The sequence below is a fragment of the Papaver somniferum genome, chromosome 8, assembly GCF_003573695.1.
Source record: "Papaver somniferum cultivar HN1 chromosome 8, ASM357369v1, whole genome shotgun sequence".
NCBI classification, from domain to species: domain Eukaryota; kingdom Viridiplantae; phylum Streptophyta; class Magnoliopsida; order Ranunculales; family Papaveraceae; genus Papaver; species Papaver somniferum.
In genome coordinates, this window is record NC_039365.1 from 172,635,374 (window position 1) to 172,707,462 (window position 72,089).

Here is a 72,089-nt window from a genome sequence, read left to right on the forward strand (position 1 = left end):
TTTGTTCTCTCTGACATCATCATTATGCACGTAGGTCTGGTTGTTCCAGAAGAAATTTACAAGTTGAAGGATCCTCTAGAAAGGTCACACGCCAACAAAACCAGTAAGGTTTTCACCAATCAATACTGATTACATATGTCGACATCAAAGAACTTATCAAGTCGGACGTGAATTCCTCCAAGCCAGACTCAATGCAGACAGACTGGCCAATGAAGGAGAGTTGATATCAGTTTCAAAATCTGTGGCGTGACTTAATACCTGCTCAATGACCCAAAATAAGATAAAGAAGAAGAAAACACAAATGTACTATTTCGAACTGGTAATTTTCACTGCATGACAGCTTAAGTCATTTCTTCAAAGATGTCCACATGATTCTTATCTCAAATATAATTCAACAAAGACGTCACAACAGACCTGTAAATGACAAGCTATATATGTAAGCCATTTTCTACATATTTATCAATCAAACAAACTCTTTACATATAATCAATAGAGAAAATTCAGGTACCTAAGATAAAACTTGACATGCATGATGCATATGTCAGATGCAATTCACAGGGAAAAATTGTTTTCACCCCTTACCCTCATTCGCTAGTACTGCACGACATTCTTTATTCATAATTGCATATGGCTTTTAAACCACTCCAATTTGTAAGGGATGGTAATGCAATTAATATCCTTGTCTTAGTGCGTACATGGAAAATAAAGCTTTCTTCAAAAAAATGAAGAAAGAAGAAAACCCAATAGTGGTAGCAGCATAAGCAATTATATCAAACATTTTAAGATCTAAGTTTAATGGTGTGAGTTCAATAAAGATGTAGTCTTCTACTAACGACTAGTTATTCTGTTGCTCATAAGAAACTTCCAAAGAAAAAATATTATGTACTTTTTAAGACTGTTGCGAGATAACGATGATGTATAACTCCACTTAAACGGAACCCAATTCAACATGGCTTTTCAACTACCCAGACATGAAATGGATGCTAATGTCAACACAAAGAAAAAGAGTTAATTTTCAAGTCAAGCCAATGAATAAAAAATCTAATTCAGTTTTTTATCTAGAATCACTTTGTTATGTGTGGCATAAGAGCCTAATCTGTAGGAAAGTGACTTACCATATGTTTAGTATATCACAATTGGAACAAGCTACTGCCTACTAGCACTTACAAAAGAAAAATTATATATTGTAGGCTTTAATTATGGCTAGGATGTGCTAGCTAGTAACTAGCCAAACATGTCGTGAAGGAACAAATATATCTGGGACCAACTTCAAAATTGTAAATGAACCCTTCAACAATTCCTTCAAGGTGTTCCAAATGACTAAACCCAGGTTGAACACATAGAATACCTGTGATATTTATTGCCTGACTGCATAAGTAGAATCCTCACAGATGTCCAGTTGATTCTTATCTCGAATATCGTTCAACAAACGTTCAAATCAGCAATATCCAATATTCTTCTTTGGATAGATGTAATGCTGCGGAATGTCCTTGTGTTGAAACCTACAGGCGAAGAAAAAAGAGCTCAAGTTTAGATTTTCCAATCAAGGTCACACTAGTAATAGTCAATGAAGAAAACTTCAAATCAATGATTTCAATTTTCTTAGAGTTGTAACGTAATTAAATTGCTTAAGTTAAATCTATAAATAGTAGGATCTAATTAAGCCAGGCTGCATATTCATTTATCAACAACAATATTCATATCATCAATAGAGCCGATTTATGTTTAGTTAGCCATGAGTTCATTACATCTGGCAACTCAAAAATTTCTTACACTTCTTGATCTCTTGTTCTTTTTACTAATCGGCATCACTCTGTGCCCATTAGCTGCGTCTGATGGATGCCATGAAGGGGAAAGAAAGGCTCTTCTAAACTTTAAATCTTCCCTGGAAGACCTATCAGGTCGCTTATCTTCATGGCAAGAAAGCGGCCAACATCAAAATTGCTGCAATTGGCATGGAATTCAATGTTCCAAGGGATCTTTTCATGTCATATCCATCGATCTTAGAAACAATGACCTTGAAATTTACAATAATGAGTATGTTTATCTCCAGCCACAACCAAATACTGCACTACGAGGTAAACTATCTCCTTCTCTTTTAAACATTACTCATTTGGAGCATCTTGATCTTGGCTTCAATGACTTCCAGGAATCAAAACTCACACTTCAGTTTTCTTATCTAAGGAGACTAGTTTATTTGGATATCTCCCATTCAAACTTCTCTGGGTCGATTTCAACACAATTCACCAACTCATCATCTTTACAGTACCTTGATTTATCTTGCGGATCACAAAACAATCCGTATCCCACCTCTTGCTTAGAATCATCATCTACAGGATGGATAAGAGGTTTAGTAAATCTCCAGGTACTAAGACTGAGTGGTATTAAGCTACCTTATACTGAACCTCTTTTGAGTACTCTTTATAATTTAACTTCACTTTCTATTCTTGACTTGTCTTCTTGTGCACTACATGGTTCAATTCCTTACCTTCCTCAACTTAAAGAGCTTGATGTGAGTGATAATAAAGATCTTCGTCCTGATCTAACTGGTATGTTCAAACATAGTTGGCCCCAACTACAAAAACTTCAGATATCATCAACTAATTCAACTGGATCAATTCCAAGCTCAATTTCAAATTTGTCGCAGTTGGTAAGCCTCTCTGCCTCATGGTGTTCACTTAATGGGTTTTTACCTACTTCAATCTACAATCTTTCTAGGTTGCAGCATCTAGATCTTTCTGGCAACAACATAACAAGTTTTATCCATTCTTCAATTTCCAATTTGAAAGACCTATACTTTCTCGACTTGTCTTTTAATAAATTCCAAGGACGTATACCAGAATCAATATGTGACATTTTTCCTCTTACGCATCTTGGTTTACAGTATAATAACATAAGTGGAACCATACCAAGTTGCATCACAAAGCTCAAAAATCTTAGTGTCTTTGATGTTTTCGGTAATTCTATTAGAGGAGAAGTTTCGTTGATCTCTCTGATCAATGAACTCAACTTAACTACCTTAGACCTGAGCTCAAATAATTTAACTGTAGTTATAGATCAACACTTAAACTTAAATCCATCCAAATCTAGTCTAGAAAATTTACTGTTGGGGTCATGCAATATCAATGGATTAATCCCTACTTTCATTTGTATTTTCACTAATCTAAAATGGTTAAGTTTGTTCCGTAATAACCTTAGAGGAGCTATCCCTTCTTGCATATCCAATCTCAAAAATCTCGGTTTCTTAGACTTGTCTAACAACAAACTGGTTGGTCCGCTGCCACTTCCACCTCAAGGTGTCCAGTTTTTTGATATATCAAACAATAAGCTTAATGGGGAAATCTCATTGGAAACTGGAGAAAGACTATCTAATGTTGGCTACATTAATCTTAGTGGCAATGAACTTTCAGGTTCAATTCCTTCTTCAATATGTTCTAAAGAACTAGGAAAACACAATGATCCAGGACTCATTATTCTCTCCAACAACAAATTATCCGGGACTATACCTGCTAGTATAGGGTATTGCAGAAATCTTACTATCCTAAATCTCAGCAACAACAATCTCACTGGAAATGTTCCACATGAGATTCAAAATGCAGAAGGTTTGGAATATCTTTATTTAAGTGACAATAATCTCAATGGTACTATTCCTGAGTCCCTCCTAAAACTTTTGAGTTTGGTAGTTCTCGATTTAGGAAACAACAATTTCGATGGTAACATACGCACCAGTCTTGGCTCAATGAGTGACCTTATGGTGTTGTCATTAAGGTCAAACAAATTCAGTGGGTCCATTCCTGAAGAGATTTTCCATTTGTATGAACTTCAAATACTCGACTTATCTACAAACAACCTCTCGGGTCTGATTCCTGGAAAAATAGGAAACTTGATGAGGCTAACAGGCAGCCCCAGTTCTGGAATGTACAATATGATGGGTATGGGTTTTCAGTTGGTTATAAAAGGCACCATGACACGATTTGATCATTTGTACAACTATAGTTCAGGAATAGACCTATCATGTAACTCTCTCGATGGAGATATTCCAAGAGAGATAGGTTTTTTAAATGGACTTGTTATGCTGAATCTGTCGCATAACCTTTTGTCGAATAATATCCCATCCAGTGTCGGAAACATGTCTAGGTTAGAGTCATTGGATTTAAGTTCCAATAGACTGTCTGGACATATCCCACAAGCTTTGACATCAATAGACTCCCTTGGGTTTCTAAACTTATCTTACAACGAGTTGAGTGGCATCATTCCAAGAGGAAATCACTTTGATACATTGAGTTTGGATGGTTCTTCTTTCACTGGAAATGACTTATTGTGCGGATTTCCCACGACGAAAGTTTGTACTGATCTTGATGTCAGTACTGGCAGTACACATCCTTCAAACAAATCTGAGGAAGGAGATCAAGAGGGTGCAACAGATGAGTTGTTTTATGCTACTGTGGCCTTGGGGTTTGGAATAGGATTTTTGGGACTTTTCTTAGTTTTGCGTCTAAAGAAACAGAAATGGTGGTTTCCCTACTGGAGATTTGTCGACTCTGTTGCAGCTAGAGTAGTAGGATGTATTCATAGAAATTAAGACTGATGTAATAGGGTACTATGTTTTTAATGATGATGTAAATAGTCTAAATTACTGTTGTTTTCATACTCATTACCTAGAGCTATAACAACAGACAATTCAAGTTAATTAACTTTCTAACCAGTTCAACTATGTTAACAAAACGAAAGTTTACCTCTTAAAACTTTTTCCGAAGAAGAAATGGTCCAGTATTAGCAGCAGCAGCAGCCTTCAGCATAACGTTACATTCTTCAGCCAATAAGCTCATTAATTCTGTTAGTCATTTTATCAAACAGTTAATGTTTTGTCCAAAAATTTCATTCTTAATAAGTAAATACATAAAATCTGTTCCAAATTTGAATAAAACGGAAATCACCTCAAAAAGTTCTGTTAATCAATCGTGTAGTTCATTATATCTACCCATTATCATATTCTTCCCTCTGTTTCTTCTTCTATAGTCTCTGTTCTTAGAACTACCAAATTGTAGTTAAGAACGTACATTTCTTAAGACGCCCACTGATACCATCCCACCCTCTAAAACTCTGGAGTCCATGTAGTCAGCGGACTTCTCCACCTGGTCAATCTTCTTGTGCTGCTGCAGTTGCAAGAAGTGATCAGGTTGAATGGGGTAATAGCTGCAAAAATCGACGACGTGGAAGGTAAAAAATGTGCGGTTTTTCTAGGTTGGGTTTTTTTTTGTAGAAGGCTCTTCTTTCTTCATCTAAGGGATCGATTCAGGGTTTCAGAAAGGAATCATCGCTTAATTTAGATTACAACAATGGATTGGAAGATTTCCCGAGATTAAACTTCCTAATGACGGCCGCAGTTTCAACTTTCAAGTGTGGGACCTGGAGCTGTTGAATGGGCTGATGGTCTCTTTAGAAGAAATGAGAAAGGAATGAAGATTCTCCAAGGGCTAAGTCCTATGGGCTAGATATCTAGCTGCTAGATTGACCATCCATATTAATATGGGCAATCTTCTAAGTCCTATGGAATAATGAATCTAGCAGCGAAAGGCTGATCAGTTCAGCGTTTGACGCTAAACAGTGCAGCGTCCAGGTGAACGCCGAACCGAGCAGCGTTTGACCTGGTCAGCTAGGTTGACGACGCTGAACGGATCAACGTTCAAAAGAATCGATATTTTTCTACAGAAGATCGACTTTCTCCCCCATTTTTGTTTCTTCACATAACTTTCACTTCTTTCCCGAAAATGTTTCTTCAAGATCTTGAGTTGTAGATTTTTTTTTTTCAAATTCCTTCCGTGGGTTTGTTATTCATCGGATTTATGATCGATTGAAGGTGGTTTGGTGCGATTCCATCCACGAAATCATTCGAGGTAAGAAATTTAAGTTTTAGGTTAAAGTTTTATGATTTTTGATGCGATTTCATTCAAATTGATGATTGATTCTTTGTATTTAGATGATGTAGATGATATGTGTATGTTTTAAATTAATTATTTGTGATGATTTTTTTTTTTTTGGATTTAATTTGATTATGTGTGATGAACAAAAAATGATTATTTTTTTGTGATGAAAAAGAATTAATTTGCATGATTAGTTTGTAGATAAAATTTGTAGGTAAATTTATATGACTATTTGGTTAGTTGTATGATGAAAATGAATTATAATGATAATTTGTATGATTAAAATGAATGATAATGATGATTTAGTTTGTATGATTAAAATGAATGATAATGATGATTTAGTTTGTATGGATGAATTGGTTTGTATGGATGAAAATGAATGATAATGATATTTTTTTCATCTTTGTTATTGATTGTAGTACGAGTATGGATGAATTGCTAGACCGGTTGGATATAGTTTCGTCAAAGGATTGTGATAGACATGTATGTCAAGATGTTACGAAAAATTCTCGTAGAATAATCTTTAGAGGTAGTTTGAAAGAAATTGAAGCGAATTACAAAATTGTAGTGCAAGATAATCCGATAGCAAAACAATATTGTAACAATTGTGGCTTTTCCTCTATTTTTGAGTTTGATTTTTCCAATAGTGATAGAGGCTTAGTTGAAGTCGTAGCTGAGAGATGGTGGAAAAGTAGCAGGAGCTTTCATTTTCCGGAGTTTGAAATTGGTCTCCTTCCTTTAGATTGGTACATGTTAACGGGAATTCCCACTGGTGACCCTAGTAAACGACCAGTAGTTATGCCGCAGTTGGGTAGTGATCTAACATATCCTGCTTTGGATGATTTTTGAGACTCTAAGACTAATACATGTTCCTTAGTTGTCTTGAAAAACTACATTGATAGTAGAAAAAACCAGAATAATATTGGATGTGCAGTGACATTGACACGAGCATTCTTTTTGTGGTGTTTGTGTCACTTTCTTCTAGCGCATTCTACTGGAAAAGTAGATAAACGTTGGGTTCTATTGTTTGCTGACTTAGATAGGGTTGGGGAGTATGATTGGGGTCTAGATTCATTAGGTAATACATATAAATATCTCGACGTTTGGTCAACTAGGGGTACGAATTTAGTTGGCATGGTTATGGTACTTGAGTATTGGTACTATTACTACTTCCGCAACACGCAACTCTTGCTTTTTCAGACACCTGGAGGACGTTATGATATTTTCCCACAGATTTGTCTCTTCAAGAAGACTAGGATTCCATCAAGGAAGAGAGGACATCAAGAAGGACAAAAGGATACTATGAAACACTCAGTCAAAAACGCAAGAATACAAATTGACACCAGAACAAGTGAATCATGTATTTACAATTACATTACATATTTAACTAGAACTTTATAATGCTTCATTAATAAGTAGACATTTTAATTAGTTATTGTAAACTCCATAATACTCTTTTTTTCACTTAAGTACATTTACAATTACATTACATATTTAACTAGAACTTCATAATACTTCTTCATAATACTTCTTCCATACTTCTTCATGCATATGCTTCATAACCAAATATCTCCAAAGAGGTGTTGTGAATGAACGTCATTCTATGGTCCGTTTCGTATAAAGTCATAATATCTTCACGATTACCATTTGATGCCCTTAACGAAATGACAAAAAGCTCGCAATAACGCTTGATGTTTGCTAATCGAGATTGTCGTTGCTTTTTGCATCTTCCATTAGCATTACCATTAATTCTCACAAATTCTTCAACTACTTGTTCCCAAAAGATGGTTCTTTGAGACATGTCGAAAGGATTTGTGTTGTTAATTCGGTGAAAACTTCTCACCAAATCATTATCTTCGGCAATTGAGAATGCAACCATGCTTGAATTTTGGATTGATAATTTAGGAGAAGAAGAAGAGATTGAAACTTCACAAGTTTGGGGTAGGGAATTTGAGTTAATGCGTTGAGTTTACAATAGAGATAAGAAATGATCCAAGTTTGGGTTGGAAATGTAGACGTTAGATAAAACGCTGAACCAAACAGCGTTCAGACGCTGAATAGAACAACACTTTACTTATCAGCCGCAAGATAAAAAACTAGCAGTTATTTCAACAGCAGGGAGGGTAGCGCTGTACCATTCCGCGCTTTGACGCTGAACCATTCAACACTTTTCTTCTTATCCATCAGATCAAGATGACCGTTGCATTTTCAACGACTCATATTTAATAGCCGTTTGAAACCTCAACACCTATATTTTCAGGCTTCCCTATAAATAGAAGACTACTTCTCCTTTATACCTCACACAAAAATCGATTAATTATCTTCTTCATTTATTTTCTTCTTCTTCTTCACATAATTTTGTATGGCACACTTTACTACAAGAGAAGAAGAGGCACTAATTTATGGTTGGGTTATAGCAAGCAACGATCCGATTTGTGGAAAAGATAAAAAAGGTGCATTATTTTGGGGGAAGATTATGGAAGAGTACAATAAAAGAAAATGCCATAATGGTATAGAAAGAGATAAAAAGTCATTGCAAACAAAGTGCAACACATTGAGAGGCGAAGTGAAAATATATGTTTCACATGTTAGGCCCTACTTCCGAAACAGACCTACGGGGATGACGGAGGCCGATTATGTAAGTACTTCAAATTTTTTTAATGTTTTCTTTCTTCCATTTTGATCTCTTTCTTTCTTTCTCTAAATTTTCATTTAATTTTTTTCCATAGTATTATCATGGACAAAAGAATTATGAAGCATAGGTTGGAAGATTTTGGAAGCACGAATCGATTTTCCAGATCATGAAGACATATCAACCCGATTACAACCCATCGGTGAATAATGATGATGGAGCCAATCAACCTACTCAACAGACTCAATCTACTCAAGAAAATGAAGCTGATAATATGGTTGAATAATTGGAAAATATGGCAAGGTTTGGTAGCACTTCATCTACTCATAATTCTGAAACCTGGGACATATCAAATAGAAGACGCTATTTCGAACAAACAGATGACGTTAGAACTGAAGGGAGAGATCAAGCAAAGAAAAGGGCTCGTGAGGCTAAAGCATCGCAGAAATCAGATGAAAAAATGGATAAACTCATCGAACTTCTTGAAAATGCGCAAGCACAAAGAGCTTCCAAGTATGAAAAAGAGGAAGAGTATCTGAAGAAGAACATGGAAACCTCTTCAATCTTGGCACAAAGGCAACAAAGAGAATTGGACATGAAGATCCTACGACAACTCTTGGATGAATTACAATAATGGGAGAAACCCGTCTACAAAATATGGAAGAACGAGATTTTGGCCCGTTATGGATTGGACCTTATCCCCTAAATTAAAGTGGTGTATTAGTAATAATTTAAGTTATTTAGAAGTAGGATTTCAATTTCAATGTACTTTTTTTATGTTTTAATTTATTTAGAAGTAGGATTTCAATTTCAATGTAGTTTTTTATGTTTTAAGTTATTTTAATTTAATGTATTTTTTTTAATTTCTTCAAAAAACATTGTAACCTTGTTTTGCAATGTAATGGAAGATTTCCCTTTGGTAAATTCTCAAATTTTGAAACAAACAACCATTGGAATAAAATGCCAAACATTTAGAAAATGAAATTCTGTAAAAAAATAATCGTTGGTGGGAAAAAGGTCAAGCGCTGAATGGTGCAACGTCAATGTCTAACGCTGAATGGAACAACGTCCGAATGAACGCTGAACAATTCAGTGTTGATGCCCTGAAATATTCGCAAAACGCTGAACTATTCGGCGTTTGGACCACTTTTTGAGCGTTGAATTATTCAGCGTTTCAATCTCGCTGCTACTTGGACTGCAAGCAGTTGCTAGGAGAGAGAAGTATCCAGAAGTAGTGTTAAATATTTTCCCACACTTTTATCTTGATTTGAAACACTTTTTGGCCAATCTAGCAGTTCAATCTAGCCCATAGTGGTTAGCCTAAGGCTTCCGTTTTCGTAAACGAGGTAAGGGTTATGAGAGCTAGGGGAGCATGATCCGGATGGGACCGGTTTTAACCTCATTCGCATCCAGTCCAATCCATGACCGCTTACAAGTTTAGAGCAAGTTTTATAGTAGAAGAGTTCCATCTTCCATCTTCCACGCCACCTCAGCATTTGGAATTGTGGATGGAAGTGCAGGTGTAGTGGTGGAACAACAAAAATGCTAATCAAAATAACGTTTTACGCTAATCAGAATAGTGTTAGAAAACGCTATTAAGATTAACGCTTTTTTTTCCAGGCATTAAATTTTCAAGGACTCGTTTCAAATCTACGGATAAAAAAAAGCGTTATTCTGAATAGTGTTGAGCGCTATTCTGATTAGCACTTTCTGTCTTATAGTGTGCTATGCTGATTAGCGCTTTCTGTCTTCTAGTGCGCTATTCTGAATAGCGTTTTACGCTAATCTGATTAGCGCTTATATGGATTCCACGTGACCTTCCACGAAACCATGGAACACTGCTTGGATTTTCATGGAAAACACCAATTTGGAAGCCACTAGATTTGATATTCCACAATTTTTCCACACTTGGAATAAGATGGATTCCATCATAAGACTTGCTCTTAGAACTGCATCTTATACACCATTTAATGGATATGCGGATGTACCGATTGGGTGCGGATGATCTTATGGATTTTATTTTTATAAATATTATGATTGATAACCATAACAATAACACAAGTAAATCCTCACTGTTTAGGGAAACATGCAATTATTAGCTGTATTCTCTTAGCCTCTTAATTTCAAGTCCTAAAAGTTCGACGGAAGTAAATGATGAGAAAATAAAGTGAATATATACTGGATCATATGTAACTAATGCTCTACATGCATATTTCACGAAAATTTCAATGTAATGGGTGTGGGTGTCCAACGAATTTTTAAAACAACATATGCATCCAATTCCAAATCTGTTGAATCGTACAAACTTGACGACGTCTTCCTTTTGGTGTAGGTTACAAGGCCACCCCAAAAATGTGGGAAACCATGAGGTAAAGATCATTAGGCCTATGGTATTTCTCACAGTCACGAGGAAAACATTACACGCCTACAGTGAACTGTTTTTATTTTTTAACGCATAACAGTTTTGGAACAAAATATTTCCTTCATAGCCAGTAGGATTGTTAGAGCAATACTCGGTTGAACCCAAAAAAATTTCTATCTTAAGCTTGTTATCAATCTTAGATGATCAAAACTATATATCTTGATTTCTAGTCTACTAAGTCAATTCTCGGACTAGGTTAGAATTTGGTAGTTGAATATCAGACATCACCCTCAAAGACTGAAGATCAACGAAAACATTTGAAGAACTTCTGTATCAGGTATGTGAAGATTGAACCATTCTATTTTACTTACGATCTTACCATTCTATCTGTTAAGACGATGTCGTATGACTTCTAGTAGATTTAATTACTCAATCATGTATGATGGAATCATCAAAGATTTGATCTTTTTGAACTCTGTCTATTATGACTCACTAGAGGCTCGAGAAACAAAGAGAAGATACATACGAACGAGATATCCAGCAAGAAGAAGAAGAAACATGATTGAACAGATGAACTCCTGAGTATTTGGTGATCTCAGATGTGTCGAACTATGGCTTCAAAGGGAAGTACTCTTTTGATGAATAAATTGAAATGGAATCTTGAAGAAGTTTCGAGTCAAGCTTACCTTGTTAAAAATCTCGAAATATGATTCTAGAAACGATATTCAACGATCCTTATCAATATTATTTATAAGAAATTTATTGTGTGAATTAATTTGTGGATCAATTGAAAATTTCCAATATTGCAAATAATTTTATCACGTGGGAATGCTTCAAACATATCAAGAGAGAAATATTGAACTATCTGATATTTTTGCTCAGGATAGGTTGGTGAACCAGTTCGCAAACCATAGATATCCGAGTTTCAGAAATACAAGAAGGTTGGCGAACCAGTTCGAAAACCATGAGTTCAGTTGGGAAAAGTTAACAAACCGTTATGAACTGAATTCTTGAAATTGGTATTATATGATAGAAGTTGGAGAACCCGGTTCACGAGCCGTGGTCAATTTAGTTTGGTAGTATTATAGGGTTGGTATACCCGGTTCACGAACCGTTGCACCCTGACTCATGAACAACCTGATAAGCACGTAAGCGCTACATTTTATACCCATATTTATATTGCATAGTACTCGGCATTTTGGATAACAACATTATTTTAGTGCTTTTGTAGAAAGTACAAACGAATTCAATCATCCGGAAAAATAAACGACTAAATGACATTTTGCGACAGAAACTATTAATGCGGCAACTCAAGACACAATAGAGAGAATTGAAGCAGATGTGGGAGCGTTGCGCACCGCCCATCTCACAGAACAAGAAATGAACATGCATTAACTAAATGGCTTATATTGTCAGAACCACCAAGTACCACACGGTAGAAGGCTAAAATGATGAGGCTGGCTGGACGTCTTTTTGGAGACAAACAAAGGAAGCGCGACTACAGCCTACAGAGACGAAAAAGAGGGTTATGGTTTGAAGTTTTGTTGTCTCAATTTCATTCCGATTTACGATTGATTTTATCTTATATGTTTATGGCTTTTGAGAAAGGCATGTTTGACTAGATTTTTGTAACTAGGGTTTTAGGAGGAAACCATTTTTAATTGTTTAAACTCAATTTTAATTTTTCATAATAATGATTCAAATATTTAGTAATTTACATTCATTATTTGCTTGATTAATTATTGCATAGGTAGTTGAATTGATCACATATGCTTTCCGTTTTATGCTCCGTGCTTGGATTATTTTCTTTGACGATGTATGCTTATAAATTGATATGTGATTCTTTAAGACTATTGAAAAAATGGGGGTCTAACAACCACACCCAATATTTCGCTTAACAATATGTATGGAATAACTCCAATATATCTTCAAGAGAATCAACTAGACAGTCAGACTAAATCTTAAGAAAAGTATATGAAAGAGTTATATCTCTATTTCTCAATTCAATCTGTAATAAAATAAATAGGAATTTTCGAGCCCGATTGAATAAGAGAAATAACTTGTACGGTATCACAAACCAATATCCAAGTGTCAATCAATTCAATCAACAACCCAAAGGTCGGATTCAAGAACTGATTGAACTTAACGCACAACCTGTGATATTTTTATTATATAACAAAGTATAATGCGGAAAAGAAATAACACATAAATCAGAATTTTTGTTAACGAGGAAACCACAAATGCAGAAAAACCCCGGGACCTAGTCCAAATTTGAACACCACACTATATTAAGCCGCTACAGACACTAGCATACTCCAAGTTAATTTCGGACTGGAATATAATTGAGCCCTAATCAATCTCATATTGATCAAGGTACAATCGCGTTCCTTACGCCTCTAGAACCACGTCGGATTCTGCGCTCTTGATTCTCTTAGTTGATCTCACCCACAACAAAGAGTTACTACGACCCAAAGTCGAACAATTGATAAACCAATCCGTCTCACACAGAAAAGTATATAGAGTAGATAAATCTGTCTCTCACAGATAAACCTATGAGTTTTGTTCCGTATTTTGATAAATCAAGGTGAACATGAACCAATTGATATACCGAACTTATATTCCCGAAGAACAACCTAGAAATATCAATCACCTCACATTAATCTTAATCGTATGGTAGCGAAACAAGATATTGTGGAATCACAAATGATGAGACGAAGATTTTTTTGACTACTTTTTATCTTGCCTATCGGAGAATCACTCTCGAGAAAATCTTAGAGAATATAGTACTCAATACGATAGAACAGATCAACAGCACAACACACAACTACATAGAAAATAGTTGGGTCTGGCCTCACAATCCCAATGAAGTCTTTAAGTCGTTAACCTACAGGGTTTCGTGAAAAACCTAAGGCTAAAGGAGAATCGACTCTAGTCGCAACTAGTATCACACAGGAGGTGTAGGGATTAGGTTTCCAAGTTGCTAGAGTTCTCCTTTATATAGTCTTCAAAATCATGGTTTGCAATCAATGTTACCTTGGTAACAAAGAATTCAACATTCACCGTTAGATGAAAACCTGATTAGACTCAATCTAATATCTTTCAACCGTTAGATCGAACTTAGCTTGTTACACACAGATGAAAAGTGACTTCATTTAGATATGAGTAACCGTACCTAAACGTGTGGACTTTGTTGGATCAACAATAGTTAACTGAAGTTAGCCATATGAACACTTCCATATCAACCATATTCATCTTATCAAAAACTAGTTCAAATGACTCAAATGAAACTAGTTAAAGAGTTTTTCAATTGTTTATATTCTCATAGAAGTATAAAAGACACAATTGAAGAAATATCGATTTTGATTCACTTGAATCAAGTCATGAACATTATAGACACGGTTTGCAAAAGATTGCATTCCTTATTATATAAATGTATTGGTTCATGAACAAACAGATTTTAGAACTTAACCCACTCAAGTTTGCAAACGAGTACGCATACTTAAGTAGACGACTTGGACTGTGTCCGAAACAACAGTTGAATTAGTACGCGTACGGATACGCATACAATAGTTCCCGGACTTCAACTGAGTTCTCCAGTACGCGTACGGATACACATACCAAGGCTCCCGGACTTTACCTGACCTTCCTAGTACGTACCGGTCTTGGATCAACATATATGCAAGTACGCATACTATGTCTATAATCCAATTATGGTTAAGTGTTCTAAACTCTATTTTAATCATTGAAACTTTATTAGAGGATTACAATAGTTGTTTTCACTAATTATTAGCATCAAAGCGATTTTCAAGTTATTGACATAATCAATACGAAACATTCCAAGTCTACATCAAATGATTGTATTACACAAATCATGTAAGATGTTACTTGGAGATTTTCACATGATCATATTTTGACTTTCGTCAAGAATATAAGATAAACTTGGTTAAATCGAAATCTTACCAACACATATTTCAAGAAATATGTAAGCGAGTTAAACTCAGCTCGAGATATCAAATGTGTATAATCAAATACTATATAGTAATACGACTTTTGTCTCAAGAAAGGAGATAGAGTAGAAATAGACTTTCTGAGTGATAGATGAATTTCGGTCTCCACATATCTTTTGTCGATAAAGTTCCACAAGCTCTCCTTTAGTAGTTCTTCGTCTTCATCTGATTAACGCCTTGAAGTCTAAAGCTCAACTACACAATCTATCCAAGTCTGAGACATTACTATAAGTAGACTAGAAATTAAGACTTATAGTTTTGATCACTAAACTTGATAAACAAGTTTGAGATAGCAACGCTTGCGAGTTCGACCGATCAGTGCTCTAACAATCTCCCCCTTTGTCAATTTTAGTGACAAAACTATCAATACATATGGATTATAAAATAAATAAGACTTTGTAGCTTCTCATCCAAATGCTTGATCTTCTTGGTTCTTCAACATTACTCGAAATCTTCGTCACTTCCAAGTACTCCATGATTCTAAAGGTGTTCAACTCATCATCATAGTTTTTGAAGATCCGTAGCTATAACAATGAAAAACAATTGCTCTCAATCATTGTTATACAGTGTCATAGTATTATTACACATCCTTAAAGTCCAATTGTATCATAACTTTGACAATAATACTATAGTAATATGTATCACCCCCCCCCACCCCACCCCCACCCCCCGTAGTCAATACTTCATCTCACATGAAAACCACTCCCCCTTACATAATGATCTGTAAACCATATGTATTTTTAGTGTGAAATACACATTAATTCTCCCCATTTTTGTCAATAAAATTGGCAAAGGTACGAAAACTAGTGGGATCCTAATGAAATTTCCATAGGGATACTTCATGACCAAAAGAGAACAACATATCAACTTTTTTTAAATGCAATCATATAGCCGAAACTAAGTGAATTCATCAAGGAATTTATAAAGATACAAGGTAAATCCTACAATATTCCACATCCACACTACCCACAAACATTTGGAAATTAAGCACAAGTTCAAAAAGAACTCTCCCCATAAAATGTCATTCCCGAAAGAACAACAAGTGCGACCTTACTTTCACAAGAAAATAAGGATTTCTTTGGACATTAAAAAATTACATGAAACATGAATTTGTATCCAAAATACCCAATTAAATTAACCACAAAAGAACCAATGATTAATTTAATGAGAAATGCTCACATAAGAAGACTTACGGAGCCGAAAATATTTACACAAAGATGTGGATCAAAGAAAGACCAATACTGCGGAATATTCAAAGATTCATTCTATTTTTTATCACTATTTGCACATAGGCATATAATAAACGTAATCTTTGTAGACAAAAGTTCATTTTATCTTCCATCAATATTTGCGTAATGACATAATAGGCTTAACTTTTGTTTGTCAAAAGTTCATTCAATCTTTTATCAATATTTGCATAATGACATATGAAAGACTTAACTTTTGACATGTATGGGACAATCATAGTTCACAGACACAAACACACATATCCCATAACAAGTTGCAATAAATGAAACCATAAAGATTAATAGTGCAAAATCATCTTCCAAATAAACTTTAGAATTTAAACAAATAAATCTAGAAACATAACAAGATGAAAATCATTGGAAATAGCTATGTGTACTCACAATAATGGATATTCCAAACCCTAGTTATCCTTCTTAAAACACAAGAACAAATTCTCATAAGAAGTTTCCTAGACATCGTAGAGCTTTCTCAGAGCATCTACTGAGAATTCCTTCTCATTATTGAAAAAACCATTGATTATGGGACCGTTCAATTCCTCTAGCTCTTCATAAATATCAGTTAACTCACTAAGTCCTCTTTTTAGTTCACACAAGGTGTTCTTTATTAGAGACAACATAAGTTCATAGTGAGCTATCTTTTTTAAAGATAAAATGATTTGAGATTTTAAATCATTTGTTTTGTTGATGAAATCCTTCACCATACCTCTAAAGTTATTATCAAAATGACAAACAGACACGAGGCATTTAGAGGAATAACCTTCTTCATCATTTGTGGATCTCTCATTCTTCTTCCTTGAGGAAACAATTCCTTCACAAAGATACACATTAACCGCTTCAACAACATCCCTTTTTGTGGTACCTCTAGTTACAGGAGCCATGAAACTGTATCTTTCAAGGATAAATAATTGAAGAGCATTTGATCACAAATGAATATAAATAGACTTCTGGACAGCCAAACCCTAAAAGGACTTTGAATAAGTCATTCACGGTTCATGATCCATTATCTATTTTAACAAGAAGATATTTTCTTAACATAAGTAAAATAAGAAATTAACAATTTTACAAAACTTGAGAAACCTTGATGCAATCCTCATTTTCTCAAGTTAAAGATAAGGATGAAGACGTCACTAGAATTTGATAGTGACGCAGTGAGCAGAATGCTCGCATCTTTTATCACATAGCGACTTATCAATGTTTGTTGAATAAACAAACTTCTTACCTCGTCTGAATCTGGTTCTTTTGTATTTCTTCTTGTCTTCATGAGTACCATGTTGATTACCCAAGTCCAGATTCATTCTTTGCATGTCGTGTTCAAGTTTAGCAATCCTTATGTTATTCCTCTTGAATTTCCAACACTTACTCTGAACATGATTTGCATTTCCACAAAACGAACAAATCAAGGAAGATTTATTGTCTTGCTTATTTGCCTCCTGTTTATCACAACATTCATCATTAATTATTCCAAAACCGGCTTGAACAAATGAGTTGTTTATGCTCACAGTTTTGCTTTTGAGCCCTAAACCATTTGTGTTTGCGAAAGGCTTCTGACCGAATAACATTGCTGAGATTTTGTCAGAACTTCCAGACAACCTTTGCAGGTCACACTTAAGGGTATTAATCCCTTTTTCCTTCAGAGATAGGGTCCTGGTGAATTCATCATTAAGGAAATCTACCTCAAGAATTTTTACCTGAAGTGATGATTCAAGTTTCTCCAACGAAGCCTTTAGTTGGATATTTTCTTGGTGAAGTTCTTCACACTTATCTAAGAATTCAAAAATCTCAGTGTCAGACTCAAACTCTGAATCAGAATTTGAGTAGGAAGAAGTTTCTGCTAAGAGAGATGAAAGTTCATTGCACATATCGGGAGTATGCAAGATTTTGACAACCTGGGATGCTTTTTCTTGTATTGAATCATCTGAAGCCTTGCCCTGAGAGAGACGTTTCTCACATCTTTTGATTCTTCTTACAATATCCTTGATCTTTTGTGTAATCAGTGATTTATCAAAATCAGCATGATAGGAACAATATTTATCAACACAAGACAAGTTAGAGGATTCGCTTGTGTTGGTCACAACATTGAAAGAAGATTTTCTTACTGTGTTTTGATCAAGATCAAGGATTTTTAACTTTCCAACAAGAGTATTTCTGGAAAGCATATCAAGGTTATTTACTTCAACGATGACATGCTTCTTATAATCGTATTTGGATGGCAACGATCTGAGAATTTTTATCACAATGTCCTTTTCAGGAATAATCTTACCCACTGCAAAAGATGCATTAAAAATTTCAGAAACTTTGTGATTAAACTCATCAAATGAATCCTCATCAGCCATATAAAGATTTTCCCAATCAGAACATAGGTTTTGAATCCTAGCTTCTTTCTCCGAGGAATTTCCTTGGAATACAGTTTCTAAGATATCCCACGCATCTTTAGACCGAGTGCACGTAGTCACATGGTTCTAAAGATCTGGGGTAATGACATGTATGATGGCATTTAAAGTGTCAGAGTTTTGCTTTGCAGCGAGAATCTCATTAGGTTCATATTTACCAATATCCTTCGCAATAGATACATCGTCTATTGTAACCATTGGAGGATCATATCCATTAACAACATAAACCCATGATTGAAAATCACGCGCTTGAAGAAAGGCATGCATATCAATTTTCAACCATGAGTAATTTGAGCCATCGAAGACTGGTGGTACGTTTATAGAGATAACACCTCTGTCCATATAGTCAGATCGCCACAAACACAGACTTATAAGGTCTTAAACGTGTTTGCCTGCTCTTATACCAATTGAAAAAGCGGGGGTCTAACAACCACACCCAATATTTCGCTTAGAAATTTGTATGGACTAACTCCAAATACTTTCAAGAGAATCAACCAGACAGTTAGACTCAATCTTAAGAAAAGTATATCAAAGAGTTATATCTCTATTTCTCAATTCAACCTGTAATCAAACAAATAGGAATTTGCAAGCCCGATTGAATAAAAGAAATAACTTGGACGATATCACAAACCAATATCCAAGTTTCAATCAATTCAATCGACAACCCAAAGGTCGGATTCAAGAACTGATTGAACTTAACGCACAACCTGTGATATTTCTATTATATAACAAAATATAATGCGGAAAAGAAATAACACAGACACCAGAATTTTTGTTAACGAGGAAACCGCAAATGCAGAAAAACCCCGGTACCTAGTCCAAATTTGAACACCAATCTATATTATATAAGCCGCTAGATAAACTAGCCTAGTCCAGTTGATCCCTAATCAATCTCACACTGGTCAAGGTAGAGTCGCGTTCCTTACGTCTCTAAAAAACACCAGATTCTGCGCACTTGATTCTCTTAGTTGATATCACCCACAACTAAGAGTTGATACGACCCAAAGTCGAAGACTTGATAAACCAATCAGTCTCACACAGAAAAGTATATAGAATAGATAAATCTGTCTCTCACAGATAAACCTATGAGTTTTGTTCCGTCTTTTGATAAATCAAGGTGAATATGAACCAATTGATATACCAGACTTATATTCCCGAAGAACATCCTAGAAATATCAGTCACCTCACAATAATCTTAATTATATGGTAGCGAAACAAGATATTGTGGAATCACAAATGATGAGACGAATATGTTTGTGACTACTTTTTATCTTGCTTATCGAAGAATCAATCTCGAGCAAATCTTAGAGAAGATAGTGCTCAATACAATAGAAAAGAGCTGAACACACAATAACATAGAAAATAGTTGGGTCTGGCTTCACAATCCCAATGAAGTATTTAAGTCGTTAACCTACAAGGTTTCGTGAAAACCCTAAGGCTAAAGGAGAATCGACTCTAGTCGCAATTAGTATCACACAAGAGGTGTGGGATTAGGTTTCCAAGTTTCTAGAGTTCTCCTTTATATAGTCTTCAAAATCATGGTTTGCAATCAATGCTACCTTGGTAACAAAGCATTCAATATTCACCGTTAGATGCAAACCTGATTAGACTCAAGCTAATATCTTTCAACCGTTAGGTCGAACTTAGCTTGTTACAAACAAATGAAAAGTGACTTCATTTAGATATGAGTAACCGTACCTAAACATGTGCACCTTTTTGCTTCAACAATAGTTAACCGAAGTTAGCCATATGAACACTTTCATATCAACCATATTCATCTTATCAACAACTAGTTCAAATGACTTAAAATGAAACTAGTTAAAGAGTTTTTCAATTGTTTATATTCTCATAGAAGTATACAAGACACAATTGAAGAAAAATCGATTTTGATTCTATAGAAGTCTTTTAGTCTTTTAATACCCTTCTTAACAATCAGGTTCACGGTATCTGAGTCTATATACATAGTGATTGGGTAAAGGTTAGATATGTAAACTCTATGTACATATTTTCAAGGATCATTCAGTTGGTGTACTTGAAATTGTATTAAGTTTCGTCCATACAGGTTGTTGAAGGAAAAAGTTGGGTATGTACTTGGTACCCCTGCGTTTTTCAAAGAAGCCAAGTTTTATATAAGGGTTAAGACTGGTCAACCGAGTTGTCAAAATTTGGCTTTCAAGAAGTATAATACTTATCCACCAAGAAGTATGTTGGATATATACTTAATTGAAACAGTTAGCGTACGAAATTTAACTGAAATGTTGTACTTAAAAGTTACAATATCCAGAATAGGTGCGACTGCTGACTTAGGCCGACAGATGGGGCTGCAATCCTAACACAGTTGACCTAGTTAACAACCATTGACCATGTAACACCCATATTTTTCGCATGACGTAGGATCAATGCGTTATTGACTGAGATGAAGGTTCATCTCAATCTTTTGTTGCACGTTTAGGTCCTAATGGCTCAGAACTGAAATTTGCATCATCATGGCGCATCAGGAAAGAGGGATGCTGGCCAAGAGAGAAAATTGCATTAGTAAGGTGCATCGTTCATAATTCGTTGTCGTAGATGAAGTTGAACTTGGTATATAGAATTGTACTCCCTAAAAATTATTTGTAAAAATGTCGAGAATACATAAATATATATATAATGAAGGGGTGTTGGTTGAAATCGCATTAAAGGGAAATGCATCCTTAAGCTCTTGGCCGGTAAATCATATGATGCAAAAGCATCATTATGACGAATTTATTACTTGAGAGAGATTCATGATGCATAGGAATCATCTTTACTGTGTTGCTAAACCGAGAATGCATCATAATGATGCATTACGAAGAAAGAATCAATTAAGCATAATCTCGTGCATATATGCGAATCACTCTTTGGCCTATACAGACTTAGCTTTGCTTTGTTAGGATTGGACCTTGTAATATGAGTTGGTTCCGGTTTCTAGTTTCGAAATGGATGAACTACGCTCTTTATTTGATCTATTCGAGCTACAGAGTAGGGTGCATAGGCAGCTGCAACATGTTGCAGTATTTTTGGTCCAAAACTTGTCATATCATATAATTGGGAGGTGATTGTGACATTCTGGTAACGCATATCATTTACGCTTGGCAATACGGAAAATGGATAATTATTTTCATACTTGCTGAGATAGTTGCATTCGATTCTTTGGATGCTCATACTTGTTATCATACCATTAAATGTTGGCATGCACCAATTGCAATTTGGGCATGGTCGGGGAAATAAACTAACTGGTATGCAAGTTATGGAAGCTTGCATTATCCATTTTCATCATAAGGATGATGCAAAGAGAGTATAACATGACCCCGACTAATACACCTTTGCAACAAGCAATATTAGTGCATGTCTTCATCTCAATGCCAAAACAGAGTAAGGAGGTTGAAAAATAAGCTTGCAATGGCCTATGTACAAGTCAAAGACATTACCTATGCCTGGAAAGTAATCGGAGGACAACGATTCTTTCAAAATGCATCACCATTAGCCTTTATATATACGGCCTTGCACCATTAGCAGAACAAGGATAAGGTAGAAAAGTGAGGAGCTATGTACGGAAACTACGTCCAAGGCATCATGCTTGCAAAACATGATTGAAAAGGAAAATCAACCTGCATTTTCCTGGTGAGGAGTGAGGTTTTACGACCCGATTACTGTGTTACGAGCGACGTATCAGGGAGTTCCATCCTGCTTGGCGCTACTCCGGAGGCGTGATTTTCAATCTATCATGGTTGGCATCAGAGAAAGTTCCGAGATAACACTGGGGACTGTGCTTGTCGGACTTGTCAGTGTTTTCTTGTAATGAGACTATAAAAGTTTCTTTGGAAAGTAAGTAAATCAGTTGGAAGAGTGCGTAGCTCAATGGTTGGACGTGAATAAAGTTCGTAACTATTAAGACAATTAACTAACTTACAAATAATGTTGGACTTAGTCGAGTGCTGTCATTTTTCAGGCCTTGAATGACAACTCACAAAATAGATGATGACCTGAAAAAGCATTTGGAACATTATAAGACATTGGGACTGATTACAATCACTTGTTTGGAACGGTGTGCATTGTCATGAACTTTTATCTCCCACTACATTAGTGGCAACCCAGAAGATCATTAGCTTAACAAAAGGCTTGCATCCGGCTTCTCTGGAATTAGAGTTTGGTCCTCATTGTATTACAACAAGAATTACTTTCCATATTCGATGACCTTTGATAAAGTGTGAACTTTGGGGATTCCCGAGTGTTACGGTGTGAGACGTCCACTTAGGATGTCGTATTGATAAATTCTTAGGTATTTTCTAAGTATGTGGTGTCAGAATATGCTTAGGGAATCCAAACCAAATTTCTTGATAGCATTTTGGACTATTTTAGGATTTTTGGGTATATACAATTTGTGATGTATGCTCAGAAGGTCCTAATTGTTGTTTAGGATAATTTGAAGAAAACTTGTGCGATTTCTGAGAATTATGGTATGTGACATATGCTCAAGAATTCCAAATCGATGAATTTTGTCCAGGATAGTTTTTGTATTGTAGGTACTAGATTCTTTAAAGTATGTGGTAATTTAACGCCACATTTTTCGCATGATATATGCTCAAAGATGCGTCATTGAATGAGATGAAGATTCATTATGATGCATCATCATGGTATATCACGAAAATGGATAATAGCCAATAACGAAAATGCACCATTATGAAGTATTTCACAAGTTGATCAATATTGGACGAGAATTATAAATGCATCACCATGGGTGCATCATCTATAATTCGTTGTCGCCAAAACAAGTGGACTTGGTATAGGCAGCGTACTTCTTAAATCTTATTGCGAAAAATATCAATAAGATACATATAAAAAGGGTGTGTTGGTTGAAGATGCATTCTGGAGAAATATATCCATAAGCTATAAAGATTGGATGGTAAAGCACATATGATACGAAAGCATCATTAGGACGCGTTAGTTACTCAAGAGAGCTTCATGATGCATAGGCATCATCGTTGCTACATCAAGAATGCATCATGATGATGCATTAATTACAAATGAGGATTAATTATGCATAATCTTGTGCATATATTGGAAAGACCCTTGCCTATACAGACTGGGCTTTACTTGGTTGGCCTTGTGATATGAGTTGGTTTCAATTGATAGTTTAAGAATGGATGAACTATGCTCTGTGCTTGGTCCCTGCGAGCTCCGGAGTAGGGTACGTAGGCAACTGAAATGAGTTGCAACATTCGTGGTCCAACATTTTTTTGGTCATATCATCTAATGAGGATGTGATTGTGATATTTTGATAACTGATGTCATCTAGGCTTGGCAATATGATCCAAGAGATGATTGTTACCATACTTGATGAGGTAGGTGCAGTCTGTTCCCTGGTTGATCATACTTATTATCAAGTCAATCGATGCGAATTGGGCATTATGGCCAATGAAGAAAGTTAATTGGTACGCAAGTTAGAGAAGTTTGCATAGCCACTTCCATCACAAGGATGATGCAAAAGCAAATATAGCATGAGCCTGACTACTGCACTCTTGGCATGATTAAAATTAGTGCATGCTTTCAGCTCAACGCTAAAGAGTAGTAAGGAAGCTGGAAATAGGCATGCAATGACATATGTACAAGTCCAAGGCATACACCCTATGCCTGGATATAGTATATTCGGAAGCCAGTGATCCTTGCAAAATGCATCACCATTAGCCTTTATGGCCTTGCACAGCTAGCAGAAAAAGATAAATTAGAACGGTGGGGAGCCATATACAAAAACTACGTTTAAGGCATCATTCTTGCAAAGCGAGCTTGGAAAAAAATTTTGTTTTCATTTAGTAAGCAGTCCGGTGTGAAGAAAAAATTTACGACTAGATTATTGAATTACGAGTGACGTATGGAATTTCGCCCTGCTTGACGTATTAGGGAAGCATAACTTTCCGGTCCGTCACTTACCATGTCAACCGCCCCAACAACACGCAATGTGACCTCTTTTCCCACCTTTTCGACTTAGGCTTGCAGCCTACCACAATTAACCGAGTCAACTGTTTTTGACCCTAGAACAGTAATCCGTTAACCAAAAAATTTCTTATTTTTTTTCGGATCAAATCAAGTTATGATCCGAAATATTCGAGAATATCCAACAAGCCACCCACAATGCAAGAATGAACACAAGGACGACTGAAAATTCGCTTTGCCAATTACAATGAGATAGGTATGCAACTAATTAATCATTAACCATGTTCATTTTGATTAATTTAATCAACTTATTAGTTGCCTTGATGGACCACTAACCTACCAGAGACAAACAATATGATATATAATATTTAACTAATTTTTTCCAATTTAACTAATTTTTTCTAAGAATTTATCAGCACTAAATTAAAATACGAGTCATCTCTCACATCTAAATTAGAATTTGATTGCCAAAACAAATGAACCGCCAAAGGCCAAGTTGGAAATATTGTCCAGAGTTTAGAATTGAAATACTAGCTAGCTTTGATCACCCACGCCACATCCATCGCTAGGAAAACAATTTAATCACAACCAACGGTGACGGAATCAGGATTTAGCTGGGTCGCAAAAATCTTCTCTTTTATGTGCACAGATGAACAACAAAAATTGGTGAAGTGCCGGGACCTGCAGCACGTAAGTGAACTTTCTTAGCAATAATACGTACCCCTCATACACAGCGCAACAGTTTTGGTATTAGTTGCTGCTCTTAGTACAACACTGCTTAGTACAATGCATGCCTGGACTATGAATGGCTAAAGACTTGAGCGAGAGTCGTATACCATGAAATGGGATAACAACAATACGATCTCAACTCTAGAATATATATAATTCATAGACACGTGTGCAGTACAATAATGGCTTTTAGTAGAGGAAGAATAAAATGTATCGAGTGCCATGAAGAATATAAGAATATTATTTAATAGAAGCACCAGCTGTATCTTTTATTCTTAGCAGTTGACTTTTTGTTCATGTAACAGTCGATGTTAGTACGGTGATAATTTTATTGGATGATAGAGTTCATAACTCGTTAACACCAACTTCTTTATCGATCAAAAAATAACTTATCTAAGCTTTCTCCGGTTTATTTCTTCACATAATTTTCCTTCTTCATTACAAACCATCGTTCTTTTTGTGTAACCATCAATGAATATTGTTAGTCCTTTTGTTACTCCAGTTATCGACATAATCTGTCGTCTATGGAGTTATTCTGCTGTCCGTAGCAGTTATCTATGTGATTTGAAACAAAATTTAAATGTTCTAGAGAGTTCCTTCATGAAACTTAAAGAACGAAGAGATGATGTGAAGGAAATGGTTCATATCCCAGAGTCAAACCCAACAGACTCGTGGTTGGCTACAAAGAGTTGAAACCTTGGAACAGCAAATAAAAAACACATTACAAGAAGGTATCAAAAATGGAGGAAAATATTTTTGTTGTTGGGGTGGGAAAATTTTTTGTAGTGGTTATAAACTTGGCAAGGTAGTGGTTGAAAAGCTGAATGATGCCGACAAGCTCTGGAATGAAGGTGTCTTCCAAGTGTTGGTTACTATATCTCAACCCGATGTTGTTCGAGAGATATCCGTCTATCAAGCTCTTGGAATGGACCAAATGATCGACGAAGTATGGAGTTTGTTGGTTGATGAGCAAAGTAGTGTAAGAATTATAGGCTTATATGGAATGGGTGGAGTTGGAAAGACAACTCTTTTGAAGAAACTAAATAACGAATTTCTCAAAAGAAGCCATCATTTTGATTTAGTCATTTGGGTTGTGGTGTCTAAGGATCTGAATATCAAAACTGTTCAAAAGCAGATTGGCAAGTCAATCGGGTTGACATGGGGAGACCAAACGAATATAGATGACCGAGCCAAAGATATAACCCAAGTGCTGACAAACAAGAAGTTCGCGTTGTTTTTAGATGACATTTGGGATCGAGTTGATTTACAAAAAGTTTGGATTGCATATGTCAAAATTACAAATCAAGAACTAACCAAGAAGTCTAGAGTTGTATTCACTACCAGATCCGAGTTTGTGTGCGGGCTTATGCAAGCGGATGAAATTGTCAAAGTAAATTGTATGGATTGGGATAAATCGTGGCGCCTTTTTCAACAAAACGTCGGACAAAGAGTGCTAAGTAGTCATAATGTAACTGAGCTTGCTGAAAAAGTTGCGAAAGAATGTCTTGGTCTTCCTCTAGCACTGATCGCTATTGGTCAAACCATGGCCTGCAAAAAGACAGTCCAAGAATGGCAGCATGCAGTCACTGTTCTACAAAAATCAGCATCTGAGTTTCAAGGTAATTCTAACCAAGTGTTTCCTGTTACAATGAATTAGGCTTTAATTCTTTTCACTCTCTAGATCGCATAATTTTGGTGTTTGTTGCTAGTTTCGGAATTATTGCATGCACATTACTTAGTTACTGATTTTCGGTGGCAAATTTTATTAAAAGCGTATTCAATGCAATCTTGTTCGTGTATTCACGTTTTCTGTTTGCAGGCATGGTTGATGAAGTGTTTGCCATATTGAAGTTCAGCTATGATAGCTTGCAAAATGAGAAACTGAAGTCTTGTTTCTTATGTTGCTCGTTATACCCAGATGACTATTCAATTCGTAGAGTTGAACTAATTAGACTTTGGATTGGAGAGGGATTCTTGGATGAAGTTGATGATATAGATGAAGCTTATAACGAAGGTCATGACGTGATTGAAAGTCTCAAAAGCGCATGTTTGTTAGAAAGTGGTAATGACAGAAATGGAAATGAGGTAAAAATGCATGATGTAATTCGTGATTTGGCACTTTGGATATTCTCAGATCTTGGTAGAAAAAAAGGCAACTATTTAACAATTCAAGCACAAAACAAACTGAAGCTTCATGAATGGGAGAAGGCAGTTAAGATCTCTTTAGTAAATAATAGACCCATTAAAGAACTTATTGGAGCACCAAATTGCTTGAATCTCTCAACATTGCTGCTTCACGGAAGTAAGGCGTAAACGATATCTGATGATTTTTTCAAATCTATGCCCATGCTTAAAGTTTTAGATATGTCTGATTTCCTTATCAAAAAACTCCCAACAAGTATTTTTACACTTACGGAATTACATTATCTTGACCTATCATGTGACAATATAGGATTTGGTGCAACTAAACCAAGTCCTGGGACTTTAATTCGTCTTACAAAATTAAGGATGTTGGATTTATTTGGTTCAGATTTAAGCAATTGGGAAATAGAAGGAGGACCAAGACTGAGCGAGTTTGAAAGCTTAAAAGACTTAAATTTTCTCGGAATCAGCTTAGAGACGGTTCTTGCTCTTCAAAGATTAAGTAGTCACAAATTGCAGTTGTGCACTAAACTGCTAAAGATTTACAAATGTCAAGGCATCAAAACGCTCGTTTTATCACCTTGGTGTTTACCAACATCACCAGCATCATCATTGGTTAGTCTGGCAAACATGGTAAGTCTAAAAACACTTCATCTCCAATGGTGTAGGGAGTTAGAAGAGTTGTGAATCGTGAGTTGGGTAGGTACAGAAGATAAGCTTACTTTGTTCGCGACTTTGGAGAAATTTAAAATTTGGTAGATGCCAAAGTTAAAGATTGTGTGGGATGTGCCTCAACGGTCGACATTCAGCTTTATGAACCTTAAAGATGTAAGTATTTGGCATTGTCCTAAACTGAAGAATGTAACATGGCTGATCTATGCTAAGAATCTTGAGGTACTTGATTTGCAACAGTTGAATGGATTAGAAGAGGTAATTTCTGATGGGTTTGAAGCTGAAGAAAATTTATTGAATACGTTTCCGAGACTGACTAGTTTGTTTTTGGGAAGCATGTCAAAACTAAAGAGAATATGTAACAAGAGTGTTGAATTTCTTTCTTTGGAGCATTTTCAGGTGAGGTACTGTCCAAGATTGAAGAAGCTACCTTTCGACGCCAATAGCGTGATCAGAAAGACTTTAATGATTCAAGCATCCAAGGAATGTTGGGAAAGCCTAGAGTGGGAAGATGAAACCACCAAATCTAATCTTGCTCGTCATAACCGTTTTTATTAGTTTGCAAATTTAATTACCTTCTACTGGCATGGAGGAGGGGTTCCATTATGTACGTATAATAATAAGCTATATAAAAGGATTGATTTTAGGGCTTTTTAATAAAGTAACCACCTTTTTGAACCATATTTAAGAAACTGGCCGTTTTTTCGAATCTTTATATAAACTGGCCGATATTGATATTTTCCATCCCGTTTTTTTCAAAAAACGGATTTAGGTAGTTAACTGGCTATGTGGCAGTTAACTTGCTAGGTAAAAGACGACTTAACCCTCGTCTGAGTTCGTAACCAAACCAGTATCGAGTCAACTCGGTGACTCATTGCAACGGTCGGATTTGTAACGGTTGGATTTGTAACGGTCAGATTTAGCTTCATTCATATAAATTAGGCCCTGCAGAGAAGAACCATAGTATTTGTCATACTCAACAGATCAAAAAAATAAAAATAAATAAGACATGAGCCAAAATGAAGTAAACTCTCCAGGCAGCAGTAACAGCAGCAAGGTAAGATTAAGATTAAAACAACCCCTAATTTCATGTTCTATCTGTGCACAGGGAATTCATGATCCAAAGGTATGTCCTTGGATTTATTCCAGGTGCAAATATATACCATATAATGGTATAAGGCAACTATTGTGTTAAAAAGCAAAAGAAACAAACGAAAAAATGTTTTTGAAGTGTTCAATTCCAACCTGTCAGTACTTTGAATGGTTTGACGATGCCATCGATCCTGTCAAATGCAAGATGGTGAAATTACCAGTAGAGAATGGTTGTTACGCTTGCGGAGAATCTGGTCATTGCTTCAAAAATTGCCCACTGCAAAATCAAACCTGCAACAAAGATCAATGCAAATCAAAGATGGAGATGAAATTTTGCAAGAATGAACACAACAAGAACATAGCATACCTCACTTGTACAGATTGTGACGGTTTTAAATGGGTCTCAGATGAAGTCTTCATTGCTGCAAAAAACAGAATTATGCATTCAAGTTTACAACTTAATGCTATATGTAAGGAACTCAACAATCTGAAAATGTAACCTGCAAATGTACTAATAAACAACCTGCCACTTTTGATTCAGCATTAATTCAAGTCTACAAAAGAAAAAAATATTGTCTTCTTAAACACAAAAAATCAGAAAACGGATCTCAAATCATTTCTTCTTAGCCTTTCCATTTCCCTTCCCTTTCCTTGTTTTATATTCTGAGATACAAATCCAATGCCAAAGAAGTTCTGATAAAGGTTATTTATTGTAGAGGGTGGAGTAGAAGATGGTGCTATAGATGGCAGACTCATAGGTGTTGTGGAAGCTGGAGTAGAAGATGGTGTTGCCAAAGGCTGACTGCCAGGCGCTGTAAAACATTCACCAACAAATGATGCCGTTCTCTTCTTCTTGTTTGACTTAGCTGCACCCCTAACTCCGGTGGTCTGACTTGGCTCTATGTTGCTGAAGGTGAAGCTTTGTGCATCACATTCAGTCCTTTGCCTCTTTGCAGTTGGATTAGATCCCACTTCACCACCAGCACATGTTCTTTTGTTGTGGTTAGTAACATTTCCACATTTCCCACACCTCCTTTTTGTCTTCTCAACACGAGGTTCATCATAACTTCTTACCCTCTTGCTCTTGAGTCTTCCTGGTTTCCTACTGTGAGGAGGGTTCAAGATCTTCTTGTTCATGTTTGGCTGCAAGAACAAATGATGTCGTTCCCTTCATCTTGTAAATGCACTTATATCAATGTAGTTGGGACTAGTCACCATATATAACTCTCCAGCCACACAAGGGTCAACACCATAGTCAGTCACAAATTCCAACATTTTCTTAATCAATGTAACAGCAGTAGGAACCAAATTACCATCTACCCATGATGCAGATTCAGTCCTCCTATTGTACCATGTAGCCATCACTAAGTTAGCATACATTATTCCTATCATTATAATTGGTTTATTTCTCATCTTGTTGATCATATTGTTAAAAGACTCTGAAAAATTGTTGTTCATATGTTCACAACAGTGAATAGGGTTAAAAAAGGCCCTGGACCCTGTAGCAGGATCTTCTCTACTGAGATAAGCACCAGATGCAGCATCCTGTTTCACAATATTGTCAAAATGTTCCTGCACAGCCAATCAAAAACTAGCTTAACTTGACTGTCAAACAGTGCATAAAACCAATAACAAAGAACTGTTGTGAACTGTCAAACCTGAAAATGCTTTTCTTTGTATGCTTTTGCTGCATTCCACAAAGAACTGTATAATTCAAGACCCTTGTAATCCTTCTTGAAATTTTTGTATAAATGTCTGCATTTTAACACATTGCAATTAACATAAGGCCTTTATCTGATCTGACAAACAAAAGAAACAAGAAACAAAGTTAGACAAGAAAGTTACCTCCAACAGTATCTGTGGTGATGGCCAGGGAACACTATACCAACAGCTTCCAATAAACCTTTTTGCCTATCTGAAATGAAAGCCACTTTCACTGGATGTGCTAATATTGCATCCTTCAAATGCTTCAAAAAAATGATCCAATTTTCCTTTGTTTCAGCTCTGCATACCATAATTCCTAACATTACTAACCCATTCTGTCCATCAAGTGCAGTTGCAGCCATCAATACTCCCCCATAGTTCCCATATAATGACTCTAAAACTAGATTCCTAGCCTTCCATGCACACTGATATGGTATATTTACTCTCTTTTCAGATAAGAAGTCTTCCTTGATTTTATAAGGGTCTGGAACAACTTTTTTAGGCTTATTCTTCATCTGACCAAGAACAAAATCCTTTACAAAATGAGGATCAGCAGATCTATTCCTATTTTGGGGATCCCCTTCACACTTATGTTCCAAATTCACTTTCCTAAGAACAAAATTCTTCTCACCCTTTTTCTTGCTAGCATACACAAACCAAGGACAATCATGTTCTGTTTTAAACCTACACTCAGCCTTAATTCTAGAGGGAGCACTTCTATCCAAAATAAATTGACACTTATTAAGAACACAATAACCCCTGAGATGTTTCTTAATTGCTTCCTTATTTGCAAATCTAGTTTTTACCTCCATTTTGCTAGGATCTACTGGAGTAAAAACTTCTTCTTCGGGGAAAAGATCTACATCATGCTCACCCTTCATGTACTGACCAAAATCATCATCAAAGTCATCCATGTAAGCAGGTCTTTCATCCACATCCTTACCTGCACATTCAAGATCAACATCAGTACCATATAATAAGTTACAAATTATAATAAATGAAATCAGTTATAAATGAAATATACCTTTTTCTTTGCCTTCTTTTTCTCCTTCTCCTTCTTCTTCTTCTTCTTCTTCTTTCTCTTCTTCTTCTTCATCTGACCCATACTCAATGTCTTCATCACTGTCATATACTGGAGGAGCTTCTGGATTCTCAATTGGGTGACATTCATCTTCTTTGGTGTTTTCCAGCTGAATATTGTCCACATCTTCAACAAACTTAACTTCATTTGTAGCTTTTGACTGACTGCAACCACTGCTACTAGCCTGAGAATGTTTGGACATGAGCACATCCATGAAACTCAGCTTTCTTGATGCACCTTCAACTGATTTATCCACACTATTTAGCCTTGGGGATCTTCTAGGGGTGGTTCCCTTACTAACTGTCTTCTTCTTTGGTGTAGTCTTTGGAGTCCCAAACACTGTGTCTTTCATCCCCATCCACAAACATATACATCCATCCTCATTTACAAAAGAATCCTCCCAAAAATTATCAAAATCATCATTGTTTAACAATGGCAGTGGCAGACATTCTTCCTTAAACCAATATAAATTAAACTTCTCTTTAACATCCATAGACAAACCCTTATACACCATATACTTAAGTGTCATCAACTCTGTTTCATCTCTATGGCAATCAGGAAATACCAAAGTCTCATTCTTTGGCTCCGCATATACACTGATATTCCTAAATTTGAACTGACTGCAACATAAATGAAACAAAATCAGATATAAACCTATGAAAACCCAATGAAAACCTAATTAAGCAATATTACTTAAAATCAGACACCCAATCACGAAAATTAAACCCCAATTAAACAATAAAAATTTGGTTTCAAATAAACCCTAATTACAAAGGAAAAAAAACAGAAACCCTAAAAATCAATCGATCAATTAAATCAATTAACTATCAATACAATGATTTTCATCATATATTAAGTCACAGGTTTCGTTAATCTTACCTTGATTCAGACAGTTTCAATCCCGGTTTGTACCTCATCTTCACTGTATCACCACTATCTCTGAATCCCTAAATGTGTAGAACTTTTCTTCCAAATACACTCTGGTCTTTCACTAACATCTATGTCTTCAACAAAAACAACTTCAATAACATCAGTTTTCTTTCTCTTTTCAAACAGCTTCAATACCTAACCCTAGTTTCAGAACTGGGAGAAGAGAACGAGGGAGAAGAGAGGACGAAATAGAAAGTGTGGTGAGAGATTACACCACACGCGTCTTTAAATGGGCAAGGGCACAGTCGTAAATTCTCGTACCGAGTTTGACTTATTCAACGCAGCTGACCGATCTGGTGGGCCCAGATATCAACTCTAACGAAAAGGCCAGTTTTTAAAAGAATTTAAAAACTTGGCCGGTTTATTAATTATATGGTTTGAAGCAGGACACTTTATTATTTGCCCTTGATTTTAAGTTTTTTATTGTAGCTTTGGTCTGGGATGTGAAGTTGAAGTTGTATTATTATTAGATCTACTTATCTGTCTCAAAGTCCACTTCCTTTGCTTGTAGCTGGCCCACTTGAGAGTCTCTTGTAAAATTTTATTGTTTCATTTGTTCTCATAATTGTCTGCTATTACAGTAGTTTCGAGCTCACCACATTACCACATTCTCCAATGAATTGTTCCTTCTAAATATATGCTAGTTGCCCTCTAAGTCAAACGAGGCATGAGGAGTGTACACTGACAGCACGTAGTTTCGCAGTTGCACTCTCGGAAATTAAGCTTAAGGAAATAATTTTTTATTACATGTGTTCATGTCTATATTTATTGGCTTCAGCAGACTCTAAACATATCCATTGATTCCTAAGAGTAAGTAAGAAGGAAAGTAGTAACAAGTGTGCATCAAATTGATCAAAGCTAGTAGTGCCTTACCATAATATAATGGCTAAGCTGTTTGGTGCTTCTCCCATTTGCATTGTTTCTTTTCTTTTGCTGTTGATTGCTGTATCCGTTTCTTCTGGTACGTCTTTATGCTTTTTGTTTCCTTTATACGCATTTGATGATTTCTTTTAAGTTGGATAAAACTATAGGCTAGGTAACCTCTAGAAGGTCATGGTGGATTTCAGGAACGAAAAATGAGACGATATCTATGGTTTCATAAAATCCCATTCTATGGGTTTTCTGAAGTTCAAGTCTCACATGAGAGATCTTGTTGTGAGATTAAGGGAAGCATTCTTTTGGGAAACCACTATGGTTGTCCAAGTAACAGGCCGGATCTGAATGATTCGGTTCAAAAACCAGATATTGATTATCCGGCCTCCACTGCCTTGCTTTTTTTTTTCCTAGTGTCTTTATGGAAGTTTCCATGATGCATTACATAGATCGGAAAAGTGTTTTCTTAACCCATGTTGGTTGCATTTTCCGGCATTTTGGCATGGATTGGGATGGATTGGGAGTTTCTTCATGCCATAGGCATATGGCTTCCTACTCCGTAGTTTGAGTCAAGTAGAGTTAAATGGAACTCTATGTGATATTTACTATTTAGAGATCATCTGTGCTGCCTTGAATGTGGGTTTAGCACCTTGGTTCTACCTCTTTGCTTCGCCCGACATATTTAATTTATCCGCGTGCTTATGATCTTAGTCTCCGGATAAAAAAATCAGCCTAGATAGCACTGGAACTTATTCAAAAGTTTCTTACTCGCACTTCTTTTGAGTGAAAATGATAAATTCTAATTGAATTAGTATTTTTTAACTATCCCTTGATTAATAATGTACTGCAGAAACCACCTATACCGAAGGTCAGGCTTGCAAAATTAAGGGTGGAGGTTGTGGAGTGGTAAAAAAGGAACAGCCTTTAATTGCTCATACTGTTCGAGATTTTGCCTCGACAATTGTGGGCTGAGTAAATATACGGAAATGTATCCCGCCTGCAACTTTATTGACCGAGGCACCGAGGGCTACACATTCGAATGCTATTGTTGTTGCAGTAACAAAATGAAATAGTGGCCGGGCTGAGGAGTATATGAATGATTTGATTTCTATTCCCGTATGCACTTCCTACCGTTAGTCTGATTGTGCGTTTGTTGCTAGCACTAATTCAGAATAGTCATCCACAAATCATAAATGTAAGGCAAGTTGCCATCTACAAATCACAAATGTAAAACAGCTACTAGTTTTTTCTAAAAGTGCTTTTCTTTTATGTTGTGACGTGTTTTTTTGTGCTTTAAAGCTAAAATAGTTGGACGTTTGGTAAACTATATTACGAAGGGTGTTGTTGAACCAACCTTGACAATTAATTAACCAATCATGTGAACCATTAACCCTAAACATTTTCATCTGCCCAGCCATGATCAGTTTTTCTTTTATTTCCGGTAACTCCTTGGTGGCCATGGCCACCCCAAGATTTTGGCAGTTATATAATTATGTAGCTATATTTTAACCTATGCTTCTGCATTGCCCCTCCAAGAAATTTTAGGAAGATGTTCGAAATAACAGTAAAACGTTAGCATTATCTTTTCTTAAATTTGTGAACCTTCCCTTAGATCTAGCACTATGCACGTTAGGCAGTTTTATAATTGAATTAAAGTGCAAACTCCGATAAAAACTACTCCCTCCATTCTAATTTACTTGACGTTTTAGGGTTTTTTTTGTGTTCCAAAATAGATGATAGTTTTAATATTTTTTTTCACAATCTCACTGATTTGTCTTTGCTTTGGAATCACACAGTATCATTAATTCTTGTTGTAATCCGTATTCTAATTTTTAAATCTACTCTAATATTTATTGTGTTGAGAATTTGGTAGTATATCCCAAGTAAATTACCATGGGACTGATAAATTATTATGGGATTGATAACTTTCCCTAGAATCTAGGAACTAAAAACTAGGTCATTTAAACTTTTAAGAAGGAATTAAAATGGGTAGAATTGGAAAGTTTTTACTCTCGCTGATATTTCTTAATCTCCGTGAAAAACTCTACAACGTCAATTAAATCGGAACGGAGGGAGTATTTAAATGCATCTTTAAACAGATCTTGGAGAACCCAAGAGAGTCCAAAATTAACAAGTCTTGGTGCAGCAACACCATAATATTGTTCTCCAAGAGAGCAGGTAATTAACAAGTCTTGGTGTAGCAACACCATAATATTTTCTTGAAAAACAAAAATAATAGTAAAACTTAGCATACTTCTGTAGTTGTGGATCATCCCACACCTACACGCGTGTGATGATAATTATACAAAGTTCAAGTTATATTGATCAACCTAAACATTAATGATATTACTCACCACTTAGACACTTATATGATTATTCTAAACTCTTTACGGTGAATGTATGTTTACCTTATAGTAGATTCAAGCTAAGTTTCATACACAACAATGGAGAAATACAAAGACAGAAAATACTAAGATGGAATTGATTTCTACTTTACTGATCATTTTCTTAACTTATTTCTCTCTTAATTGATGTCTCTCACTCTCCATCATTTCTAAGCCCTTATATATGCAAATTTATCAATAGAAGACAATCATAATTCACGTGCAAGATCATAGTTGACTGATTCTATTTCAGTTTGTCCTACACGCCAGGCTTTTGAAAGCTGTCTCTGTCTGTCGCACGGTTGTTTGGTCCTTCACGCTTCTTCTGATGGAGCTAGTAATCGCGTTATTTTCATAGCGTAACTGTTCGTTCGCGCTCTTCTTTATTGTCACGTGATTATTCTTTGCCTTGTTTCCTGGTAATTGTTATGTCTTCGTGCTTAAAGTTTTTTTGTCTAGAGAGAAGTTGAATATTTGTATTGTGCGATATTTCTCTCCACATTTTGCATCTTCTTGCATTGTTCTTCTGCAAGTGGAATAGTGTGAGAATTATGGTCAAACTTCGGCGTCAATCCTGTCTTTTCACCTTCTATATCTTACCCGACACACTTCCATAATTTCCGCGTAACTGCTACATGTGTTGACGGTTTTTCCTTTTCAAGCGACACGTCTTTACTGCTTTCTTCGGATAAATATCCAGGAGAGAGGTAAATCTTTTCTTTTGTTTATTTACTGTCTTTATCTCATGTTCAACTTCTGAAAAAATGTTTCGGTTCCCATGGCAGATCAAGGTTGCCTATTCCCGCCGCTGCTGCTACATCATCTTCTCGGTGAGTTGATTTTGCCTCACCTCTTTACATTTTACGTTTCTATGACATGATCATAGTTTCTGTGATTTTATTTCTGCCATTGTTATTGTTTTTCAAGCTTCTGTTTGTTTTTTGTTTAGTATTCCCATACTAATTACGCATTATCAAATCTAGGCCGACCAAGAAACCGGTAGAAAATCTCGAAAGTTTTCAAAGGGAGCTTAAGAAAAGAGGCTTCACACTCTCAGTTCCAGGGGATTCATCCTCTACCACTCTGTTGGATGAGGATATAATTCTTAGAGAACAGTGGAGCGCGAATCGTATGCTTATCTCGCTTGGACAACTTAAGGCGAGTCTTCCTCTTTCACTCTACAATTCCTAGATTCCTATATTTTATTAAATCCTTGCTAAAATGGATCCTCCTCGCGCAGCCTGTCAACTGGGTAGTGATGCGATTCGTATTGTTCTTGAATTTTCCCTTCACACTTCTGGTGTGTGGGGAAGTCCCTTTGTCCGAAAAAGGTGGAACCATATGATCTTGCTGACTCACCGTCGAATCTTTCTTTAAACAATATGTCATTCATTGTGTTACTAAGGATGGTTCGCGTTGGGGGTTCGCTTGAATAAAGCCAAGTTAGCGGAGGGTGAGGAAAAACTCATGGGCGATGTTGATCAGCATAGTAAGAGCAATGATTTTAACCTATTTCGAGCGATCCGAACTGGATGAAGTATCATCTTATTGTAGAAGGTCCTTTTCTGTGGGGTCTTAATTCTAAAGGAGATCCTCGCGTTGGTCCTGATGAGTCGCTAACCGAGCCTAGTAGATTATCTTCCGTTATTGAATATTGCTCTTGGAAATTCAACTGTCCTGAAATGGTGAAATAGGTATCTATTTTTTTTATCCATTGCTTTGCAGTTAAATTGTCCTCACTTTGTGACCACTCTTTAGTCTTATATAAACTTTCCTGGCCGTCAGATGGAGAAGGAGGCTGCTTCTCTTAAAAGGAAGACAGATAAGAAGAGGGAAAAATCTGTCAAGGCGAAATCTGGGAAGAAATCTTCGCGCTCGAAAGAGGTCAGACATATTTCTCGTTCTTTGATTAACGTTGTTGCTTCAGTTTTCTTATTGTACTTAGTTTGTAGGTTGATTTGGAAGATGAGGTGACTTATAGTGATGAAGAAGACGAGGAAACGAAGAGGAAGAAGCTGAAGGTGATGAGGAGGCCAGCAAAGATAATACTGAGTGTAGAATTTCTCCTATTTCGCCGAAAGCGAAAAAGGCGAAGACTACTGAACCTCACCAAAGTCAACCTAAGGGAAAATATAAAGAAAAGCCGAAGGATAAGTCCTTAGTAAATGTGTTGAATCCCTTGGTCTCTAGCTCTTCGCGTTCTTAAAAAATTCCCTCTGCCAAGGAGTCTTCCTCCGCTGAGATTGGTCTTTCTGTCGAGCCTTCTTCTAGTGCTGGTGATGACAAGGGAAAGAGCTCTCGCGTTGATGATACACATGATGTAATTGGTTCGCCTGTTCATTCTCCTGATGCGATGACTATTGGAGATTCTTTAACTTCCAGTGCTTTTGCCCTTGAGGATGTTGACGTGACTTTTACTTCTAAAATTGCTTCTATCGCCCAATTATCTGTGTCGGATCCTAGTCTCTCTCAACTTCGCGGGATGATGTTGAACCTTGCTCATCAATCTTCTGTCGCCGCTACTCAGTCTGAGTGGGTGTTTGCATCAGAACTTAGCCCGAAACAGCACATCGCGCTTGAATACCTGGTAAGTTAGTATTTTCGCATTCGTCCTTAAGGTTAGTTTCATCGCCCCATCTAATATCCTTCTTTTGAATTTTCAGAACATATGTCGCAATATTACTCAAATTGAGAATTACAGCAAGGCGGTAGGCTTGCTCCGTACTCAGGCCGGAAAATTTTCTTCTCTTCAGGCTGAAGTTTCAAACTTGCAAGGTGATGTCTCTCTGCTTCAGAAGGATCCTGATAGGCTTGAAGGTGAATCCACCGCTAACGCGAACTGGCCTGCTATGTTTCGTGCTCAGAATACTATGCTCCTTGGTAGGTTTCCGCACTTACATTCTCTTGTTCCCTATTTTCGCATTGTTTCGGTCTTAGTCTTTTAGGGACAATTTTATTAGTCGAAAGGTGTGAGATTCTTTGCAGAAGTCTTCAATCTATCTGACCTCGCGGCTGCTGCAAATTTAGAAAGGGAGGCCCTCCCGGATCACTTCAATTACCTTAGAGAAGAATTTGATATGTCTAAATTTGAGGTGGATGATATTGAATATCTTAGGCAAAAGTATGAAATTCTTAAGTTCAATTTTAGGAAATCAATTGCGATTATTGAATCTCTTAGGTCTCGCGTTTGTACTCTAAAGGGGGATGCCAAAATTTTGAAAGAGGATAAAGAGACTTTGTCAACCGACAAGGATAAGATCGTTGAGGATGGGGTGAAATCCCTTCAAGATTGTCGGGACGAAAATCTTGAACTTCACGCGATTATTGAGAAAATTCGCGATCGCCTTAATATTGAGGGCTATGATGATTTTCAGAAAGCCTTAGGAGATATTTAGGAAAACAAGGTCAAGGCTGTTATATATGTCAGCTAGCAGGAGCAGCACAAAAAAACTCTAGATTCTGTACTCGTTCATAAAGAAGGTTTCTTTAATAGTCTGCATTAATCTTTGTGATTCTCCTTGGCTTTAACTGTCGTTGATTCTAATTTGTTTTTGTTTTTCGCAGAAAATGAGAAAAATCTGAAGGCCGAGCTGAGTGAGCTTAGGGAGAAGTTTGAGAAATCTCAACAAGAGTTGGAGACGATCATAGGCGATGGTGGATCTTCCTCGCATCAAGTGGCTGAACTTACTAACAGGCTTGCTTTGGTGAATGATGATCTTGTTCAGACAAGGAATGGTGCTGAAGAGTACAAGGAGCGCATGGATGCTAGGTATGCATTGTTGAAACGCCACAAGAAGGTTCTTCTTATTAATGTTGGTCATCAAATGTAGAGGCAATGTAAAAAGGTTTCTCGAGAAGTTGTTGACTTGATTACCACCGAAAATGGGTTTTCTATCAAAGAGTTTCCTCCTGTTCCCGTGCCTGGGATGAACCTGTTGAATTTGGGTCAAGCGATGAGGAAGAAGTTATTGAGAGCGAAGTAGAGAATGGATCCGAGGGAGAGCAGTCTAATTTAGAAGGCGAAACTGATGGAGACGATGCTAACTCTGAGGGTGAAACCAATGAAATAGATGTTGAAGGTGACCAAGGCGAACACCAAGAACCTCAAGTTGCTGAAGATGTGGAGAATGATCAGGAAAAAATCCCGCGAGCAGAAACTGAACATGCCCCAAAGACTGCAATCAAGAACCTGATTCGTCTCTTAAGGGAGATATGTCTGATATTCCGCGAACCAAAATTGGAGAGTCTTCCCAAGTTGTTTCTCCTTCGCATGATCAGGCTATTATTTTTAAAAATTTCTCTCTTTTACTGTGTGAATGGTTTCTGGGCGTGGGGGTCCAGGGGAGACCGCCCCTGGTGGGGGTTTCAAGGGGGCAACGCCCCCGGAAGAATTTTTGAACTGAAGGTTTTATTTGGCCGATAAAAGCCTGTTCGAAAATTTCGAATCCAAAAGACACCATTGATGTCTGTTGATGAAGGAACCTGACGGTTCGTGAATAGAAACCTGTTGGCGAATAAAAAAACCTATTCCCAACAGGTGCAAAACCCTTTATAAATAGCTTCTCCCAGTTTCGTTTAACATATAAGAAAAATCAATCCGTTTTCTCTGTTTCAAAAAGCATCATCAGAAATCAGAAATCTCTTTGTGTGTTCTTGATTGAATCAAGGGGTACAAACCTTGAATTCAGTTTTCGTTGCAGGGCTTTCATTGTATCCTGAAGGCAATATTTCGCATACCTGTTGTAATCGCCAATTGTTATTGGGAGGGTAGAAATATTTGTCTAAAAGAAATTTATACAAGCCTTGAAAGTTTTGGAGTGCAACACTTTCTTCTCTGTGTCATTCATCCTTTGTGAAACCCAATTTTTTCCAACAGTTTTTAGACAAATATTTTCTGGCAATGGAGGGTGAATCTTCGAATTCGAATGCTACTGCTCAATCTCTGCAAGTGATGAACCAAACCTTTACTCGATTGGAACGTTTTGATGGTGAAGGTTTTACCCGTTGGCAAGAGACTGTGAAGTTTTTCCTGATCACCATCAAGTTGTGGTACATACTTGAAGATGGATTGGAGGAAATTCCTGCTGCAACTGACAATGACACTGAGGAATTGAAGGCTAGACGAAAGCAGCGTCAGGAAGATGATTTCATGTGTCGTGGTCATATTTTGAATGCTCTGGACAAACATGTGTACAATGCACATCGGAGTATTGGGACTGCAAAGGGATTGTGGACTGCGCTTGACAACAAATACAAGATTTCTGAAGCAAGCAACAAGAAATTCCTGATTTGCAATTTCATGGATTTTAAGATGGTTGACAGTAAGTCAATCATTGCCCAGGTCAGTGAACTTTTACTCATAGTTAATCATCTTAAGGATGCTGGAATTGATCTTGTTTCTGCGTTTGTTGTTGGGGTTATTATTTCTCGTCTCCCCCCTTCTTGGAATGGTTATAAGAAGAAACTTAAGCATGCTGAGACTGACTATGATTTAGAGGCCTTACAACGTCATCTTCGCATAGAAGAGGACTCTCGTAAGCGAGAACTTAAGGATAGTCCACATTCTGAAAACCATTCTAAGGTGAATAGCATAGAAGAATCTAAAACACCGAATTCCTTGAAACCTAAGAATGATACTCAGTTTAAGAAGCATCCCAACAAGAAGAGTAAGAAGAAGGGCGCTGGCGGCCCTTGCTACTTCTGTGACAAACCCGGCCATTTTGCTCGTGACTGTCGTCTCAAAAAGAAACAACAGCAGAACCAGAAAAAGGAGGCAAATATGGTCGATGACAAACTTGTGATCGTGGTGCAAGCCGCCAATGCTGTTGCTGAAACTGGGGGTGGATGGTGGTACGACAATGGTGCAACCATCCATATCTGTAAGGATAGAAATCTTTACAAGACATACGAACCGGTTAGTGGAGAAGGAAACGATGTTGTCTCCGCAAACGGTCAACGCAGCAAAGTTATTGGGAAAGGCACTGTTGAACTCTCGTTTACTTCGGGAAAGACTGTGACTCTTACTAATGTTTTACATGTCCCTGACATCGTGAAGAACCTTGTTTCCGGCGACCTTGTTATGAAGGCTGGATTCAAGACGACCTATGAGTCTAATAAGTTTGTGTTGTCCAAAAATGGTGTGTTTGTTGGACAAGGATATGCTTGTAATGGGATGATTAAGCTTAATTTAATAAATAATGGTTCTGCTTATATTGTTGACTCTGTTAATTTATGGCATGGTAGATTAGGGCATGTGAATTATGGTTCTCTTAGAAACATGAATCGATTAGGCTTGATTTCTGATTGCAATTTTGATCATGCTTCTAAATGTGAAATATGTGTGCAAGCAAAGATAACTAGAATTTCCCATAAGTCTGTAGTACGAAATTCTTCCTTACTTGAATTAGTACATAGTGATGTGGGTGATTTGCATGGTTCTGCCACTCGTGGTGGAAATAAGTATTATGTCACTTTTATAGAAGATAGTACTAGATATGCTTATACATATTTAATGAAATCTAAGGATGAAGTCTTTGATAAATTTAGGATTTATAAAGCAGAAGTAGAGACACAATTAGAGCACAAAATTAAGATTTTACGTTCTGATCGTGGTGGTGAATACTTTCCTACTGAATTTAATTCCTTTTGTCAAGAGCATGGTTTAGTTCATCAACGTACTGCACCTTACACACCTCAACAAAATGGTATGGCTGAAAGGAAAAAAGAACTTTGATTGATATGGTTAATTGCATGCTTATAAGTTCTGGTTTGCCTAATTCTTTGTGGGGTGAAGCTATGTTGTCTGCATGTTATATTTTGAATAGAATTCCTTTGAAAAAGAAGAGTGTTTCTCCTTATGAGTTGTGGTTTAAGAGGAAACCAAACTTGAGAAGACTTAAAGTCTGGGGTTGTTTAGCATATGTTCGAAAGCCTGATCCCAAAAGACCAAAGTTGGGAAACAGGGCTTATAAATGTGCTTTTGTGGGATACTCTCTTAATAGTATCACCTACAGATTTATAAACCTTGACACTTTTGAGATTATAGAATCTGTAGATGTGGAATTCTTTGAGAACTTAAATAGGAACAGTTCTCAAATGCAACCCATGGAGAATCCATTGTTACCTGATCTAGAACCTATGGAGATTGATAACAATGATGAAAATCCCTCTCCTACTCATGACAATGATATTTCAGTGCCTACTGAAGATATCGAACCTAGAAGGAGTAAGAGAGGAAGGATTGAGAAAAAGCCTGATCCAAACTTTATTTATTACCTTGTAGAGGCAAATAAGAATAGAATTCTTAGTGTTAACCAGTATGTTATGCATACTGATGATGACCCTAAAACTTATGCTGAAGCCATGAGTTCTAGAGATGCAAATTTCTGGAAAGAAGCCATCAATGATGAAAAGCATTCGCTTTTGACTAACGGGACTTGGGTATTAGTAAATTTACCTCCTGGTGCTAAAGCAATAGGAAGTAAATGGATATTCAAGAGAAAGTTGAGAGCTGATGGTGAAGTTGATAAGTTTAAGGCAAGGCTAGTTGCCAAGGGTTATAAACAAAGACATGGTATTGATTACTTTGATACATATGCTCCTGTTGCCCGCATCTCATCCATTCGTTGCTTGATTGCACTTGCTTCTATTCATAAGTTGGTTGTGCATCAAATGGATGTCAAAACTGCTTTTCTAAATGGGGATTTAGAAGAAGAGATATATATGGAACAACCTGAAGGTTTCATATTACCAGGCCAAGAGAAGAAAGTTTGCAAGTTAGTGAAATCTCTCTATGGTTTGAAGCAAGCCCCTATGCAATGGCATGAGAAGTTTGATAAAGTAGTTTTGTCATATGGTTTTGTGGTGAATGATGCGGACAAATGTATCTATAGTAAGCATGATAGTTCTGGTTGTGTGATTCTCTGTTTGTATGTTGATGATATGTTAATCTTTGGGTCTGACATATCTGTTGTGGAAGAAACAAAGAAGTTTCTTAGTTCTAACTTTGATATGAAGGATTTAGGAGAGGCTGATGTAATCTTGGGAATTAAGATCCTAAGAAAGGGAGATGAGTTGGTTTTAACTCAATCTCATTATATTGAGAAATTTCTCAAGAAATATGGTCACTTTGATGACAATCCAGCACCTACTCCTTTAGACCATACTATCAAGTTAATGAAGAACACCGGCCGTACTCATGCTCAACTTGAGTATTCTAGTGTTATTGGGAGTCTTATGTACGCTATGCATTGCACAAGACCGGACATAGCCCAAGCCGTGGGAATATTATGTCGTTTCTCAAGTAATCCAGGATATGAACACTGGAAAGCAGTTTCAAGAGTTATGGCTTACTTGAAAGGAACAATAAATTTTGGTTTGCATTACCAAGGCTATCCCGCTGCACTAGAGGGGTACAGCGATGCTAACTGGAACAATGTAGAATCAAATTCCAAGTCAACTTCTGGATGGATTTTTACATTAGGGGGTGCTGCTGTGTCTTGGAGTTCCAAGAAGCAGACTTGTATTTCTGATTCAACAATGTTGTCAGAATTGATAGCTTTAACTGATGCATGTAAGGAGGCAGATTGGCTTAGAAACCTACTTATGGAAATTCCTTTTTGGAAGAAGCCAACTCCGGCGGTCTTGATTAATTGTGATAATCAAGCTACAATCTATAATGTCTCTAATAAGACTTATAATGGAAAGTCTAGACATGCAAGTCTTAGACACTACATGGTTAGGCAACTACTCAAGAGGGGAGTAGTTACGGTTAACTTTATTGAATCAAAGAGGAATTTGGCAGACCCATTTACGAAAAGTCTACCAAGTTCAGTGGTTTCAATAAAAAGGAAAGAAATGGGACTAAGGTCTGTGAAGGAAGTTTGATCTCCCATAGCAGAAACCCAACCTATGTTTTGAAAAGGATAAACAAGGTTCAATGTGGTACCAACAAGTTATGGATGTGGATTATGGAGCACTAATATAAAAACTTCCCATTTCTTATTAGTGCTGGTTTCTGCAAGAAAATAGGATGGATGTAAATCCTTAATGAGTCTATGATTAGTAAAAGGTGTATCGCAGAAACACCTTCGAGACTTACCTATATGAGTATGGAAATAAGGCCGTTTCCTAAGAGAAGAAGACTGTTCTCTAAAGAAGACTCATGAACAAGGATATAAGCACATGGCCATTAACGTGCTTGGCTACAGAACACATGATTTTATGAAATCAATATGTGTGGAGACTCCGGTTTTATCATAAGGGGTACTTGGTTCAAGACTGGTTTCACCATAGAACCTCGATAAGGCTTTGAGTTTCTTACACTAAGTGAAGGTTCAAATCCAAAAAATACCTATCATTTATGTGTTGATTTCAACGATGATGCTTAGTCTCAATTGTGCTTGAACTATGTTGGCTTGATCCCACTCGGGTACGTAGGCAGTCACTTCGGTGATGCAGTCACTCTGATTTAAAAGTTTTAACTTTGTTTTATGGTTTTTGAAAATAGGGGGAGAATGTTGGAATATTTTCAATGTCGCTAACCAAAGGGGATGCCAAAATTTTGAAAGAGGATAAAGAGACTTTGTCAACCGACAAGGATAAGATCGTTGAGGATGGGGTGAAATCCTTTCAAGATTGTCGGGACGAAAATCTTGAACTTCACGCGATTATTGAGAAAATTCGCGATCGCCTTAAGATTGAGGGATATGATGATTTTGAGAAAGCCTTAGGAGATATTTAGGAAAACAAGGTCAAGGCTGTTATATATGTCAGCTAGCAGGAGCAGCACAAAAAAACTCTAGATTCTGTACTCGTTCATAAAGAAGGTTTCTTTAATAGTCTGCATTAATCTTTGTGATTCTCCTTGGCTTTAACTGTCGTTGATTCTAATTTGTTTTTGTTTTTCGCAGAAAATGAGAAAAATCTGAAGGCCGAGCTGAGTGAGCTTAGGGAGAAGTTTGAGAAATCTCAACAAGAGTTGGAGACGATCATAGGCGATGGTGGATCTTCCTCGCATCAAGTGGCTGAACTTACTAACAGGCTTGCTTTGGTGAATGATGAGCTTGTTCAGACAAGGAATGGTGCTGAAGAGTACAAGGAGCGCATGGATGCTAGGTATGCATTGTTGAAGCGCCACAAGAAGGTTCTTCTTATTAATGTTGGTCATCAAATGTAGAGGCAATGTAAAAAGGTTTCTCGAGAAGTTGTTGACTTGATTACCACCGAAAATGGGTTTTCTATCAAAGAGTTTCCTCCTGTTCCCGTGCCTGGGATGAACCTGTTGAATTTGGGTCAAGCGATGAGGAAGAAGTTATTGAGAGCGAAGTAGAGAATGGATCCGAGGGAGAGCAGTCTAATTTAGAAGGCGAAACTGATGGAGACGATGCTAACTCTGAGGGTGAAATCAATGAAATAGATGTTGAAGGTGACCAAGGCGAACACCAAGAACCTCAAGTTGCTGAAGATGTGGAGAATGATCAGGAAAAAATCCCGCGAGCAGAAACTGAACATGCCCCAAAGACTGCAATCAAGAACCTGATTCGTCTCTTAAGGGCGATATGTCTGATATTCCGCGAACCAAAATTGGAGAGTCTTCCCAAGTTGTTTCTCCTTCGCATGATCAGGCTATTATTTTTAAAAATTTCTCTCTTTTACTGTGTGAATGGTTTCTGGGCTCTCCCAAGCTTGTGGGGCATAACATGACTTTCCAATTGCATTTTCTTTTCTGTGCTCAAAAGTATGGAAATAGGACAAGTAACTGAAATACCAATGCCATCTATTCTTAATATAATGTCAGTAATCTTATGTCAACCTATTAAATATGCCTCGGCTATATGAAAGCATGCTTTAAAGTGTTTAAGGTATCTGACTAAGGAGGTGGAAAGAATGTAAATTTAAGTATTCCCATACTTGCCTCTGCTATCCACCTTCGAGGGAGGGTTATTGTCTTAAATAATATGCTTGGTATAATACAAAATATGTCATGTGAATGGTGCGAGTATTTACTTATGTGAACTAAGTAATGTTGCGAAAAGGGGTAGAGTGCGAATAATAGTCCATGACTTATACGAATACCGGATTCATGATTATGAGAATATCAGAATTATGTGAATATTAAATTTAGGAGAAAGTTAAATTTATACTTTCCCCTTATTTGGTTGTCGAGCTGTTGATAATGTTTCTCCCTCTGTGTTTTGCCGTGTCTTTTGATCGTGCACTTCGTGGCTGTGATGCCTCAGCTTTCATCATGCTCTTTTGAGATTTGTATTCGCGTGAGCTTTGACGAAGTTTCTTACTTTGCCTCCTATGTAAGGTCTTATTTTGCCTTCCCCGCATATATAGAACTTAAAGGACTTATGGTCGCCTTGGGCATGGGCTTCAATATATTGGGCACCGAAATCTCAGTTTGCGAGTCATTGGCCTTTGATATAGCCTTATATCGTATTGTTACCTCCTAAGGTTGTATTTGCGACATTGCGGCATGCCTTAAATACTCCCGTGAGTACAAGCCCAAATACATTGCCGTCTTGACACAATTCATCTCCCTAGTGGAGGGTGCCGTCCCTTTAATTCCCCCTGAGTTTCCCTTTCAATGAGGTCACCCCTAACCATTCCGTTTAGGCTCCTCCGATACAGTTACGCGACAATCAATTATTTTCGTGATCTCATTCCCTCCGCCGATATGGATTTTGGGTAGAAGACCACACCCTAGGTGGGTTTACTCGGGACCGAGTGTATCCAATACAAGAACTCCTTCTACTCCACTGGTTATATTTCTACACCCCTTTCCGGAGAACTTATTTGCTGAGTTGTTCGTTCTCACTGGCCTCGAGCATATAAGCTTTTGTTTCGCCCCAATATTAGTAACTTTTCCAGGATTTTCCCAATATGATGCGCGTTAGGGCTTATGGTCGCCTCCTACACATTGTGCTTAAATCGCTGTTTGAGGGTGAAAACAGTTTCTGTGGATTTTGGTAATTTCGGATGTGTGTGTGAGAAACGAGTCTAAACCCTAAACAATGTACTGCAAGGGAATACTTTGATTCGAGAGATCAATCTGTACAAATCCGGCCTAAACCAAGAAATTGCCGTTCCAGACTTGCTTCGGTCACAAAGTGAATGAGAAGAGTTGATCTTAGAGAGGGAAGCGAAGAGAGTGTTGAGACCAGAATAGTTTATTCCGGAAGAGTAGTTGTTTGACGACTTGTATGAGAAAGTGAAACACTAGCAGATTGGGAAGATAACAAGTGAATTCTCAGTGTTGTATGCTCTTGATCAAAACTTGTATTTGGTGGAAATAGGTGAGACCTATTTATACAAGTTGCAACAAAACGTACCATGGCCTCCTAAGAAGTGGAAACGGTTGAGTAATGGAAGAAAACGGTAACGGATAACGCCTGGAATGGATGTTTCCATAATGAAGGAAACGTTTCACCATTACTTCTTGTATTTACTAACCGCCTCACTCTTATGTCACTTTCCTGTAATGGGCGTATTGCACGCCGCACACTGTAAACCGCCAGACCAATACCCTAATGAGCATCCCCCAGTTTGTGACATGTTTTGATGTCTCAAGTGTTTTTGTGGAAAACGTGTAGCATGTTGCTATTGTTTGGCAAGTTAAAATGAAAGGCTTGCCGGTTCGGTGACGAACTTGTACGACTGAGATTTGCATCTCAGAAGGAACGGTATCCGTTGATTGTTGCAACCTTCGTTTGGCAGCCAGCGGCATGGAGGCATGGCCGGCATGGCTTTGGCATGGCCAAATTAGGGTTTTGACACCGTGGACAAGAGTTGGCACCGTAGACAAGAGATTGACACAAGTCGTTTGCTAGAAAGTTTGTACGGCTGAGATCTGCATCTTAGGGGGAAGGGTAGCCGTTGATCGTGGCTACCTTCCGTTTGGCATCCAGCGGTATGGTTGCATGGCCGACATGGATTTGGCTTTAAGTGGAGCCGCTGGCAGTGTGCGGCTTGGAAGAGAGTCGCTTGTGGCTTGTAAGGGAATCGCTTGCAGTGTGCGTCTTGGAAGGAAGTCGCTTGCGGCTTGGAAGGGAAGAGCTTGAGACTAGGAAGGGAAGCCCTTGCGGCTTGGAAAGGAGCCTCTGGTAGCGTGCGGCTTGGAAGGAATCCCCTGGTAGCGTGCGGCTTTGTCTAAATTAGGGTTTGGTATGCTGAAACCCTAATTAACCCCCTTTACTAGAATCGCCGTAGAATTCTCGTACGGACTCGAATTTTGATGGTCTGCCCCTCCATTCTGGACGGAAAAGAATTTCCTATCTCCTACTAGGGAAATATTTAGGTTTTGAGCTAGCTCGGGAGGTGAATACAGCCCAAAAGTAAAATTCAGGAGGGATGTTGGCAGCCAGCGACATGGTGGCATGGCCGGCATGGCTTTGGCGTGGCCAAATTAGGGTTTGGCATTGGGACAAAAGTTTCCACGTGTTTGGTGGCGAACTTGTACGGCTAAGATTTGCATCTCAGAAGGAAGGGTGGCCGTTAATTGTTGCAACCCTTCGTTTGGTAGCCAGCGGCATGGAGGCATGACCGGCATGGCTTTGGAAATGTTTTGGGCACGACCAAATTAGGGTTTGGCCAGCATGGCTGGCAGGGATAGCATGCCATTGGCGTGGATGGCAGGGTTGGCATGCCTTTGGGCGGAGATGTGCCTGGCATGGCATGCCATTGGCACGATGGTGCGGCTGGCATGGTTGGCATGCCTTTGGCGCGGAGATGTGGCTGGAATGGCATGCCATTGGCACGATGGTGCAGCTGGCATGGTTGGCATGCCTTTGGTACAAAGATGTGGCTGGCATGGCATGCCATTGGAACGATGGTGCGCCTGGCATGGTTGGCATGCCTTTGGCGCGGATATGTGGCTGTCATGGAATGCCATTGGCACGATGGCGCGGCTGGCATGGTTGGCAGGCCTTTGGCACGGAGATGTGGATGGCATGGCATGACATTGGCGCGGTGGTGTGGCTGACATGGTTGGCATGCCTTTGGCGCGGAGATGTGGATGGCATGGCATGCCGTTGGCACGGTGGTGCGGCTGGCATGGTTGGCATGCATTTGGCATGGAGATGTGGCCGACATGGTATGCCGTTGGCACGGTGGTGCGGATGTCATGGTTGGCATGCCTTTGGCGCGGAGATGTGGCTGGCATGGCATGCCATTGGCACGGTGGTGTGGCTAGCATGATTGGCATGCCTTTGGCGCGGATATGTGGATGGCATGGCATGCCGTTGGCACGGTGGTACGGCTGGCATGGTTGGAATGCCTTTGGGGTGGAGATGTGGCTGGCATGGCATGCCGTTGGCACGGTGATGCGGCTGGCATGGTTGGAATGTATTTGGCGATGAGATGTGGCTGGCATGGCATGCCATTGGCCCGATGGGGCGACTGGCATGGTTGGCATTCCTTTGGCGCGGAGAAGTGGCTGGCATGGCATGTCATTTGCACGGTTGTGTGGCTGGCATGGTTAGCATGCCTTTGGCGCGCAGATGTGGATGGCATGGCATGCCATTGGCACAATGGTGTTGATGGCATGGTTGGCATGCCTTTGGCACGGAGATGTGGCCGGCATGGTATGCCGTTGGTACGATGGTGCGGCTGGCATGATTGGCATTCCTTTGGCGCGGAGATGTGGCTGGCATGGCATGGTTGACATACCTTTGGCACGGAGATGCGGATGGCATGGCATGTCGTTGGAACATTGGTGCGGTTGGCATGGTTGGCATGCCATTGACGTGGAATGTGGCTGGCATGGCATGCTATTGGCACGATGGCACGGCTGGCATGGTTGGCATGCCTTTGGCGCGGAGATGTGGCTGGCATGTCATGCCATTGGAACGATGGTGTGGCTGACATGGTTGGCATGCCTTTGTCGCGGAGATGTTGCCGGCATGGCATGCCATTGGCACGGTGGTGCGGCTGGCATGGTTGGCATGCCTTTGGCGCGGAGATGTGGATGGCATGGCATGCCGTTGGCACGGTGATGCGGCTGGCATGGTTGGCATGCCTTTGGCGCGTAGATGTGGCTGACATGGCATGCCATTGGCACGATGGCGCGGCTGGCATGGTTGGCATGCCTTTGGCGCAGAGATGTGGCTGGCATGGCATGCCATTGGCACGATGGTATGGTTGGCATGGTTGGCATGCCTTTGGTGCGGAGATGTGGCTGGCATGGCATGCCATAGGCATGATGGTGCGGCTAGCATGGTTTGCATGCCTTTGGCGCGGAGATGTGGCTGGCATGGCATGTCATTGGCCCGATGGCGCTGATGAGTGCCAAATAATGTATATATTTATCCCTTTTTGTTGGCACTTAACTCATCTTTTATGCATTAATTCTACATTTTATCCCATATTCTGTATTTTCATTGTTTTCAAGAATAAATATTTTTCTTACTTAATTTTGCATTTTTAGGTAATAAATAAAGTCTGGATGACTTGCGGAGCGGAAAAGAGCAGAAAAGTAGTGAAAAGCCGGGAGAAATCACGCAAGGAAGCCGCGAAGAATGGTGCACACAACCTCATTTTCTACACACAAAAACGCCTCCGTTCTCAGCCATCAGATCAGCTCTCAGAAGCATCCGATGGTCGCTCCTTCATAGAGCATCAAAATCTGAAGTCTCTGCCAAGCACCACAGCGCTGAAATTCCAAGCCTTCCGATTAGATGGTAGTTGAATCCAACGGTTGCTCCCTTGCTGTTCATCAAAGTTTGATATCTCCGCCTTACACTACAGCACCTAACCCCATCTGGAGCCGTCAGCTTCGTTGTATCACCTAATCCAACGGTCGCTCAGAGCTTGTTTACATCGTGCCGTTCGATTCAATTAGTAACTGATTATCCAACGGATCTCCTCGCTGCGCATCAACTTCAGATGATCCCGCCTCACACCCTAGCGACCGAACACCTACACCCTAAACAAACGCATCCCTTCTCCCAAAATCAACTGAGCTCCTTCTTCCCCGACATTTGCAGAGACACCATGTCCTGCCACCACCAGAACACCACCTCTGCCACTGCCGCTTCATCACCAAACACCATAGCCACCCTACATCAAAGACATCGAAACCCATCCATCCTATTAGCCTATTTCGCTAGTTTCACAAACCCTCTCAAATTTAGGGTTTTGAAATTAGGGAAATAGAGTTATAGGCATGACAGAGATGGAAGAAGAAGCAATAGAAGCATGGGAAGAGCAGGAGGAACAAGAAGAGAGCATGGGTCGTCGACGTGGGTGAAGAATTTTAGGTAAACCCTAACCCTAGTTTTCTCGGTTTTGGGAATTAGGGTTCGTCATTCCTTTTTTGTATAAATTGAGGGTTGGGTATCACTGTTAAAACTTGTTCTTGGACTAGCCAAGTTACCAATTAGGTTTAATTTCAATTTTTTGGTTTAATTCCAATTTTAATTGCACTGTTAATTTTTAGGGTTCTTGTTTGGCAATTTTAATTCTCTGTTTAGTAGTTTAAATGTTTGTTATGTTCTTGTTAATTTCATGTTTTAATTTCCTGTTTAATGTGTTCCTGTTTAATTTTAATTTGTCATGTTAGTGCCATGTCTAGCTCAACTGTTGTTTTTAATTCACTGTTAGTTTGATGGAATGCTAGGCTAGATACCTTTGAAGCACTGAATTGATTGAGTAATGGAAGAAATCAGTGCTCATAGCAATCTGATTATCTTGCCATTCCATTTTTGTATGCTTAGGATGCACTGATGTGATTGAGCATTGGGAGAAATTAGTGCTCATAGCAAGCTAATTCTCTTCCCATTCTTTTTGTATGCTTGTATTCTTCCCTTGGCCTTGCATTGTCACCATTTCAGTTTCACCATCTTCCCTGCCCTTGGCCAACAGCCTTGGTTGATTTGATTTTTGTTAGTTTGTTTCACTGCCACTATTTGCTCTTTCTTCTCTTTTGTTTCTCCTTGTTCTTGTTACTGCATTCTAGTTGGTTGCTGTTCTTGCTACTACTACTTGCATTGCCTTGTGCTGCTGCCACTTCTTCTCCTGTTGCCTTCCTAGCCAGCAACTCTGTTCCTTCCCCTGTTGCTGTGCACTTGCCTTGCATTGCTTGTGCAGCACTGCTACTGCAGCTGTCTCCTTCCACTGCCTCCTGCATCTGAGTTTCTGCAGCTGCTGCTGCCACTCCACTTCTCTTGCAGCTGTCTGCTACCACTGCTTGTGCTGCTGCTGCATTGCTTTCCTTCCTACTTGTGCAGCTGCCTTTTCCTTCCTACTTGGCTGCTGCTTCTTCTCCTGTGGCTGCCACTCCACTTCCCTTGCAGCTGCCCTGCTACCACTACTGCTGCTGCTTCCTCCCCAAAGCTCAAATCAGTTCACTGAAACCAAGCCCAGTTCATTGCTTGGCTATAGGTCCAGTTCAATACCAAGCCCAGGTTTGAACCAAAAGTTGAAGCCCATTTCATCATTGGGTGAAGTTAAGCCCACTCTACTGTGTACATAACTGAGGCCCAAACCATTCAACTGTGGGCTTAACCCAAAAGCCTAACTCAAAGACTGAGGCCCAGTTCATTCTTAGGAATAAGGCCAAAGCCAACTTCAATCACAAGCCCATTTACATTTCAAAGACCAACTGAGCCCAAGCTCAGTTCATTTCATTGTTAAAAACAAACCCATTAGGCCCAATTTATTCAAAGGGTAATCAAAGCCCAACAATAGCAATTTAGAGCCCAAATAGCTAGAACACTACAAAACACTCCCAGTCTCTGTGGATCGACCCGTACTTGCACGAGCTACAACTGACGACCGTGCACTTGCGGTATTACTGTAGGCCCGCGTTTCTCTGCGCTTAATTTTATACATATCTCCGGGCCCACCAGGCGCGCCTGGAATGGTTGGCATGCCTTTGGTGCAGAGATGTGGATGGCATGGTATGCCATTGGCACGGTGGTGTGGCTGGCATGCCTTTGGCGCGGAGATGTGGCTGGAATGGAATACCATTGGCAAGGTGGTGCGGATGGCATGGTTGGCATGCCTTTGGCGCGGAGATATGGCCGGCATGGTATGTCGTTGGCACAGTGGTGCGGCTGGCATGGTTGGCATGCCTTTGGCGCGGAGATGTAGCTAGCATGGCATGCCGTTGGCACGGTGATACGGCTGGCATGCCTTTGGCGCAAAGATGTGGCTGGCATGGTATGCCGTTGGCACGGTGGTGCGGCTGGCATGGTTGGCATGCCTTTGGCGCGGAGATGTGGATGACATGGCATGCCGTTGGCACGGTGATGCGGCTGGCATGGTTGGCATGCCTTTGGCGCGGAGATGTGTCTGGCATGGCATGCCATTGACACGGTGGTGCGGCTGGCATGGTTGGGATGCCTTTGGCGCGAAGGTGTGGAAATTATGGTTTAGCGTGTCGAAACCCTAATTTAAATATACGGTATGTGTGATTGGCGCGCTTGGATAGCATGCGCGGCTGGCATGAGTGGAGACGATGCCTGACAATACTGAGGGTTTGCCGTGGAACATAGCATATACATATAAAAAAAGGTACCCTGGTAAATTTTTCATGGACGTATTGAAAGGCTCAATAAATATGCTTGTGGAGATATTGGTACTCATGGTTCCGTTTTCGTACAGAGTGAAGTCACATCAGACTAAGGTTTTACGATTTTAACCCTAAGATAAAAACCACCATCAACATTAAGTCCTCTGCTTAGCTCGGAACAGTGCATTGTTGCGAGGTAAGCATGAGATAGTGACAGACAAGGACAAAATCGAAATAGAAAGTCATGAAAAGATGGTCAGGGAGATCCGGCTAACCTTTTTCGGAAGGTAAAGAGAATCCATGACTCTTGCGTTGGTGGCTTTGCGTAAATTCATCTCGTGGTGCTGCTGGCTAGGCCGTGGAGTGGTAGAGATGGTTGCTGGCTGAGATGCATACTGTTGGCGTCAGCTTGGAAGAGAGCCGCTAGCATAGACTTGGTGTGAAATGGAGCCGTCGGCGTTGTTCGGATTGGAATGGAGCCGTCAGCATTGGTCGGCTTGGAATGGAGCCGCTGGCGTTGGCCTGGCTTGGAATGGTGGAAACTGTCTTCGGTCCAGGTGAAAACTGGCTTCAGTACGCGGAATGGTGGAAACTGTTTTCAGTCCGTGGAATGGTGTAAACTGGTTTCGGAATTTAGGCTACCAAACGGTGGTGATGACGCTGGAACTTCGGACATCAAACGGTGGTGATGGTGCCTGGAAACTTTTTCTAAATTAGGGTTTGGCATGCCGAAACCCTAATTAGCGCCTCTTACTAAAATCGTTATAGAATTCTCGTACGAACTCAGATTTTGATGGTCCGACCCTCCATTTCGATCAGTAAATAATTTCCTATCTTCCTATGCGGGAATATTTAGGTTTCGAGCTCGTTTAGGAGGTGAAAACAACCCGACGGTAAAACTCAGGAAGAATTCAGGGGGGATGTTGTGGGCCCGAGGTGGCATAGTCGCGCCCAATCATATATTCACGTTCACGGAGCAATAAGGAATCTTTATTCTGTTCAAACTCTAGAAACTCCGTCCGTATGAAAAGAGGTATCGACCCTCTTCTGTTTTCTGTTGCTCGTCTAGATCCGTGCTTTCGCCTGCAGTGTCTCTCCAGTGGATTCCAAAATTTACCAAATTCCATTGCATTCTCGGGATGGATGGATGAAATATATACTCGACAACGATCATGTCAGGGATAACCTTGGGGATTGTGGTTGCGTTGTCGGTCCATCCTTGACTTTAGGTTGTTCAGTATCTGGACCTTCTGATCGCGATGATGATATATTGTGGATGATTGTATGGTAGAAATCTTCCGAAGTAACATGATGAAATAGATGAGTTGGGAGACATTCTGTTGTCGATGTGCTGCTATCAAGTCTTCAAGGACTTTTTTCCAGGAGACATCCTTCGAACCAGCTTCTGAATCTTGGACTATCGTATGGAATGGGATGCTGTGAGCAGTCCCCAGTTATATTTTTGTTAGATCCGATGGCATGGACGAATATGTGAATGTATCTTTGTGACGTGCTTTTGGAGTCTTCGATGCACATGTATGGCTTCATGTTGAGAAATTCCTGCGGCTCGTTAAACTTCGGCAGTGATGATGTTGAAATCAGAAATAACCAGGTTGAGGGGAGTGAAAGAGTCCCATGCTGGTAGTCCCCATGTGTAGCCTACTTTCATTGCATCGCCTTGAATCCATGTCCACAGGATTTGATACAATATTATTGTACTCTTCTGGATGTGACACTGGGATGCTCAGGAATTCACATGGAAGAAATATTCTGGATAGGGAAGAGGTAGGAATGAGAGAGTTATGTTGTTTATCGTGGCTCCCTATGTTTCTTCAAGAAAATGTTTCAGCCGCGTCTCTGGAGTTATCTCATGAGTCTTTGATGGTCGTCGGGATGGAATGCGATGAGCAGTCCCCAGTCGCATTTTTCTTTAGTTTTTGATGTTGTTTTCTTCTGAGCAGGCTTGGGATCCACCGCGGCCTCGTAAAGTGTTGAAGGCGCCTTCTAGACAGAGAGGTGATGATATTCTTGCGCTACACCCTTGAAGAGTAGATGACCTTGTTGTGGATATGGCCTTCGTTTGACTGTGTCTTCTGAGATTTGACAGGGAAGGGATTCCGCGTAGATCCTCATTCCCCAAGTATGGTTTACATGTTTCCATCTTGTATGGTCAGTAGGTTGACCAAGATAAAGACATCACCATCGTGCGTTCGTACTGGTGATTTTGTTACTTCTTCCACATGAAACTAAAATATGGAGGAGTACGGGTTACCTTTGTAGTGATTGCTGCTGCGGTGAAGCTCTGGATGGTATCAACATATGAGAGGCAAAAATTTTTTGTAGCAGATGTAATCAGAAGATACTGCATTGTCTTGGGAACAAAGTAGGTTGGCTGGAATTGTATGGGCATCCATGGAAGTAAAAGTATTTGCTGGATGCGTAAGCGAGCAAACTGTCCATGATCATGAGTTTTGGAGGGATGAATCAAAAGGTGTCCATGACTACGAAGGTTGGTTGGCTACGATCATGATCCTTGACATGGGGAGCGTGGTGGCACAACCCTTTGTAGGAAGGAGTAGCGTTGAAGCGGATTCGACTCTTGGAGAGGACGTTGGTACTTAAGGAGCCAAACGCTGAAACTTCGGTTTCGGATCCTGTAGCAGCTTATGGAGAGAACGCTGAAGCGGAGTGGTTGCTGGAGCGAACATTGAAGCGGAGCCACTGCTGGAGGACGTTAGGGTGGAGCGTCTGCTGGAGGACGTTGAAGCGGAGCGGCTGCTGGAGCGAACGTTGAAGCGGAGACGCTGCTGGAGGACGTTGAAGCGAAGCGGCTTCTGGAGCGAATGTTGAAGCGGAGCGGCTGCGTCAATCAACGTGCCGTCAAACTCGACATCCTTCAAGTGAACGATGGTTAGGAGTCCCCAGTTCCATATACCAATCGTGCTTTCCAGGATAGGTTTTGGTTTGGGAACGACTTCCCTGGATGGAAACAGCTTCTTTCCTGATGCAGTGCGGTTGAGGGATGCAAATATGTCTTGATGTTGCGCCTTGGAGAAATATAGAATATCACATAAATGTTCCATCATAGACTACACGATTTTTTGGGAGAAGTCCCCAGAAATCATGCAGCTCCTGACGGGAAGAAGATCTTTGTGAACTCTGGGGGGTTGATAATTTCCTTTGCCTCGATTTTGGAGAAGTAGTTCCTAATCTTTACGTGTGATGAAATTGGATTGCTGATTCCCTTCTACTGGGCGCCCAAGAGAAAAGCGAGCCTCTTCATCTATAAACGCACGTCCTGCTGAAGTGCCTGCGCCGATGTTAAAAGTATCCCTTGTCAGCCCCCTCTTGGGTCGACGTGACTCTTATGTTGGCCGCTCCGTCAGTGTCTTGAGGAAAATATATATCTCTTTATGAGTTATAGCCATGTCTGTCTGAGCATTACGAGAACCTTTTGTCTTTCCATCAAATCAACAATGGTAAAAGGAGGTCGGCTTCTTCTGGCTCCTCCAGTCTCTCATCCTGATGGTGGAGTAGCGGAGGCTCTGGTGACCGTTGGAGCTGTCATACTTGAAGAAACGTTGGGGGTGGTGGAAGCGGCTCTGGTTCTTGTGATCGTAGGTGTATCGTGCAGAAATGTCACGGTTTTGATCACGGAGTCCTGAAGCCATGGCGCTGTTTCGAAGGGTGAGGATGACGCTGCTTTGGCTGGTTGTGGAACGGAGAAGATGGCGCTGGACTTTGGATGGCAGTGGAGCGAAAAGATGGCGCTGGAAGGGTGCAAGCTGTTAGCGCTGGAAAGGATTCAAGCTGCTTGCGCTGGAAAGATGCAAGTTGTTAGCGCTGAAAGGATGCAATCTGCTAGCGCTGGAAAGATGCAAGCTGCTGGCACTGGAAAGGATGCAAGATGTTAGCGCTAGAAGGATGCAAGCTGCTGGCGCTGGAAAGATGCAAAATGTTAGCGCTGGAAGGATGCAAGTTGTTGGCGATGGAAGGATGCAATCTGCTGGCGCTGGAAGGATGCAATCTGCTGGCGCTGGAAAGATGCAAGATGCTGGTGCTGGAAAGGATGTGAGATATTAGCGTTGGAAGGATGCAAGCTATTGGCGCTGGAAAGATGCAAGATGTTAGCGCTGGAAGGATGCAAGTTGTTGGTGCTGGAAGGATACAATCTGCTGGCGCTGGAAAGATGCATGTTGCTAGCGCTGGAAACGATGCAAGCTGTTAGCGCTAGCTTGGCCACAGCCTGTTGGCGCCATGGAGCGTTGCTAGCGGGACCGGTTGCCTCTTCCCATGTCTAACCAAAAATAAGAAACCTTCCTACATTCGAGCTCCAAAAACATCGTGCCTATAAAAGGCGCTACCCATCTTCTTTATCCCGTATCATCAGTTTTATTCCCTCGTCTTGGAGCTAGCGGCAAAGCAGTAGCAACACAACGAGAATCTTCCAGGTATGTATTCCAGCGTTCCTCCTTTAGCTTGTTCTTCCATCTTGGTGCAAACCCTAGTCATAGGCATGTCCGCCGTAGTTTTATGGGTGACGTCGTCCTGACCGCGATAAGTTCCCAGTCACTCCTCGTCGTGTGCTAACTGAAAACTGAGACATTGATTTCCGAGCGGATTGTTTGCTTCTACCATCTTGAGATCGGAATTGAAAGATGAAACTGGAAATTGGAAATCGATATTGCAACCGAGATATTGACCTCCCACTGTGGTCGCCAATTGTTTGAGGGTGAAAACAGTTTCTGCGGATTTTGGTAATTTCGGATGTGTGGGTGAGAAACGAGTCTAAACCCTAAACAATGTACTACAAGGGAGTACTTTGATTCGAGAGACCAATCTGTACAAATCCGGCCTAAACCAAGAAATTTCCGTTCCATACTTGCATTGGTCACAAAGTGAAGGAGAAGGTTTGGTCTTAGGGAGGGAAGCGAAGAGAGTGTTGAGACCAGAATAGTTGATTCCAAAAGAGTAGTTGCTTGACGACTTGTATCAGAAAGTGAAACGCTAGCATATTGGAAAGCTAACAAGTGATTTATGAGTGTTGTATGCTCCTGACCAAAACTTTTCTTTGGTGGAAATAGGTGAGACCTATTTATACAAGTTGCAACGAAACGTACCCTGGCCTCGTAAGAAGTGGAAACGGTTGAGTAATGGAAGAAAGCGGTAACGGGTAACGCCCGGAATTGATGTTTCCATAATGAAGAAAACGTTTCACCACTACTTCTTGTATTTACTAACCGCCTCACTCTTATGACACTTTCCTGTAACGGGCGTATTGCACGCCGCACGCTGTAAACCGCCAGACCAATACCCTGATGAGCATCCCCCAGTTTGTGACATGTTTTGATGTCTCGAGTGTTTTCGTGGAAAACATGTAGCATGTTGCTATTGTTTGGAAAGTTAAAATTGAGAGTCTTGCCGATTCGATAACGAACTTGTACGGCTGAGATTTGCATCTTAGAAGGAAGGGTATCCGTGGATTGTTGCAACCTTCCGTTTGGCAGCCAGCGACATGGAGGCATGGCCGGCATGGCTTTGGCATGACCAAATTAGGGTTTTTGTACCGTGGCCAAGAGTATGCACCGGATCCAAGAGATTGACACAAGTCGTTTGATGGCAAGTTTGTACGGCTGAGATATGCATCTCGGGGGGAAGGGTAGCCGTTGATCGTGGCTACCTTCCGTTTGGCATGAAGTGGAGCTGCTGGCAGTGTGCGTCTTCGAAGGGAATCTCTTTCAGTGTGCGGCTTGGAAGGGAGTTGCTTGCGTCTTGGAAGGGAAGAGCTTGAGGCTTGTAAAGGAATCGCTTGCGACTTGGAAGGGAGCAGTTGGCAGCGTGCGGCTTGGAAGGGAAGCGCTTGCGGCTTGAAAGGGAGCCGCTGGCAGAGTGCGGATTGGAAGGGAGCCGCTGGCAGCGTGCGCCTTTGTCTAAATTAGGGTTTGGTATGCAGAAACCCTAATTAGCGCCCTTTACTAGAATCGCTGTAGAATTCTCGTACGGACTCGGATATTGATGGTCCGTCTGTCCATTCTGCACGAAAAAGAATTTCCTATCTCCCCACGCGAGAATATTTAGGTTTTGATCTCGTTCGGGAGGTGAAAACAGCCCGAAAGTAAAACTCAAGAAGCATTCAGGAGGGATGTTGGCAGCCAGCGACATGGTGGCATGGCCGGCATGGCTTTGGCGTGGCCAAATTAGGGTTTGGCATTGGGCCAGAAGTTTCCACGCGTTTGGTGGCGAACTTGTACGGCTAAGATTTGCATCTCAGAAGGAAGGGTGGCCGTTAATTGTTGCAACCCTTCGTTTGGAAGCCAGCGGCATGGAGGCATGGACGAAATGGCTTTGTTCTCCTTGAGTCAGTCCTGTTTTTGCTTTTGCCTTTCAATCAATAAAAAATGTGATTCAGCAAAAAAAAAAGAAAAAAAAAGATGCGGAAATGATCGCATATCATCTAAAAGAAACTAAGGCTGGCCACGGAAGACAACAACTAAACGAGAAAAGAAGATTACGCGTCGCATTTGATTTATCATGCGAAAGGCATACATGAAGAAACAACATCTATTATACTGAAATGATGCAATAAAGAAACCAAGCTATGTACCAATCAAATAAACATTAATGCGAAGTAAAGTTCTTTCTATGTGCGAACAAGCCAAAAACGAAACAAAGTCTATACGACGAACAAGTAAGACATCATTAGGGGGCAGCAAAGCTACATATTAAAACCTCTACTTATGGAGGCTGGGTACCTAATTTTTGCGTGTTAACTTAGTTCGCAAAATTGTGCGATATGCGATTGTAGATGGTGGTTTTTAGCTTAGGGTTAAAATCGTAAAACCTTAGTCTGACGTGACGTCACTCTGTAAGGAAATAGAGCAATGATTACCAATATCTCCACTAGCACATTTATTGAGCCTTTCAATACGTCTACGAAAAATTTACCAGGGTACATTTTTTTTTATATGTATATGCTATGTTCCACGACAGAACCCTCAGTATTGACAGGCATCGTCTCCGCACATGCCAGCCGCACATGCTAGCCAAGCGTTCCAATCACACATACCGTATATTTTAATTAGGGTTTCAACACGCTAAACCCTAATTTCTACACCTCCGCGCCAAAGGAATGCCAACCATGCCAGCCGCACCACCGTGCCAACGGCATGCCATGCCAGCCACATCTCCGCGCCAAAGGCATACCAACCATGCCAGCCGCACCACCGTGCCAACGGCATGCCATGCCAGCCACATCTCCGCGCCAAAGGCATGCCAACCATGCCAGCCGCACCATCGTGCCAATGGCATGCCATGACAGCCACATCTCCGCGCCAAAGGCATGCCAATCATGCCAGCCGCACCACCGTGCCAACGACATACCATGCCGGCCACATTTCCGCGCCAATGGCATGTCATGCCAGCCACATCTCCGCGTATAAGGCATGCCAGCCACACCAGCATGCGCCAGCCACATCTCCGCGCTAAATGCATTCCAACCATGCCAGCCGCGCCATCGTTCCAATGGCATGCCATGCCAGCCACATCTCTGCGCCAAAGGCATGCCAACCATGCCAGCCGCACCATCGTGCCAATGGCATTCCATGCCAGCCACATCTCCGCGCTAAAGGCATGCCAACCATGCCAGCCCCACCATCGTGCCAATGGAATGCCATGCCAGCCACATCTTTGCGCCAAAGGCATGTCAACCAAGCCAGCCGCACCATCGTGCCAATGGCATGCCATGCCAGCCACATCTCCGCGCCAAAGGCATGCTAACCCTGCCAGCCATGCCGTCCAAACCCTAATTTGGTCGTGCCTAAAACATAAACCTAAAAGCAAGAAATTAGAAAACACTTCAGCCAACCTTTACATTCTGAAGAAGGACTTCACCTGAGAATCATATTGATGATTCCAGCTAACTCCATTGATTCTATGCCTACCATCATGAACCAGCTGCAGAATTCTACCTTTAAAACCAGCCAAGTTTGGCTTTTCTCCTCAAACAACTTAGCATTCTTCTGAAACCACAATTCCCTCATTGTAACACACACTGCAATCACGCAGACCTGCTTTACAAATGAACTCCTCTGTTTAGCTTCCAAGCAAACATCTTCAAAATACTTTGGTTTAGCAAAACCAAAGACACTGTTCAAACAATCCCAAACAGCAATACTGAAATCACAATCCCACATTGTATGCATCATGTTATCCTGAGCTGACATATAAATGCAACCCATATAAGCTAATTCAAAACCTCTGTCTCTCATTACCTCATCATCAACATAAACTTCTTGTTGTATTTTTCAGATGTTGCTAGCAATGCTGGGATGCAAAAAGTTCTTCCAAATGTATTTAGTCCAAGGAAGAACATATTCTTTATGTCTGATTTTGTCCACAGCCATATGTGTGTAGAATTCTCCATCCTTGCTCACAGACCATATTCTTTGATCAACCCCACAATTTATGACTGGCAAGGTCACCCCATGAAGGATTTGATGAATTTCAGTTGGAATACACCAATTATTCTCCTGAATCAAATATTGAACTTTCATTTATATACTCAGTGTAACCAATTGCATCAATTATGGACTTCCCATCAATCCAAGTATCAAACCAAACAGAAATTTGTGAGCCATCACCAACTTTCCATCTAATATATTCTCTTAACACATTCCATGCCCATTTTAAGCCATTCCAAGCTGTAGATTGCTTTCAATTACAAGTCCATTGTCCCTTCCTATCCTTGAATTTTGTAGAGAAAAATAAAGCCCATTCCTCTCTGGAATTTAAGATTTCCCACATCATCTTCATTAATAATGACTTGTTAATAATCTCCAATCTTTTAATTCCAAGACCACCTTCTTCATAAGGAGTGCAAACTCTTTTCCAGGAAATTGTCTTAAACTTCCTAACATCACCATCACCAGTCCACAAGAAGTTTCTTATTAGATTTTCACACACTTTAATCACAAAACCAGGCCATTTGTAGATTGACATATTATAAATGGGAAAACTGCATATAACAGATTTCACCATGACTAGCCTATCCTGAAAAGATAGCAATCTTCCTTTCCATGCTGCCAACTTCCTCTGAATCAATTCTATTATAGACCAAACCATTGAAGAAGTAACTTTTCCTAGAGACAAGTATACACCTAAATACTTATCAGGAAAAAATAGCAATCTCCATATTCACAATCTCACTAATTATATTCTTCCTTTGCTGAGTAGTGCCATCCACAAATAGTTTACTCTTACTTTTGTTAATTACTTGACCAGAGCAATCTTGATAAGTATCCAAAAGATGAAGTATATTTAATAAACTTTTCCTACCACCATTACTAAAAATGAACACATCATCTGCAAAAAAAAGATGTGTTGGATGAATACCTTTTTTTGTAACCATTGGTTGCATTTTACCTTTTTCCACTAGGGCAGTGATATTTCTACTGAGCACCTCTTCCATTATTACAAAAAGAATTGGAGATAAGGAATCTCCATGTCTCATCCCTCTTTCCACTTGAAAGAAACCACAAGGTCCTCCATTTAATAAAACTGATACTCTTGCTGATTTGAACAAGGTTATGATCCAATCATACCAACCATCGAAAAACCATATTTTTTTAAAACCTTGACCAAGAAATCCCAACTCACAGTGTCATAAGCTTGTGAAATATCAAGTTTCATACTTACATTTCCACCTCTTCTTTTAAATTTCATTTCATTTACCAACTCTGAAGCTAGAAGACTCTGCTCATGGATACTTCTGCCTTTTACATAAGCAACCTGTTGAGGAGATATCAATTTCTTCATCAATTCACTCATTCTTCTTGTAATTATTTTTATGAAAATTTTAAATATCACATTACTCAATCCAATTGGTCTGAAATGATTGGAAGTTTTTGCAGCTTGAGTTTTAGGAAGTAAGAATAAGAAGCTGGAATTCATTCCTTTAGGTATAAATATTCTTCTCCAACAAAATTGAATAGCATCAACCAAATCTTTTTTAATAATTTCCCAACAGCTTCTATAGAAAATACCAGAAAAGCCATCTGGACCAGGAGCACTATCTTGATCAATTTCAAAAATAGTTTTCTTGATCTCATCTTCTTCAGGCATTACATCTAACATTCTTTGATCCTCTTCAGTAATAAATTTTGGAATCACCTCCAATAATTCATCATCAACATTCACAGGAACAAGCTCAAATTTCTTCTGAAAATGATTAACCCAATGTTGAGCAATTTGATCCTGATCTGCAAGCACATTGCCATCATTATCTTCTATTTCAGTAATCATGTTTCTTGCATTCCTAATCTTCATATTTGTGTGGAAAAAACTTTTATTATCTGATCCTTATTTAATCCATTTAATTCTGGATTTTTTCCTTAATATAGTATTTTCTTGGACCTCTCTACTAGCATGTTCATTCTGAGCTTTTACAAAGTCATTGAGAGCCTCTTCATCAAAAGGATTCCTGTCAGAAACTTCAGTTGCAACTTTTACTCTCTTTTCAGCTTCTTTTATTTTCACTTTAACATTTCCAAAAACCTTCCAATTCCAATCATTTAGAGCCTTTTTTAGTTCCTTCAACTTTTGTAAAAATTGAAAAGCAGGATCACCAACTATTATGTTTTCCCAACTTTCAGAAACTACTTGAAGAAAATTAGGATGACTAACCCACATTTTTTGAAATTTTCTAGGAGTATTTTTTGGTTTAGGAATGCTTGCACTTCCACCAAGTAGAGGAGCATGATCTGAAAAAATCCTCATTCCAACCTTATATCCCCAATCCCCATACTTTTGTAACCATTGTTGACTAAAAAGAACTCTGTCTAAGTTACATAAAATCCTCTTGTTACCTTGTTGACAGTTGGACCAAGAGAACTGAAGACTATTTTTTGGAGCATTTAAAAGTTCACACTGATTAATACATTCATTAAATTTCAACATTGCATTTCTATTTGGAAGTCTACTACCAAATTTCTCTTCATGTGACATTACTGCATTGAAATCCCCAAGTATAATCCATAGACTATTAAGATCACTTATAATTTGCATTTCAGACCAAAAGAACCTCCTTTGAACAACCTTAACATGAGCATGAACACCAGAAACTAGAACATCACCAACACTTACTGTTATCATTTGACTAGAAACAGATACTACTTGTGGCTGTGCAATACATTTTTTCCAGAACAACCAAATATTCCCTTTCCTACCTTGACAAGAATTATGAATAACCATCTTTTCCATTCCAGGAAGATTTAACTTTTGACAGAAGGAAGCACTACAACTGATTTTTGGTTCTGCAACCCAAACTAAATAAGGACTAAATTGATTAACTAAAGACCAAAGTTTGTCATGAGCCTTTAATCTTCTTAGTCCCCTGACATTCCAAAATATTATATTCATTGTTTAGGTGGAGGGTTTCTAGTACCCCCTTTACCTTGATTCTTTCTAAATTGTATTTATTATTAAGAGCAGCTTGTTTGGGTACCTTTATTTGATCAGATGGACTTGGAATATGAGATGTAGTAGCCTGTGAAGTAACCATTTCCTTCTCCACCACTTTGTACCAAGAAGTAACTTGTACTGGTGTATTAATTACTGTACCATTTGTTCCATTAACAAATGAAACAATGTTGCTATTCACTTCCACTTCATTAATTTCTTTTGGTGATGAAACCATTCTTGGTGTTGAGACCACCATTGGAGTTAATACCACTTTTGGAGTTGATAACACATTTGATGTAGAAACCACTTTTGGGGATGAAACTTATTTTATTATTTCACCAGGATCTTCTGCACTTTCAACACTCTCCAGTGGACTAAATTTACTTTGTTGTAATAGTACTTCTGCACTTGAGGTACTTGGTAACACATTGTGTTGAATAGAGGCTACAACTGAATCTTCTTTAGAAGAAAAATCACAGATATCAAAAGGAATTGGATTAGGCTTATCTTTTGGATCACTCTTATCCTCCATATTTTTAGTTTGAGTCCTCAATTGTTCCTGCTGATCATTTTATTTCTTGTATTTATCCATTCTCCATTCAGCATTTAGATGACCAACAATTTTGCAAGATGAGCAGTATTTAGGACAATCAGGAATCAACACATCTTGAAAGAAACCTCCAAACTTTGTTCTAATCCAAATTTTATTAGGAATATGATGTGCAAAATCAACTTCAACTAAAGGGTTGTGCAAAAGAAGAAGGCAATCATTTCCTCATCTATATTGTGAACCGAATCATTTTCTGTTGTGTGACTAAAGATATTGTCGCACTGAAGCTTCCACCTTTTTACCAGGTCTCGCAAGCTTTTACTTTGTATCCTTTTAAAGCTGAATAATGCATCTCCTCCCATTCATAGTAAGTTAATTTGTGCATAGAAGTATGAGAATGCATTCTGCAACTCTAGAGAGGACGTGGCATCCAATTCTTGAGAGCTCTTGTATTTTACTGCCTCGTCCTGCTTCACCCTTCGTTCAGAAGATAAGCTATTTAGGAATGGTTAATTAGTTCCACGCAATGTTTCTCCTTCGCTTCGTTTTAATACTTTTTTCAATTTTTGCAGACTTTTAATCGCATTTTATTGAGACACGTGACTGAGACTGTTTAGGAAAGTCTCAGTTATGTACGTCTCTTAGAGATTGTTTAGGAAAGTCTTATATAATAAGACTTCTAAGCTCGGTAACAAATCCGAGAATCCGAGACTGATATGGAATGTACTTTGATTAGGACTCTTTATATTGGTCAAGAGTTAGAGTCGTGTTAGGAAGTTATTTCTTTCCCAAGTATGAATCATATATATATGTATCAACGTATTGTAAAAGGAAGAACAAGTTAATAAGAGAAATAAGAGATATCAAATTCTTAACATGGCATCGAGAGCCAGTTTTGAAACCTAAAAAAAAAAAAAAAACTAAAGATGGTCAATGAGATTGAATCATCAAAAGGGAAGGTGATGGAATATGATACGCAGAAGAAGAATCCTGTATATCATCTAGGATAGAGTGATGGACCAGGAACTATCATCACTCCAATAGTTATGAGAGGGAATAATTATGATGAATGGGCTAGAGCCATAAGAAGATCGCTGATATCCAAGAGAAAATATGGTTTCATTGATGAAACCATCAAGCGACCTGAAGATCCAGATCAGTTAGAAGATTGGATAGCAGTGCAATCAACGTTGGTGTCATGGATTGGTAACACGTTGGAGTTGTCGGTAAGATCAACCCTGGGAGATTATGAGGATGCAAGTCTATTATGGGCACACCTGAAGAGAAGATTTTGTGTTGTTAGTGGAACAAGAATATGTCAACTAAAAGCATCTTTAAGTGAATGTAAACAGAAGAAAACAGAGGGAGTTGATATATATTTTGGCAGATTGAACAATATATGGGATGAGATGGTGACTTATATGAAGATACCGCAATGCAAGTGTGGACAGTGTACATGTAATATCGCATCTCAGGTAAGTATGTTAAGAGAAGAAGATTTCTTGCACTATTTTCTGATTGGGTTAGATTCTGTATACAGTTCTTTGCGTGAACAATTGCTTGCAAGGGAACCATTGCCGTCTGTAGATGTTGCATATCAAACCATTGTGAACTCAGAACGCCTAAAGATTGGAGATGGAGTAGTACCTACAAAGATGCAAGAGAATATTATGGCCTTCAAAGTGCAAGCTGATCAACGCCTACTTAATAGTGCTTATGATCCCACCAAGTACTGCAAAACTTGCAGCAGACAAGGACACTCAGATGATGGGTGTTTTAAAATCATTGGATATACAGAATAGTGGGGAGACAGACCAAAGAATGGCAGAGGAGGAAGAACTGGAGGAAGAGGACGTGCTGGAAGAGGAGGTAGAGGACAAGGAGGGAATCCTGTCCGTGCTCATAACCTGCAAGTTTCGGCAGCAAAAGATAGTGTTGGTACGTCATCAGCTGATGAAGCATGTCTAGTAGGAGTAACAGCTGCACAAGTACAACAGGTGATGGAGTTTTTAAACTCAAGAAAGTCGGGTTCTCATCTACAAGGTAAAAAGAATGAAACATCTTGGATTGTTGACACAGGAGCAACAAACCATGTTACGTATGAACTTCTTAACATGATAAGTGTAAGAGATATTAGGGCATGTTCAGTTGGATTGCGTGATGGAAAGTATGCATCCTATGAGAAAATAGGAACTGTGATTCTTCCTGGTGGATTGAAACTTGAAAACGTGCTTTATGTGCCAAAGATAACCTGTAACCTAATTTCAGTCACACAACTTATTGATGAGATGAGTTGTATTCTTCAGTGTACTAACAAATTATGTCTTATACAGGACCGGTCTACGAGGAGGATGATTGGAGTGGCTGAGAGACAAGGTGGACTATATATTTTCTGTGGTGTGCCGCATGTTGAAGTTATGGCTGTGCGTGAAGATACATATGAGTTGTGGCATCAACGTATGGGACACCCTTCAGAGAAAGTTTTGCAGAAGTTGCAAGGTGTGAGTAGATTAATCAAAATGAATAATGATGCTTGTGGTATTTGCCCTCGGGCAAAGCATCGTAGAAGCAGTTTTTCTAGTAGTTTGAGTAAATCAGATTGTATTTTTGATTTAGTTCACACAGATTTATGGGGTCCTTATAAGATCCCTTCATCATGTGGAGCTCAATATTTTCTGACAATAGTGGATGATTTTTCAAGAGGTGTTTGGATTTATTTAATTCAGAATAAAACAGAAGTTGAATCAAAATTTCGTGAATTTGTTGCTCTTGTGAAGCGTCAATTTAACAAAGATATTAAAATTGTTAGAAGTGATAATGGAACGGAATTTAATGCATTGCGTGGTTATTTTAAGACTAATGGAATAGTCTTTGAGACGTCATGTGTAGGTACTCCTCAACAAAATGGAAGAGTGGAGAGAAAACATCAACATATAATGAATGTAGCAAGGGCTTTAAGATTTCAAGCAAGCTTGCCGAAATGGTTGTGGGGAGAGTGTGCATTGACAGCAGCATACTTGATAAATCGTACGCCTACACCTATCCTAAATAATAAAACACCATATGAAGTATTGTTTGGAAAACCACCTATATATAAACAGTTGAAGGTGTTTGGGTGCTTGTGCTATGTACATGATCAAAATAGTAAAGGAGATAAGTTTGCTAGTCGAGGACGGAGGTGTGTGTTTCTTGGCTACCCATATGGTAAGAAGGCATGGCAAGTTTATGATCTAGACACAAGAAAATTTATGGTGTCTTGAGATGTGAAATTCTGTGAGACACAATTTCCATTTAAGACTGAGTTGAATGGTAAAACAGTTGAGATGGACATTATGGGGAGCTCTAGAAGTCATATAGCGACTGATGTTGCTGGGACTACAGCTGAGACTGATCGTAATGGTGAAGAGTGGAGTGATGATGAAGAGTGCCTATCCGCTGGCGGTGAAGAAACTACAGGAAAACAGCGACATATAGATGGAGATATCGCAGTACAAACTGCGGCACCTGCTGAAGATGTCGCTGTTCAGCGTCAGACTACATCGTCAGAAAATTATGCTGTTGTGAACAATGATGAACAAGCCACGGATGCTGCTGTTGTGAATGAAGATTTAGGAAAGGGGAAGCGTCAGAAGATTCCCTCGAGCAGACTTAAAGGTTTTGTGACATGCACCATTAGAGAAAATAGTCCATCTCACTCTCAATCATCACAGTCATCATCCTCAGGTACACCTTATCCTTTGACATATTATGTTAGTTGTGACAGGTTTTCGGACATGCATAAAAATTATATTGCTACAATATCTGCAAAGTCTGAGCCGAGGAATTTCAGAGAGGCAATGAAACATCCAGGCTGGAGGAAAGCAATGGCGGAAGAAATACGGGCCTTAGAAGAACAAGGCACATGGGATCTAACAGAACTGCCACCTGGTAAGAAAGCTTTAGGAAGTAAGTGGATATATACGGAAAAATATGATGAAAACGGGAATTTGGTACGTTTAAAGGCGAGACTTGTGATTTTTGGAAATCATCAAGTTGAAGGATTAGATTACAATGAGACATTTGCACCAGTGGCAAAGATGACAACGGTTCGTATGTTCTTGGATGTAGCTGCAGCTAAACAGTGGTATGTGCATCAGATGGATGTGCATAATGCGTTCCTACATGGAGATTTGGAAGAGGAAGTATATATGAAAATACCACCAGGATTTGCTAAGGGTAATCCGAATATGGTGTGTAAGATGAAGAAATCGTTGTATGGCCTAAAACAAGCACCGCGGTGTTGGTTTGCGAAGCTATCAACTGCATTGAAGAATTATGGGTTTCGGCAATCATACTCAGATTATTCTCTTTTTACTATGATGAAGGGAAAGATGCAACTTAATGTGCTGGTGTATGTTGATGATTTAATTATTGCAGGGAATGATCTAGTTGCGCTTACACAATTTAAAGCGTACTTGGGTCAATGTTTTAAGATGAAAGATTTAGGAAAATTAAAATACTTCATAGGTTTGGAAGTGGCTCGTAGTAAACGAGGTTTCTACATATGCCAGAGGAAATATGCGTTGGATATTATAATGGAGGCAGGTTTATTGGGTGTGAAACCTGCAGAATTTCCTATTGAAACCAATCATCGTCTTGCTTTAGCAACAGGAGATTTGCTTTATGATGTAGAAAAGTATAGAAGATTGGTTGGACGTTTGATATATTTATCTGTCACCAGACCAGATCTTGCTTACTCAGTGCATATCTTATCTCAGTTTATGCAACGACCAAGAATGGAGCATTGGGAAGCAGCACTTCGTGTGGTTAGATATTTGAAAAAGAATCCTGGACAAGGAATTCTGTTGCGCTCTGATAGTAGTTTAACCTTGAGAGGTTGGTGTGATTCAGATTGGGCAAGTTGTCCTTTAACTAGGAATTCACTGACGGGATGGTTTATTTGTTTTGGAGATTCGCCAGTATCTTGGAAGACTAAGAAGCAACCAACTGTGTCTCGTAGCTCGGCTGAAGCAGAATATCGTTCCATGGCGGCGGCTACATGTGAATTGAAATGGTTGAAACAATTACTCAGTGATTTGAGGGTTTATCATACACAAGCGATGAGTTTTCTTTGCGATAGTCAATCAGCTTTATATATTGCGAAGAACGCTGTTTTTCATGAAAGAACAAAACATATTGAAGTGGACCGTCATCTAGTAAGGGATGCGGTAATACAAAAGATTATTCTACCTTCTTATACTCCTACCACAATGCAGTTGGCGGATATATTCACAAAGTCGTTGGGAAAAGCTCAGTTCCATGCTATTTTATCCAAGATGGGCATTTGTGACCTGCATGCCCCGTCTTGAGGGGGGTATTGAGACACGTGACTGAGACTGTTTAGGAAAGTCTCAGTTATGTACGTCTCTTAGAGATTGTTTAGGAAAGTCTTATATAATAAGAGA

General features: G+C 39.2%; 4 protein-coding genes, 1 long non-coding RNA gene and 1 pseudogene across 5 annotated transcripts in view; 4 read left to right on the plus strand and 2 right to left on the minus strand.

Moving 5' to 3' along the window:
* LOC113303997 (4-coumarate--CoA ligase-like 9) overlaps positions 1–5,393 on the minus strand; it is a 10,482-nt gene extending 5,089 nt beyond the window's left edge. The window contains exons 1-4 of the mRNA XM_026553091.1: positions 4,938–5,393; positions 4,737–4,834; positions 1,349–1,502; positions 1–258 (exon numbers count right to left, since the gene is read on the minus strand). The exon at positions 1–258 is cut by the window's left edge and continues 184 nt beyond it. The gene's annotated coding sequence lies outside the window, so the exon portion shown is untranslated. The remainder of the gene's footprint in view (positions 259–1,348; positions 1,503–4,736; positions 4,835–4,937) is intronic.
* LOC113303996 (receptor-like protein EIX2) lies at positions 1,496–4,679 on the plus strand. Its single transcript, XM_026553090.1, has one exon. It carries the CDS (start codon positions 1,736–1,738, stop codon positions 4,580–4,582), a length of 2,847 nt encoding a protein of 948 aa, XP_026408875.1. The 5' UTR covers positions 1,496–1,735; the 3' UTR covers positions 4,583–4,679.
* A 20,321-nt stretch (positions 5,394–25,714) lies between the features above and the next one.
* Positions 25,715–28,615, plus strand: LOC113306471 (annotated as a pseudogene).
* A 3,462-nt stretch (positions 28,616–32,077) lies between these two features.
* LOC113306472 lies at positions 32,078–32,876 on the minus strand. Its single transcript, XM_026555401.1, has 3 exons — positions 32,814–32,876; positions 32,143–32,554; positions 32,078–32,098 (listed from the first exon to the last, which is right to left on the minus strand). Exons 1-3 carry the CDS (start codon positions 32,849–32,851, stop codon positions 32,078–32,080), a joined length of 471 nt encoding a protein of 156 aa, XP_026411186.1. The 5' UTR covers positions 32,852–32,876.
* Positions 32,877–33,673: 797 nt separating this feature from the next.
* On the plus strand, positions 33,674–35,006 carry LOC113302447. The gene is made up of 2 exons (XR_003336893.1): positions 33,674–33,825; positions 34,588–35,006. It is a non-coding gene; the product is annotated as an uncharacterized LOC113302447 (long non-coding RNA).
* Positions 35,007–37,342: 2,336 nt separating this feature from the next.
* Positions 37,343–53,256, plus strand: LOC113306473. The gene is made up of 13 exons (XM_026555402.1): positions 37,343–37,421; positions 37,527–37,610; positions 37,709–37,806; positions 37,907–38,005; positions 38,074–38,142; positions 38,346–38,708; positions 38,785–39,001; positions 39,107–39,478; positions 39,686–39,890; positions 40,073–40,365; positions 46,033–46,237; positions 46,420–46,722; positions 53,082–53,256. The coding sequence occupies exons 1-13, from the start codon at positions 37,343–37,345 to the stop codon at positions 53,254–53,256; spliced, it is 2,562 nt and encodes an 853-aa protein (XP_026411187.1).
* Positions 53,257–72,089: the final 18,833 nt, after the last annotated feature.

What these genes read in the sequence shown, in the direction of transcription:
- LOC113303996 (XM_026553090.1), top strand. Translation starts at nt 1,736, where the DNA reads ATGAGTTCATTACATCTGGCAACTCAAAAATTTCTTACACTTCTTGAT.
- LOC113306472 (XM_026555401.1), bottom strand. Translation starts at nt 32,851, where the DNA reads ATGAGGTACAAACCGGGATTGAAACTGTCTGAATCAAG. An exon ending in TTGAAACTGTCTGAATCAAG is followed by an intron (nt 32,555 to 32,813) that starts GTAAGATTAACG and finishes TTTATGTTGCAG; the next exon opens with TCAGTTCAAATTTAGGAATA. An exon ending in GAAAGCTGAGTTTCATGGAT is followed by an intron (nt 32,099 to 32,142) that starts GTGCTCATGTCC and finishes CAGTGGTTGCAG; the next exon opens with TCAGTCAAAAGCTACAAATG.
- LOC113306473 (XM_026555402.1), top strand. Translation starts at nt 37,343, where the DNA reads ATGGATCCTCCTCGCGCAGCCTGTCAACTGGGTAGTGATGCGATTCGT. An exon ending in ACATCGCGCTTGAATACCTG is followed by an intron (nt 38,709 to 38,784) that starts GTAAGTTAGTAT and finishes TTGAATTTTCAG; the next exon opens with AACATATGTCGCAATATTAC. An exon ending in AAATTGGAGAGTCTTCCCAA is followed by an intron (nt 46,723 to 53,081) that starts GTTGTTTCTCCT and finishes ACTGCATTCTAG; the next exon opens with TTGGTTGCTGTTCTTGCTAC.